The 63,161-nt window shown below is 42.2% G+C and overlaps 1 protein-coding gene across 1 annotated transcript; it reads right to left on the reverse strand.

Moving 5' to 3' along the window:
- Positions 1 to 10,231: 10,231 nt before the first annotated feature.
- RMDN1 (regulator of microtubule dynamics 1) lies at positions 10,232 to 60,628 on the reverse strand. Its single transcript, XM_073631912.1, has 10 exons — positions 60,377 to 60,628; positions 50,448 to 50,565; positions 48,912 to 48,999; positions 38,315 to 38,474; positions 26,685 to 26,774; positions 21,560 to 21,615; positions 19,779 to 19,866; positions 19,285 to 19,315; positions 16,378 to 16,511; positions 10,232 to 12,170 (listed from the first exon to the last, which is right to left on the reverse strand). The coding sequence occupies exons 1-10, from the start codon at positions 60,479 to 60,481 to the stop codon at positions 12,120 to 12,122; spliced, it is 921 nt and encodes a 306-aa protein (XP_073488013.1). The 5' UTR covers positions 60,482 to 60,628; the 3' UTR covers positions 10,232 to 12,119.
- Positions 60,629 to 63,161: the final 2,533 nt, after the last annotated feature.

Below are 63,161 nucleotides of genomic sequence, written 5' to 3' on the forward strand. Positions count from 1 at the left end.
ATACTTCCATAGGCTGTTGCTGTTGCTTGCAGATGGAACTTAGATCAGTTTCTGCTGCCCACCTACAGTGCTGTTGGTCACCTCCAGCCATCTGATCTTCAGTTGCTACCAGCTGTCCTGGTTTTGTGAGCACCTAAGGCCTCTTTACCCTGGATCTTTACATTGCCTTACCACCACGTGGGTGCAACATGTCTGATTCTAGATACAGGGAGGACAGTCCTGCTGTACTTGGTGCCCCAGTTTACATTCTACTAATGGTGCTGGGGGCTGCTTGTAGTGTTCCTTCTGATGGTGTCAACATGATTTACTTGGATTGCTGCAGCCACAAGCATTCTCCTGCAGGTTAAGCCCTCAGATACACTGTAGGGTTGATTTACTTGGGCTCATCTCAACACCATGGATCTTCCGGAAGGATATGTAAGAATGCCTAATTTCTGTTCACACATAAGTGGTTTCAGGATGAGGTTTGTCAATAAAGTGGACACCTTTAAGCTATTGGAAATCTGTGGCCCCCCTTTGTTGGTGCACACTTGTGGAAGCACGATTGTTGTGTGCACCATGGACTGTGTACATTCAGAAGTGTTCACTGGTTACATCAGCCGATGCTATTCAAGACCTTGTCACTGCTTATATCACATTTGTGTGCAAGAACCCCTTTGGAGTATTACCTACATCCTAGGGCTCTGTGCGCTGTTACTCTGCTTGTCACTTAGAGGATGCACCTGTCTTTTTTTTTTTTTTTTTTGGGACCCAACCTATAGGCAGTGAGAAGTCCCTTTTAGAGCTTTATTCTTGCCGGTGAGAAAGCCCAGCCCTTTATCTGATTCTAGCTGTGACTGACTTTGTCAAACCATGTCTGACTGGTCAAATTCCCTTAAACAAGATGTAACTGCTGCTGAGGTTGATAACTGTTAACCCCCTACACTACTTTATCATATTTGGCTGGCTTAATGTAGTATAAAGGCTGGTTGACATGCTTTCAGATTCATATATTGTGCCAGTACTGCCACTTCAGCTTACATATCTGCTGTCACGGCTTATTGACCTTATCAGATCCTATTAAGACTCGTTCCTGAGGATGTGGAAGAGTGATAATCTAGATGTTCTGGGGCGAGAGCCATAATCTAATATATCTACATGTTTTACGCTAAGCTCCAGCCTACTCAAAAGAAAACATAATTTAATACAATTATATCACCAGAAAAAGAAAAGTCAATTTTAAAAAGCTGTATAAAAAAAAAAAAAAAAAAAAGTACAATATCTGTTGCCGACAGCGTTTTGTAATTCACTTGCCATAGAGAGTGGGCAACTAAAGGTCTCTTTTTTTTTTTTTTGTTTTCTTCCCCCCACAATGCTGCAGTCATCACTTCAAGACCAGGACTTTTTGTTTACACGTAAAAAATAAAATCTATTTTTCTCACCTCATCTTCCAGGACAGCAACACATGAGAGATGATAGGCTCCTCCCTACAGGAAACACAATCAGTTCACAGATGTTAAAAGGCCTCACCTTCCCCCTTGTTCCTCAGTTGTTGTAAAGTAATTCTCTCTTGTAAAGTAGTTGTAAAGTATTTTTCTCTGACCCAGTGGCATTGCTTTGGGGGTGCGGCCTGCACCGGGGCCACCACTAAGCACTATACTTTATTGCTTGTAGTGGAGCGGTGCGAGCACGGCCCTCAGCCGTGCAGGGGAGGCTGCCTGTAACACTCCCCAGTCAGGCAAATATCCCTGAGTGAGCCAGAGTTGGTGGGCAGAGCTGGGGGTGTGGCTGCCTCCACTCCTCCCACAGAGTCCTTCACTATTGCTGATCCCGCAGCTGAAGGAGATGAGAGGCGAGGACACAGCAGCCCCACCCATCTGCAGGCATGAAGCATGCTGTAAGTAAATGCAGTGCAGTGTCACAACATAGAGTCCTAACTTGCCCTATACCACCCCATACTATCATTTACAGGGGCCGGTTTGGGGTGTGCCCCGTGACCATGTGCTGCCTGCAGGGTGCTGGGCAGCCTAGACAGGAGTGGGGGGGGTGACACCAACCCTAGGGATGCCACTGCTCTGACCAGAAGACTAAGAAAGAGAGTTGGATTGTATCGCTGTGAGCAAGGTTCAAGAATGCCGGTAAGGGCTGCACTAACCTGCCGCTTCAAGCTTCCCACGGGTTGCCCTAGGGCAGTAATGGCAAACCTTGGCACCCCAGATGTTTTGGAACTACATTTCCCATGATTCTCATTGCACTATGCAGTGTAGTGGAGCATCATGGGAAATGTAGTTCCAAAACATCTGGGGTGCCAAGGTTTGCCATCACTGCCCTAGGGTGTGGTGCAGGCGGTCTGGGTGTTTCTAAGGTTCCCCTGCCATTGCACGCCGCCCAGCAGCTTGGGTCTCACACAGATTTTCATCAGGGAATGGTGTGATGACAGACTGGTTGCCCAAAATCCGACCATTAGTACACTTCATCAGACAATTGTCCAACTTTCCACCAACAAATGTTGGATGGCAGGCTAGTAAATTTTCGGCAGACAACGGTCTGTTGTCAGATTTTCCTATTGTGTGTACACAAGTCTGTCACACAAAAGTATTTGAGCTGAGCTGAGCACAGGGTACTCTCGCTGTCAGCAGTCTACATAAAGGGGGCGGACAATCAGGAAGCAGACTTCCTCAGTCGCCAACCTGTCAGACGGAGATTGGGGACCCCAAGGTATTCCAGGCATTGGTCAAAAAATGTGGCTGCCTAGATATAGACCTCTTTGCCAGTTTCAAGAACAGGAAGGTTAAGAAGTTCTCCCTCTATCAGGAAAGAGAGCCAGAGGGCCTGGATGCCCTAGCCCAGGAATGGAAGTTCCAACTGGATTACGCCTCTCCCTCCTTATTATTCAAAAACACAACCGATCCTCGAGACGCTTCATACTGGTTGTTCCGTGGTGGCCAAGGAGGGCGTGGTTTGTAACCTTGAAAGCGCAGTCAGTAGTACCTCCCTGGAGGCTGGAAGCTTCCCGGACTTACACTCTCAGGGTCCAGTGTTGCACCCCAGACTGACAGCCTGGTTAGTAAGCACCAGATCCACAGAGGTAAAGGCTGCTCAGACAGAGTGATAGACAACTCTCCTCTTGAGCAGGAAACCAGTAACCAGAAAGATATACTTTGAAGTATGGAAAACCTTTTGTACCTGGTGTAAACAAAAACAGGTTCTTTCCACCTCAATCCCCATAATCCTAGAATTTCTTATGGATGGGGTAGAGAAGGGTGTGGCAGCAAACAAGTGGCCACGCTTTCTGTTTTCCTTGATGCTAGGTTAGCAAAAGGAACCCTTAGTTAAAAGGTTTTTGGTGGCTAGGGCTACCCCAGTCACGAAAGATAGGTTCCCACCTTGGGACCTAACCTGGGTTGTAGAGGCATTATCTAGACACACATTTGAACCCATAGAAGAGGTTCCTGTTAAGTTTTAAATTAGCCTTCCTGCTGGCAATTACCACAGCTAGAAGGGTAGGAGACCTACAGGGTCTCTCCATTAAAGAACCTTTTTTGTTGATCCTACCAGACAGGATCACCCTCAGACCAGATCCTTTATATCTGCCCAAGGTTTCATCAGCCTTCTATAGGACACAGGTAATAAACCTGGTAAATCATCCTTTTGTGACAACCCTAAAAATGAGGGGGGAAGAGATTCCAGTGCCTAGACGCAAGGAGGTGCCTCCTCTCTTATCTAGAAAGGGTTAGGAAATCCAATCACCTCCTAATCCTTTTTTCTGGACCAAGGAAGGGACTTCAGGCCTCAAAATCCCCAGTCTCTAGGTGGATAAAGCAAGCCATTTCTGTAGCATACGAAAGCTCAGGTATCCCTGCACCAGCAAAGTTAAAAGCACAGAGAGCTCTGGCAACCTCCTGGACCAAAAAAGCAGGAGCCTCCTGGGAGCAAATTCGTAACGCAGCCACCTGGTTCAGCCAAGACAGTTCCTGAAGCACTACAGAGTGGAGGTCCTATCGCAGCAAGACCTAGACTTCGGACGAAAGGTGCTACAGGCAGTGGTCCCTCCCTAGTAGGCCTGCAGATTACTTGATTATGCTTTCATGTGTTGCCATCCTGGAAGGTGAGGTTAGAAAACCGATGGTTACTTACCAATAACGGTATTTCTACAAACCTTCCAGGATGGCAGGCCTACTTTCCGCCCTGTTATGGGTGGAGGAAAAAGTGTATACAATAGGTGGTAAGTGCCTAAAGACCCCTTGTAAATCGGTTGGAGAATTACTTTACAACAACTGAGGAACAAGGGGGAAGGTGAGGCCTTTTAACAGCTGTGAACTGATTGTGTTTCTTGTAGGGCGGTGCCTATCATCTCTCATGTGTTGCCATCCTGGAAGGTTTGTAGAAATTCCGTTATCGGTAAGTAACCAAAGTGGGGTTTTTTTTTTTTTTGCTAGAAAATTACTTAGAATCCCCAAGTTTATACATTTTTAGCAGAGGCTCTAGAGAATAAAATGGTGGGTTTTGCAAATTTTTTTTTTATGGCACACGGTATTTGCGCAGCAGTTCTTTTGAATGCTAATTGTTTGGAAAAAAATACACTTTAATCACTTCCCGATTGGTGCACGCCGATGTACGTTGGCAGAATGGCACAGCTGGGCAAATGGACTTACAGGTACGTCCATTTGAATTCCCGGCCGTGCCATTGCGTGCGCCGGCCGGGAGCTCCGTGAGTCGGGTCGCGGGGACACCCGCGATCACCTCATGGAGTGGATGAACGGGGAGATGCTGATGTAAACAGCATCTCCCCGTTCTGCCTAGTGACAAGTGTCACTGATCACAGCTCCCTGTCATTGGGAGCAGTGATCAGTATAGTCACACACACACACCCCCCATCCCCCCCCCACAGTTAGAATCACTCCCCTAGGACACACTTAACCCCTCCCCGCCCCCTAGTGGTTAACCCCTTCACTGCCAGTGTCATTTACACAGTAATCAGTGCATTTTTAATCGCACTGATCGCTGTATAAATGACAATTGTGTCAAAAATGTCCGCCATAACGTCGCAGTCACAATAAAAAAAAAAAAAAAAAAAAAAAAAAAAAAAAAAAATCGCTGATCGCTGCCATTACTAGTAAAAATAAATAAAATAAAAGTATCCCCTCTTTTGTAGACGTTATAACTTTTGCGTAAACCAAACACTTATTGCGATTTTTTTTTTTACCAAAAATATGTAGAAGAATACGATCGGCCTAAACTGAGGAAAAAAAATGTTTTTTTTATATATTTTTTGATTATACTTATAGCAAAATGTAAAAAATAGTGAGTTTTTTCAAAATTGTCGCTCTTATTTTGTTTATAGTGCAAAAAATTAAAAAAAAAAAAAAATCATCGCAGAGGTGATCAAATACCACCAAAAGAAAGCTCTATTTGTGGGGAAAAAAAAAAAAGGACATCAATTTTGTTTGAGAGCCACGTTGTACGACCGCGCAATTGTCAGTTAAAGCGACACAGTGCCAAATCGCAAAAAGTGCTCTGGTCAGGAAGGGGGTAAAATCTTCAGGAGCTGAAGCGGTTAATGAATTTTAAAGCACAAAATAATGTACAATTTTTGGTAAAGTATAAAAGATGATGTTACTCCAAGTAAATAGATACCAAACATGCAACACATTAAAATTGTGTGCGCTTGTGGAATCACGCCAAACATCGGTATTTGAAAATCTCCATAGGCAACACTTTAAAAGCCTTTAGGCCTGGTTCACGCCTATGCATTTAGTGCAGTTTGTTTTGCAGAAAACATTACAGTCCATTCAACATGGTTCCCTATGGGTCACATTCACATCTGCATTTTATGGAAAGGGCCAGGAATTTTTTTTTTTTTCTGGTTCCATAGATTTCAATGGATCAAAAACATGTATTGAAAAATGCAAAATGCACCTGGAACATATGCAAACTACAACCTGCATAGATGTGAACCAGGCCTTACAGGTTACCAATTTAGAGTTACAAAGGAGGTCTGGTACTAGAATTGACATTCACAGCAATACCTCACATGTGGTGCAGTCACCATTTCCGTATGCATGCAGGACCAACCTGCCTTTGTGCTCGACGATGAGGGAACGCTTTAAAAATGTTTATTTTTACACAATTTCTTACATTCTTATATTGCTGTCACAAGAAATGTAAAAACATTCCTAACGACGGGTACACTTTATGGAGAGATTTGGGGTCCATTAGACCCCCAGATGTCTCCTCTGCCCTTAAAAGTGTTTGATCACACCAAGTTAGATATGATCAGATGCTTTCACAATTTAAAAATGGCGCTCTTTACCTTCAGGAAAACCGGAAGTGACCAAATACTTCCAGGTTCCTGTACTATAGAGCTGCTCAGTGACCTTCCCGTCCTCGATCAGCTCGCTGGCTTCATTTCAGGCTCACTGGTGGGAAGGTAGAGTCTGGAGATGCAGCAGCAGGGGGGGAGCGACCCCTCCTGTCACCTGCAAAAGCAATCTAAAAAAAAAAAAAAAAAAAACTAATCACTAGGATGGCTGTTACATGAAAGCTGATCGCCTCCTGAATAAAAACAATACTGGGATGCTGCCCATAGCTGCAGGCATCATCCCAGTATACCACTTGAAAGCCGCAATGTATATGTACGTTGGGCGGTCTTCAAGTAATTAAAACCTAAACAGAAGGAAGGAAAAAAAAAATCCTTTTTGCGAGTTCCTCTAAAATTTAATGTACGGTTTCGAAAATTCTCTGTCTCTGTAGTGTCTCTGGGAGGCACTACCCTGCAGTAAGGTAACAAGCCTAGGAAAACATTAGCTAGTACAATGAGCAAATAATAAACAAAAACAAAAAAAAAACTCAAAATGATGTATGTAATCACTGCCAACATAATAGTTAATTTATAAAATACCAAAATAATTTTCAAATAGCATTTGAATAAATACCAACTTTGGGAAATTGAAACCGCAAGGCTCATAAGCAACAGCCTTGATTATAAATAGCATTGAGCAATTATTTATATTACGGAGATATTCTGGGCCTCTCATAGCTGAAGGGTCCCATAAGGTTTACAGTGAAGAAAATTATTTGATTCCCTGCAGATTTTGTAAGCTTGCCCACTTACAAAGAAATGAAGGGTCTATAATTTTTATCATAGTTGTATTTTAAATGAGAGAGACAGAATATAAACCAAAAATCCAGAAAATATTTGATCCCCAAGCAAAACATGACTTTGTGCTTGCCAACAAGGGTTTCTCCACCAAGTACTGAGGTAAGATGTTTCTTGTAGTTGGTTAGCAGGTTTGCACACATCTAAGGAGGGATTTTGGTACACTTTTCTTTACAGATCTTCTCTAAATCCTTAAGGTTTCTTGGCTGTCGCTTGGCAAATCAAAGTTTCATCTCCCTCCATGACCTTAATGTGCTTCTTCTTGAGCCACTCCTTTGTTGCCTTGGTGGTATGTTTTGGGTTATTGTCATGTTGGAAGACCCATCTTCAGTGTTCTGGCTGAGGAAAGAAGGTTTTCATCCAAGATTTTACAATACTTGGCCCCTCAATGTGGCAAAGTCAGCCTGTACCTTTAGCAGAGAAACCTCCCCAAAGCATGCTTCCATCTCTGTGCTTGACTGCAGGGATGGTGTTCTGAAGGTCATAGTCAGCATTTTTGTTCTGCCAGTCGAGTTAATGCCAGAGAGCTAAATTTTAGTCTCATCTGACCACAGCACTTTCTTCCAATTCTTCTCCGAATCATTTAGCTGTTCATTGGCAAACTTCAGATCGGCCTGTACAAGTGCCTTCTTGAGGAGGGGGACCATGCAGGCACTGCAGGATTTCAATCCATGGTGGCGAATTGTGTTACCAATGGTTTATTTGGTGGCTGTGGTCCCAACTGCCTTGATATTAGAGGTCGACCGATATGGGTTTTTCTCTGGCCGATGCCGATATTTACAAATCGCGGTGGCCGATTGCCGATATGTGATGCCGATTTTTTTGGGCCGATATATTAGGCCGATTTTTTTTTTTTTTTCACCTTCATCTCATAAAATCTAACAGTTAGACCTCTTTCACAATGGGGCATTTTTCAGGCGCTTTTGGGATAAAAATAGCACCTGTAAAGTGCCTGTCAAACGGCTCCCCTGCAGTCTCAGTGTGATATCCCAAGTGCTTTCACACTGAGGCAATGTGCTGGCAGGATGTTAAAAAAAAAGTCCTGCAAGCAGCATCTTTGGAGCAGTGTATACCGCTCCTCCACCACTCCTGCCCATTGAAATTAATGCGCACCGCTGCCGAAGCGCCTGCAAAGCGTTTCGGCAGCGGCGCTTCGGGGGCGCATTTAACTCCTTCCTCGGCCGCTAGCTGGGTTATAAGCGCCCTGCTAGCAGCCGAATAGCGCCGCTAAAATGATGGTAAAGAGCCGCTAAAACTAGCAGCGTTTTACCGTCAACGCATGCCCGCTCCAGTGTGAAAGCAACCTTCAGTGATACGGAAAATTTTTTACATTTAAACATTTATTAAACAAAACAAACCTCCAATCAGTTCACTTGTATGTAGAATTTAGATTAAAAAAATATAAAAAACACCTCTCTTAAATATTAAATACACAAAAACAGGTAATCAAAACTTCTGGATGAAAAAAAATGGGCTAACTTTACTGCTTAGTTTTTTTTTTAATTTATTAGTGTATTTTTCTTTTAAAAATTGCATTTGAAAGACCGCTGCGCAAATACCGTGTGACATAAAATATTGCAACAACTGCTATTCTATTCCCTAGGGTCTCTGCTAAAAAAAATATATATATATATAATGTTTGGGGGTTCTAAGTGATTTTCTAGCAGAAAATACAGGATTTTTACTTGTAAGCAACAAATGTCAGAAAAGATTTAGTCTTTAAATGGTTAAACTGAGAGCTTCTACACAAGGAGCTCAGTTCATTCATAATTGTAAACATTGTATCCTTCAGGTTCTTTTTATCAGATTTGGCAGGCTGCCCAGAGAGGGGGAGAAGTCGCTTCACACAGGCAACTTGCACTGACTTCTATTACAGAAGTCTTTTGCAAGTCGCGCTGAAGCTATATCGGCTTTTTTTATCAGCACAATCGGCCGATGCCGATTAAGTAAAAAACACCAAATATCGGCCGACCTCTACTTGATATCATTCACAATCTCCTCCCATGTAGTTCTGGGCTGGTCCCTCATGATGATACCTACACCGCGAGGTAAAATCTTGCATGGAGCTCCAGACCAAGGGCGATTGATAGTTATTTTGCATTTCCTACAATTGCAAATAATCGCTCCAATAGATGTCTCCATCTCACCAAGCTTCTTGCTGATGGTCTTGTAGCCCATTCCAGTCTTGTGCAGGTCTACAATCTTGTCCCTGACATCCTTTGATAGCTCTTTGGTCTGGCCCATGAGGGTGAGTTTGAGTGGAAGAGATTCTGTGGACAGATGTCTTTTATACACATAATGAGTTGTTGTTAGGAGCACCTTCCTAAATTGACAGGACTAATCTGTGTACCACATACTGTAGCTAGTCTGTGGGAGCCAGAATTATTGTTGGTAGGGGATCAAGTACTTATTTTAGTCACTGAACTGCAACTCCCATTTATATTATATTTTTCTGGATGTTTGGTTGATATTCTGTCTCCATAATATTTTCTCATAGGTGTATATTAAATGATAGACCCACTTTTCATTTCTTTGTAAGGGTTGTCCAATAAGTTATAGGGGCACACTGGAGAGGGAGCTGTTGGTGAGTGGAACCACAATGTACAGGCATCCAACACACCCACCAGAGGCAGATGTTCAAGGTTATATACAGTAACTTTGCAGGTAAGAAGACTGGAGTGACAGTAACTTTTTTTTTTTCCATTTTTGCAGCAGGTTAGATTTAAGACCCCCCAAACATGGTAGGCAATTCATCTGCCCCTAAAGAATACATTTTTGAGTTTCTTGTCCCATCATCCTATTTTGCAGAGAATGTTACCAACCACGTACATGGCACACTATTAGGGTGGCTTGCTAAGCAGTCAAAGTATTCTGGCCAGAGATTCCTGAACACTCAGGAAGAAACGTGATTTTATCAAAACTGAAGCAACTTTGCATGGCAGCCCATCAACTTCTATCTTTCATTTCCAAAGCCAAGCTAAAAGATATAACCTATTTGGTTGCCACGCATAGCTGCTCCAGTTTTGTTAAATGTCCGCAGTATCTCTTCCTGCAGCCATAATCTACTTGTGATTTCTCAAGGCAGGAGGACAGTTCAGTATTGCAAATACAATTTTAATTGCTGGCTATACAATTAAAAAAAACAAAAAGGTTAAGGCAAAGAGAACCATGTATTGCTACATAGTGAAACACTGATAGCTTATCCATCAATGATAACTATCAAGTGAAAGTTTAGCAAGTCATATTAGGAGTTATGCAGGTTTCAAAAGAAGTGCTGGCCTCTGAAAAGGTCTCTACGACCTCAAAAAAAAAAAAAAAAAGTTGGGATGCTGTGCAAAATCTACATAAAAACCAAATACAATGACTTGCAGATCTCATAAACCCATATTTTATTCACAATAGAAAACATCAAATGCTAACTAATTAGGTGCACTGTCAACAGGTCAGTAAAACAATTGTGTATAAAAAAGGAGGGTCTCAGGAGTAAAGCTAGGCATAAGTTTACCAATATAAAGCTGTATCAAAAAAAAAAAAAAAAGACAGGACAAATGTTCCTCAATGTAAAATTACAAATACACCTTTAAATATCATAATGTACAGTAGTATATGATATCAACATTTTCAGAGAACCTGGAGAAATCTGTGGACAAGGCAGAAATGCAATATTGGATACTTCCAAAAAATAAAATCCCTGTCTGTGAACACAGTTCACTGTGCCATCCAAAAATACAAGTTCAAGCTCTATCATGCAAAGAAGATGCCATATCTGAAAATGATCCAGAAATGTTGGTCTTCTCTGGGCAAAAGCTCATTCAAAATGGTCTGTGGTCAGGCGAATCAAAATGTAACAATCTTTCTGGCAACCATAGGCACCACATCCTCCGGATTAAAGAGAAGAGGGACTTTTGGCTTGCTATAGTTCAAAAGCCTGCATCTCTAAAGATGTGGGGTGTATGGAATGTGGAGATTGCACATCTGGAAAGGCACCATCAATGCTGAAAGATATATCCAGGTTTTAGAGTGGCATATGCTCTACCTGACACTTTTTTTTTCCCAGAGAAGGCTTTGCATATTTTTAGCAGGACAATGCTAAACCTCATCTATGACAAGAGCATGGCTTCATAGTAGAAGAATTGAGGACCTAACTGGCCTGCCTGCAGTCCAGACCTTTCATCAACAGAAAATTTTTGATACATCTTGTAAAGAAAAATACAACAAAGAAGACTGAGAACTGTTGAGCAGTTAGAATCCTTTATCATGCAAGTATGGGCCAACATTTTCTCTCCCCCCCTCCAAAAAAAAAACTCCAGCAACTGGTCTCCTTAGTTCCCAGATGTGCACAGAAGTGTTGTTAAAGGAGGGGATGCTGCATCGTGATAAACATGGCCCTGTCCCAGCGTTTTTTGGGATGTGTTGCAGTCATCAATTTCAACATTATCTTTCCCTCTCCTCCCCCCTCCCCTTAAAATGGTATGTTTGTTTTCTATTGTGATTAAAATCTGGGTTTTTGAGATTTGCAACTCATTTTCTTTGGAATTAGGGTTGTACTTGGGTAGTTTATTGCAACATTTGCCATATACTCCAACTCTATTGGCTGGTGTGATTTAGGTTTGTAAATGTAGACCTTCCTGGATTTGTTTGACAATCAAAACAGGCAGTCCTAATTGAATACCCTGAAAGCATTCTATAGTTATAATGTACGTCACCCTGGCTGACCAAAGCCTGAATGGATCTAATGTGGAACTAGATCCTAATGCTATTATTGGCCACTTCCCCTTAAAAAAAAAAATACAATTAAAAAAACTGCTTATAGGCAGGGTCTCTCTAGCTTACTCCTGCCTGTCAACAGTAATGTACACAGAACAGAGCATACTCTGCTCAAAGTACATTACAGCACCCATTTTGTGCCATAGCAATGCGACTCCTATAAGTTCATTCCATTCATAAAGTGGGATTTTCCTATTTAGTAGTATATCTGGTATCAGACTTTTTCTCCCAACGTCTTCAGAAGATCAGTGGCATCTCTGTGGACCTGTAATAAAATGCATACATTACAGTAAACATAAAATTTTGATAGAAATATATATATATATATACACATATATACATACACACACATATATACATATATATACACACACACACTATATTGTCAAAAGTATTGTGACACCTGCCTTTACATGCACATGAATTTTAATGACATCCCTAGAAGCTTTGGGATGAATTAGAGCGGAAACTGCAAGCCAGCCTTCCTCATCCAACATCAGTGCCTGACCTCACAAATGCGCTTCTGGAAGAATGGTCAAACATTCCCATTGACACACTCCTAAACCTTGTGGACAGTCTTCCCAGAAGAGTTGAAGCGGTTATAGCTGCAAAGGGTGGGCCAACTTAATATTGAATCCTATCGACTGGGATGCCATTAAAGTTCTTGTGCGTGTAAAGGCAGGCGTCCCAATACTTTTGACAATATAGTGTATGTAATGGATCAATGTGAAAAATCTTATATTTATTACAGGTACTTATATAGCGCTGTCAATTTACATACATATTGTACATTTATATCAGTCCCCACCCTCAAAGCACTTACAATGATGTAATTATACTTCGCCTATGATTGTACATGACTGTTACTACTTCTTAAGCCTCATGCACACAGGATGTTTTGCAAGCTCTCCTAGAAGTGTTTCCTCCTGGCAGCAGCGTTTTCGCATAAAAACCACTCAATACTTGTAACAGTGTTCCAAGCATTTAGGCGCACTGACAGGCGTCAAGCGCTTGGGATCGGATTTATTTCAGTGGCCAGAATAATACATTTATTCTGGCCATTGAAATTAATTAATGCTCAAGCGCTAAACATGTGTTTACAAGTGTTTTTTGTTTTTTTTTTCTGCCAAAACTCTGCTGCTTCTGGATGCACTGGGTTTTTTTTCCCGCCTCTAAAAGCCCCTGCTAAAAGGTTATGGGTGCATAGACACATAAGCTAACATACAGGGGAGTTTAGAGGCAAGAAAAAACAAAAACAAAAAAACACCTGACTTCCCTAGATGCAGCTGCAAAAAAAGTCTAGTATGCATGAGGCCTTAATGAGTATTTTCCTAATGCACTCATTTTCACGTTGCCAAAGTGCAACTATAAGGGCTCTTTCACATATAATGTCCATTTGCTCAGCAGGGATCGCTTCGTTGATCCCCCGTTGAGCCGGTGGATGACAGGTCAGTCTCATCTCACTGTGCAGAGACGGACCTGTCAGATCTCCGCTCTCCTCTATGGGGGATCGGATGAAAACAGATCCGCCTGTCAGTTTTCATCCGATCCGCCAGGCGGATGGAAAATAGGGTTTCCACCCGTCTGAATTTAGCGGATCGGATGTCAGTAGCACATGTCACCGCTAACATCCGTCGCACCATAGACCTGCATGGGGGATCCGTTCAGGTCCACCTTAAAAACTGACAGGCGGACCTTAACGATCCACATGTGAAAGGGGCCCAAGACTTTTTTTAAGAGGATGATCATTTGATTGCAATGTAAAATGCTCTCGAAAAAAAAAATCAATCTAAGAATGTACACTACTATGGGCTATAGTAGAAAACCAGATTTGAGCCCATGCGGAAATCTTATTTTTATTTATTTCAGGTACTTATATAGCGCCGTCAATTTACATATACATTGTACATTCACATCAGTCCCTACCCTCAAGGAGCTTACAATCTAAGGTCCCTAACTCACATTCATACATACTAGGGACAATTTAGACAGGATCCAATTAACCTACCAGCATGTCTTTGGAGTGTGGGACGAAGCCGGAGTACCCGGAGGAAACCCACGCAGGCACAGGGAGAACATGCAAACTCCAAGCAGGTAGTGTCGTGGTTGGGATTTGAACCAGCGACCCTTCTTACTGCTAGGCGAAAGTGCTACCCACTACACCACTGTGCCGCCTATCTTCATTACACATGTACAATAAAATTTGAAATGAATCATAGAAGTTAAAGCTGAATTAAACCTTCAGTTTAATCAGATAAATACATTCCAGATACATCAAAACAAAAAACATATGCAAAGTCACAATTTGTTTTCTTTATAAAGCAGCCGCAGCCTGAGCGGAAAAGCCTGTACCCTGCCAGCAGCTGCAACTTAAGACCCTTGCTCGCTGTGGGAAAGTAGCGCAGAGGTCAGACACGCCATACCAACAGAGTCAGACTTCTAGCTCTGCAATCAGCAAAGCTCTAGCTTTGAATAGGCAGGAATCACATCAGATATTTGAAAAGAAATAATTTCTTCTCCATAGAGAGCAGGGGTCCCACTCCGCAGCATGCTGGCTACTGCTTTTTCCAATTACATGGTGGCTGCTTTTTAACCACTTTAAGACCAGGCTTTTTCTGGCACTTTTTGTTTACAAGTTTAAATCAAGTATTTTTTACTAGAAAATTACTTTTAACTCCCAAACATTATACATTTTTTTTTAAATTTATTTTCTAGCAGAGACCCTAGGGAATCGGGGAAAAAAAAAAAAAAAAAAAAAAAGCAACACACGGCATATACCTCAATTTTTTGTAAAATGTGAAAGATGATGTTACGCTGAGTAAATAGAAACCTAACATGTGATGCTTTTAAACTGCACAAGCGCCTGGAATGGCAAACTATGGTGCTTAAAAATCTCCTTTACGGGTTACCTGTTTAGAGTTACAGAGATGGTCTAGTGGTAGAATTATTGTTCTTACTCTAATGTTCACAGCAATACCTCACATGTGTGGTGCAAAGACCGCTTACATATGTGTGCGTGACTTTTGTATGCGTTCGCTTCTGCGTTGCAAGCATGGAGGGATGAGGGCGCTTTTACATTTTTTTTTTTCCTTATTTTACGTTTTATTTTTACACTGTCCATTTAAATATTAATTTTTTATTGACTTATTCCTATTACAAGGAATGTAAAACATGCTGCATTTTTCCTGCACTGGAAGGCTGTAAAATGCACCAGAATTCACCGAAACGCACTGGAACACACTTGTCCTTATGTAAGGTTAACAAAAAAGAGGGAAAAAAAATGCACTGGACTGTGTCAAAAACGCACTGGAATGCATCAAAGCGCATGCAGAAAAGCATCTGGAGCGTATCCAGACTGCGTTTCTATGGTGTGAACTGGCCCTGAGAGTGCATTTGTGGCCTCTGATCAGAGCCGGCAAATAATTGGGTAATGTGGATAGTAAAATCTTGCATAACTGTAGTCGAAGAGGAGAGGGCCCAGCCAAAGCTGATGCAGCTGAGGAGAACCCAGAGGCTGGAACAGACTCTGAGAACATCATAATTCCAGGCACTGTCAGAAGGTACACTGCAAGGTGGCGCACAATTTTTAGCAGAATGTGAACTAGGACAGCGAGAAGGAGTGGCAGTATTCTCCCCGCCCCGAATATCTAGAACCAGACATGTTGCAACTGCATGGTGGTAAAGCAAGGAATAGGCTCATGGTAAGAGGCAAGGCCACAAATACTCAAATGCAGAGCTGCAAGTAGCAGTGAGGGTCAAAAATTGATCAAAGAGCAAATTTCAACATCACTCTTTACAAGCAGGAGCAGCAAAGAGATGCTTCTTCAAACTGCATGGCAGGAAAGCAAGCACAGAGCACACAATACTCCACCCAGCAGATGACAGCGCTCAGTACCACACAGGTAGCTAAAGGTGCTCGACCTGACTGGCCTACTCACTAAGTGAGTTTTCAGAGAGAGGGAAAGTTCTAGGACAATGCAAACAACTCTGGATCTGAAAAGTGATCCACAGTTTTATCAGAAGGGAGTTTGGAAAAGCACCCAAAGCAGAGCCCAGTGCCCAACGGTCACTTCCAGGTATTCAGCACCAGTCCAGTGGCTTCCAGATGAGGTGCTCCAAAAGCCAAGCTGAGAATGACCATGCTGAAAAGCTGCAGAGAGAAGAAATTCCAGCAGAGATATAGAAAAGTCTTGATGCAGGAAAAATAAAAATCTAAGAAAAAAAAAAAGTACTGGAAAAGAAATGTTAGTATTAACACATCAGAGCTGTAGAAAAGATGTCCATCCTCTTAAGACACTAGCAAAAACACTGAGGCATGCTGGTTTTGCCAGTGCTCCACACAGGCCATAATGTGACCAGCGGTGTACAAATAATGCCCCTAAACTGAGATGGCATATATAACCGCAATCATTTTTGTATCTGTGTGCACTATTGCTATTACAAGCTGTATTTTGGTGTCAAACACTTTATACCTCTTTGTCTTCTTCTGTTCTTACAAGATAATCTCTAGCTTTACGCAGCCAATGTAAAGCAAGTTCCTTATTCTTCAGCTGTAAGAAAGTCTTGCCCAGGTACAGAAGGTTCTTGCTGTAGAAGTTTGGATCAACTGTAATAAAATTAAGACAATAATATGAAACAAATACCTGGATGTATTTTGTATAGTAATGCATTCAAAGAATCATTTTATTTATTAAAGGATGGGAGTAAATGTAAAACAGTGCAAGGTCTTAAGAAATTATCTGTTAACTTCCTCTACGGCAGTGGTTCTCAACCTGGGGGTCGGGACCCCCTGGGGGGTTGAATGACGATTTGCCAGGGGTCACCAAATCCTGGGCTCTTCCTGAAGCCCGCACCGATCTCCCAGCCTTTTCGCGGCTGCCCAGCTGGGCTGTTCCTGGAGCCCGCAGCTGCCCATTCAAATCACAGCATGGCTGGGGGGCAGAGACTAGAGGTCAGCTGACTGGTGAGGAATGTGAAGTGGGAGGAGCCCCTATCTCCTGATTTCGGCATAGGTGTCACTGCTGTGAGACACCACAGAGCTGGAGTCACAGTGAAGCTGGAAACACAGTGAGTAACACTACCTGTTATTAGAGTTGCCATTAAAAGTCCCCACTACAGTTCTCAGATCAGCAGGTGACCTTGATCAAGATCACCAAAGTTGGCTGATCAGAACTCCCCCCCAGCACTGCCACTTATGCCAACTACCCACCAACACTGCCACTCATCCCACCCCAAAAAATAGAGAATACATGGAAAGGAAAGCAAAACAGGGGGAAGTACAAAGAAAAAGGGAGAGAAAGAATAAGATAAAGAACAAGAACGATGGCTAAAGAGAGGGATTGGGAAAAAAAAAAAACAAAACAAGAAATTAGGATAGAGAGAGATAAAAGGGAAAGAAAGGAGAACAAAGAGAGGGGTACATCCTAAAATACCATAAGGGGTTTTAACACTGTATGAGTGGAAGGGACTCGGGGAACTCTAAATGTCCATGAGTTAGGGGCGCAAATTACGTGACTTTCCTTGGGTGCTGACAACCTACACTATGAAAATTTTACTGTTTGGGGTCCCCACAACTTGGGAAATTTTATCAAGGGGTCGCAGCACTAGAAAGGTCGAGAACCACTGCTCTACAGGAAAATAATAATATTGTGTGCTATACAAATACACCTTACTTTACATACTGTCAATTCATATCACTCCAACACAATGGCCAGTTTAGACAGATGCCAAATAACCTACCAATGTGTCTTTTGAGTGTGAGAGGAAGGCCATACAAGCAAATGAAGGACATGCAGATAGACTACCAACTGGGATTCAAACCAAGGACCCAGTGCTGCAAGGCAGATGTGCTATCCAGTAATCCACTGTGGTGCCCATTACTTCTTTTTTTTTTGTATTTCTACATAAAGGAAGTTGATGTCTAGGTATGACATTTTTCCAGCTCAGTGCAAACCAGTGAATTGGGTGTATAAAAGCTGTAAGGCCAGCACATGGTTTAACAAGTGATATTGCAAATGGAAATTTTGCTCTATTTTCAGCAAATTTCAGTGTGCTTGAATCGAGAATGGTTTAATCTTTGGTTTTTACTGCAGTGTTCCTTACTGGAAAGATTTTACTTACGTCCTGTCACAGATGTCATGGGAACAGGACGTACGATTAAAGCTCCTTAGTGAAGATACAGCCAGCATTAAAAATCTGTAAATTTCTCCTTTGCTAGCATTAAACACATCAGAGGTTTCAACCCTTCCTAACTCCAAAACTAAGGTTTTCATAGACTTCTCCTTTAACAGTTACTATTAATTTATACACATAATTACATAGCTCTCATTTTAAAATGGTGCTACATTTCCTCTCCCAGTGCCATTTTTAAACTGAGCCTGGTGTAAACAACTGTGGGTTTTTCCCTGCAGGAGCTTGTGCTGGAACAGCTGGGTGTCAAGGCACATTTCACAGGGGTGGAAAAAACACCAAGCACCTACCTACAAAATAAGGTGGCTGCTCGTCCCTACACATTGCCATGGCTGCGATGCTTCACACGTCACCTTTGACAGGCAATGCTTCTTGCCAAACATACCCACTGAAGTCATAGGATCACACTATGACATGTCAATCAATGCATTGCAAAACCCCCCTTGGGATTGGAAAAAAAAAAAAAAAAAAAAAAAGGAAGGACAGGCATTCAGGTGGTGGTGGATCCCTTTTCAAAGAGTCAGCAAACGCCTTCGCCAGTCTGAATCGGGCTCAAAATTGTGGTCCAGCTGAATTCAGAAGCTAAAAAACAGTCAGCTCCTGGATTTCTGATCCTACTGCAGACAGCTCTATAGAATGCATTGTAGCACAGTGTAAACACAATGCTTCCATACAGAGGTGCGTAATCAGGTCCCAGTGAAAATAAAAAAATAAATTAAAAATAATTTTTCCCAAACAATTAACCTACCACCCAAAGTCCTAATAAATACAATGTGCACAGTTTCCTTTAGAACTTCTGCTATTGCAAATGTGTTAAAAAAGTTATACGACTTCCTTACTGTCGAATCCCAATTTTATCTTGTTAAAAAAGGTACAGTATGTATACGCTACATCTATTTTTTCCATCGGTCTGGCTTCATGTCTCATTGTATTGAGCCAATCATTTTTTGCAAATCTGTCACAGAGTTTGTTACCTAGAGATCCCACACTTCCTGTTGCAGGCGGGCAATACTAAGCCACTACCTCAAGTTAGCTGTGCTCATTCCTTCATCTGGCCATCAGCCTATCAGGTGTGAAAACCTTAAGGGCAGCCCAAATTAATGCTAAAACATCAGCACTATTGTATAAAAAAAATAAAGAAAGAATAGACTTTTTTTTTTTTTTTGTTTGTTTTTTTAAGTATAGTTTACCTTCTTCAGCCTTTTCAAAGTATACCAAGGCCTGAAAGAAAAGAAGAAACGCGTTAACCTCAAAAGATGTTATTCCTTAAGAACGTGCCAATAGCATTTTAAACTGATTATAGAAGACTTCTGATTAGTTTGAGTTGGGGAGGGCCATCTTATTCCTGTTGTGGAGACATCTCCTTACTTCTTGTCTAAATGACAACACAGGAAGTAAGAAAATCTTCCCAAACATGGACAGAGATAGCAAAATAAGGTACTCTACTATCTACTATAACAAACGTTTTATTTCTGCCAGATTTGTCCCTCACTTTCAGTCCCAGTGGTAATGGTCACTGAGATATAGATATAGATATAGAGAGAGAATCTCCCTAATGGTGACACAAACAGCAATAACTTAACAACTTCATCACTCCGTACAAAAAGAAATAAAAACAAAAAAATTAGCTTTAGATATACATTAAGCAGTGTCACAGCCTTGCTAATGTTCTAAGCAATGTTACCTCTTCAAATGTTGAAGATGGTGGAGATGCAAACAGTGCTGCAGCAATTTTAGTTTGATACCAGGGCAATTCAGCAAAACCGTAACACCTATAAAAAAGGTACAAAGTCATTCATATTACACATTTACAAGCACTAAGCAAGGAATTCAGTAATACATTTATCATTGGTCCAGTAAAACCTAAAGACTAAATCAGTGAAAGAAAAAAAAAAAAAAAAAAAAGAAAAAAAAAACCACACACATGCACACCAAACCTGGGGGGGGGGGGGGGGGGGGGGATTGTGGCCAGGAATAGACAGTTTACCCCTCTACGGCTTAACGTTAGGTTTCACACTAGTGCAGTACAATTTTGATCTGATTTTCAATTTGACTTTATTGCAGCTGCAATGCAACATGGTGCATTTTGATAAGTTTTTAATGCATGTTTTACTACTGCCACTCATCCCTGCTGTCAGCCAGCAGGGATGGGTCATTGGTTAAGGAGCTGGCACCCACCCATGTCCTAACAGTGAATCATCCCTGATGTCAGTGGGAGATTTCCCGCTGACAGCAAAATGTAAAATACATTCGACATCTAGAGAAAAAAAAAAAAGGATTTTAACCCCCTTGCGCCGGCTGCCACAGGCCCTTTAAGGGGTCTGCTATGTCGAAAGGCGGGGCTTATGGCCATGTGACCCCCGTGATTAGCTGTTACGGTGGTCACATGATTGGAAAAAGTAAAGTCCTGATCACAAACGGTGCGCTCTCGGAACAGCACTGTCAGTGATAATGCACACAAATATGGGGCTGCTCAGCGCCAAGGCACGGCTGCATATTTGCGAGCGCTCGGCGCCAAGAGGTTACAAGTACCTGAAATAAATAAAGTGGTTATAAAGGCAGAAGGTTTTTTATCTTAATGTAATTATGCATTAAGATAAAAATCCTTCTGTGTGCAGCAGCCCCCCTAATAGTTACCTGAGGTTCATCTAGATCCAGCGATGTTGCAGGAGTGTCTCGGCTGCCCGTTACTCCCCTCCTAATTGGGTGATAAAGCAGCGCGGCGCCATTGGCTCCTGCTGCTGTCAAAGTCAGCCAATGAGGAGAGAAACTTAGTGAGGCCGGGCTGCGGCTCCATGTCTGAATGGACACAGGGAGCTGTGGCTCAGCTTGGGTACCTCCATAGCAAGATGCTTGCTGTGGGGGCACTCAATTGGAGGGAGGGGCCAGGAGCACCAAAGAGGGACCAGAGAAGAGGAGGGTCTGGGCTGCTCTGTGCAAAACCACTACACAGAGCAGGTAGGTATAACATGTTTTTTTTTTCGTTAAAAATAAAGGCATGGGGTTTCCCTCAAAATAAAGCCCAGACCCCTATCTGTGCATGCAGCCTGTATGGCGGGAGGAGCAAGCAGCTATATTATATATATATATATATATATATATATATATATATATATATATATATATATATATATATATATATATATATATATATATATATATATATATATAAAATATGCCTGCTCTCCGCCTTTGAGAATAATACAATCTGCTGCTTCTATTCGATAGCCTGGGAGGTGGGACAGAGGGTGGAGCAAGTTCTTACTCCCGGAGTTTTTGTAAAATATGGAATGTTAGAATATAAACCTAAAGCATCTAAAAACAACCATTAGTCAGATTGTAATCATTCCTATATTAATGTAAATTGCAGGTTTAAATCCATTCCTATGCTGTTCCACACAAAGGCCTGCTGAATGGCACCATGTAAAATTACTCAATTGAGAATGTTAACAGAAAATCACATACCAAAGTCCCATAAGATGAATTGTTGTGGCATCTTTTGGGTTAAGCTCAATGGCCCTCTGCAAAGAACATTAAAATATTCAAGATCCAATTCACCAACCTGAATTCACACTTTTAAAAGAGCTAAACAAAAATGGTGTGCAAAAAAAACAGTGCACTATATAATAAGTTAAAACCTGACGTCAGATATTTTATTTTTTACAAAGTAATGACCAGATGATGTAATGATTTAATCCAATAAAAAACAAAAAAAAACAAAAACAAAAAAACAAGAGGTTATCATTTGAAGTCCAATACTAATTAATGTGGATGTGCCTGCAGACAGTTATTTAAAATGTATGAAATATGCATTTTATATACATTTCTGGGGCACATAGTAAGCGTTTTCTACAGCAAAAACAAAGGAAAATACTGTTGCAGACACAAGTCATATGCACTAGAAGCATTTAGAATGCAGTTGTAGCACTTTATTCATTGACTCAAATTGGAGCTTTGAAGCCTTTGCTAAATGTTACAGGCAGCCTCAAAATTAACCTGGAGCAATGCAAATGTGCTGTGAATTTTTAAAGTGTAATAGACAGTTAAATATTGATGTAAAGAACGGGCATTGATTTTGAAAAGCTTTATTAAAATGAAGAAAACAACTGTTCTTTACACTCACTTTATGAATCCAACTGCCTTCATCAGCTTCATGCTGTGATAAGTTTATAATAAAAAAAAAAACAAAAAAAACAAAAAAAAAAAAAAAAAACACACTTATAATGTTCTTGTGTAATCATGTAGAATGAATAAAAATATAACTTTCAATTTTGCCAAACCTTAATAAATGTAAACAATTAAAGAAAAATATATTTGCTTAATTTAATATATCTTTTCTTTGATCTAGAGGTGTCTGATAGCAGAGGTTCTCAAAATTCTTTGAGGGGAAAAAAAAAAAAAAAAAAAAAAAAAAAAAAGGATTCCACTCACGCTTTCTTACAATTGATAGTTTAAACCATCTTTTTTTTTAACCAGGTGGCCGACTTTTTTTTTTTGTATGTAGAAAGGTTCTTTTAACCACTTCCAGTCCAAGGATGTCATATGGCATCCTGGACTTTGAGTGGGGATATCTGAATGGATGCCAGCAGGCATCATTCAGATATCATCTTTTTTTGGTCAGCGATTCCCTGCACCTTAAGAACAATCATAGCAGCGGTTCAGCCGTTTGATCGTTCTTACAGGTAGCGGGAGGGGACACCCCCCCTTCCTGTTGCCCCCCGATGCTTCTCCAGGCTCGCCCATGCAATTGGCGAGACAGAGAATAAAAATTGGTCGCTGCCGGAAGTTTACCATAGAGATTTCTGGTGACCAGATGGTCCCCAGTCATCTCTATGACCCTCGGGGGCGTGGGCGCAACGTTATGATGTTACGTCCGGGCCGGCGGAAGTAAACAATGCTGGGGACGCAGCTGGAAAGGCCGAGACCATTTTTTTTTTTGTTTTTTTTTAGTTTTTCCAAACTGAAGGAGAGATGTGGGGTCTTATAGACCCCACATGTCTCTATAAAGAGGACCTGTCGTGCACTATTCCTATTACAAGGGATGTTTACATTACTTGCAATAGGAATGAAAGTGATCAAATAACCCCTTCCCGCCGACCATACGCAGATATGCGTACTCGGCTTTCCGGGGTTATACCGGAATGATGCCCGCAGCTGCAGGCATCATCCCAGTACCGTTGTTCACAGCGGGCGATCGGCTACCCGAGTATAACAACCGATGCGGCTAAAAGCCGCTCGGCTGTTATGCCGGAGGAGCAGGAGGGGACATCCCCCCCTCCCACCGCTCTTACCGGGCCTCCCGTGCGATCGGGAGGCCCGGTGTCCAATCGTCTGCCTTCGGCGGCTGGGGGCGGGCTGGAACGAAGCTGTGGGCGGCTTCCTTCCAGCCTTCTCGTTGTAAACGCGGAAGCGACGTCATGACGTCACTTCCCGTTTACTCGGCTGCCAATGGCGCCGGTTTAAAAAAAATATACAGTATTCAGACTCGCCGTTTTCAGCGTTCTGAATACTTTGAAGTGCAAAGGAGGGATCGGGGGTCTAGACCCCCGATCCCTCCATAAAGAGTACCTGTCACCACCTATTACTGTCACAAGGGATGTTTACATTCCTTGTGACAGCAATAAAAGTAAAAAAAAAAAAAAAAAAAAAAATTTTTAAACACAATTTATAAAGTAATAAATAAAAAAAAAAAATTTTTAAAGCGTCCCCGTCCCCGCGAGCTCGCGCAGCGAAGAAAACGCATACGGAAGTCGCGCCCGCATATATAAACGGTGTTCAAATCACACATGTGAGGTATCACCGCGATCGTCAGAGCGAGAGCAATAATTCTAGCACTAGACCTCCTCTGTAACTCTAACCTGGTAACCGTAAAAAAAAAAAATTTAAAGCGTCGCCTATGGAAATTCATAGGTACCGTAGTTTGTCGCCATTCCACGAGTGCGTGCAATTATAAAGGGTGACATGTTTGGTATCTATTTACTCGGCGTAACATCATCTTTCACATTATACAAAACAATTGGGGTAACTTTACTGTTTGGATTTTTTAAAATTCATGAAAGTGTCCCTTTTCCAAAAATTTGCGTTTAAAACACAGCTGCACAAATACCGTGTGATATAAACTATTGCAACAATCTCCATTTTATTCTCTGCTAAATATATATATATATATATATATATATATATATATATATATATATATATATATATATATATATATATATATATATATATATATATATATATATATATATATATATGTTTGGGAACTCTAAGTAATTTTCTAGCAAAAAATACGGATTTTAACTTGTAAACACCAAATTTCAAAAATAGGCTTAGTCATGAAAGGGATAAACATTTAGCCCGGGTTCACACTATACCAGGCTGCGGATCGCACAGGAGCGCTGTGCGTCCCTGTTCCGCGTTCCAGGGAAAAATCAGGGCCGATTCTATGCCTGAATTCGGCCCTGAAACAGAGCCAAAGACGCACAGCGTTTTTGTGCAGTGCGCTCCGCAGCCGCCCCGGAGATATGTGAACCGGCTCCATAGGGAGCCAGTCACATTCTCCTGCTATGCGAATTAGATGTGGGGAAACGCACATCTAATTCGCATAGGTGTGAACCCGGGCTAAAAGAGAAAATGTAAAAATAAAAAGTAAAAAAGTAAAACGAAAAAAAAAAAAAAAAAATTTAAAACTAACTGCTTGCCGACCAGGCCCCGCAGTTTTACTGCGGCAGAATAGCACGGCTGGGCGAAACAACATTACCTTACATCGCTTCGCCTTTTGGCCACTAGTGGCACACGCGAGCCTGCAGCGTGTGCCCGCAGCCGATGCGAGTGCCCGGTGGGCGTAATGACCACCGGGCACCCGCGACCGCTCGTGACAGAGGGAGAACCGGGATCTGTGTGTGTAAACACACAAATCCAGTTCTTTCAGGAGAGAGGAGACAGATTGTGCGTTCATATCAAGTCAATCTCTCTCTTCCTCTAGTCAGTCCCATCGCCCCCCCTACAGTTAGAACACACCTAGGGAACACAGTTAACCCCTTGATCGACCCCTAGTGTTAACCCGTTCCCTGCCAGTGACATTTATACAGTAATAAGTGCATTTTTATAGCACTGATTGCTGTAAAATTGTCACTGGTCCCAAAAATGTGTCAAAAGTGTCCAGTTTGTCCGCCGCAATAGCAAAAAAAAAAATTGCAGATCGGTGCCATTACTAATAAAAAAAAAAATAAAATGAAAATGCCATAAATCTATCCCCTATTTTGCAGACGCTATAACTTTTGTGCAAAGCAATCAATATACGCCTATTGCGATTTTTTTTACCAAAAATATGTAGAAGAATACATATCGGCCTAAACTGAGGAAAAAAATTTGTTTTTTTTTTTACTTTTTGCTATAATAAATATGTGGGATATTTATTATAGCAAAAAGTAAAAGATATTGTTTTTTTCTATATTGTCGCTCTTCTTTTGTTCATAGCACAAAAAATAAAAAAAACTGAGAGGTGATCAAATATCACCAAAAGAAAGCTTTATTTGTGGGGAAAAAAAAAAAAGACGTCAATTTTGTTTGGGTACAGTGTTGCACAACTGCACAATTGTAAGTTAAAGCAACGCAGTGCCGAATCGCAAAAAATGGTCTGGTCATTGAGCAGCCAAATCTTCCAGGGCTGAAGTGGTTAAAGCACCCCCATCCCCGCGTGCTCACGCACAGAGGGAACGCATACGCAAGTCGTGCACACATATGTAAACAGCGTTCAAATCACATATGTGAGGTATCGCCATGTGCATTAAAGCGAGAGCAACAATTCTAGCCCAGACCTCCTCTAACTCTAAACTGGTAACCAGTAAAAAAAAAAAAAAAAAAAAAAAAAAAAAAAAAAAAAATGTAAAGCGTTGGATATGGAGATTGGCGCCATTCCACAAGTGTGCGCAATTTTAAAGTGTGACATGTTTGGTATCTATGTACTCGGCGTAACATCATCTGACATTATACAAAAAAAAATTAGGCAAACTTTACAGGTTTTTTTTTTTTTTTTTAATTCATGAAAAGTTTTTCTTTAAAAAAAAAAAAAAAAGCTTTTGAAAAATTGCTGCGCAAATGTTGCGATTAACGTAAAAAGTTGCAAGGACCGCCATTTTATTCCCTAGAGTCTCTGCTAAAAAAAAAAAAAATATATATGTTTGGTGGCTCTGCGTAATTTGCTAGCAAAAAAAAAATTATGATTTTTACATGTAGGAGAGGAGTTCCAGAATAGGCCCTGTATGAAAGTGGTTAAAGAACCACCTTCATAGTAGACATGCCATGCTCTTACTCCCTTCACTTCTTTATATATCACGTTGGAATTTGAAGATGATACTTCAATGTAGGAAGAAGTGCCTGACCTAGAAATATTCTGTGCCAGTGGTCCTGGCCAAATCGGCTGTCTAGAACTTCATTGATAGCAACCTGGGTGGGTACATCTCCTCGAGGGAGGATTCCTAAAACCTCCAAGCTGTTCATTTACTATAATTCAATTAAGCAGTACAGAGTTGACCAATCACTGCAGTGCCTTTATATGTCTCTATTGGCCATAGGTTTACTGTACCTGAAAGTGGTCCCTTATAATGTATGAATTTCCAATTTTCACTTTTATGCCTTCATAATCCCCCACATCACTGAGGCATATGCCATACCACTGCAACAGAAACAGATAAATATATTAAACCAAAGGAATAGTTAGGAAAGAGGTGGGGGAGACTGTAATAAAGCTGCCATCACATCATTTCTAAACACCCTCAGCTGACTAGCTTTATTGCACAGAAATACAATATGTTAGTACAGACATTCTGCCATAAATAAGAGTAAAGCTGGCTGACAGCCAGGGTGCAACTAAGGGAGTCACAATTGCGACCTGGCTCCATGCTTCAGGGGGCCTGTGTGGCTACCCTGTACACCTGAATGTCTGCTTCTACTCCTCTCCCTCAGGCATTCAGCAGCTGCAGAATGAAAATGGGGGTATTTGGTACCTCTATATGCCACCCCTCCTATCCAGCTTCCTCTTCCTTCTGCTGCCCCCAGGCCCCTGTGCTCCCCTGGCCCCCCTCATCACCCCACAGCTCTGCCTGCTTGCCCCCTCCCCTCTCTCATTGATTGCTGTGGGGAATGCGTCTGGATGGAGAGCAGGGAAGGGGCCGGTAAACGTCATTTAGCGGCTCCTTCCTTTTCTGAATGGACAGTCAGTGATCGGTACCGATCACTGTCTGTGTGCATAACTGAAGCATGTGTGAATGAACAGGAAGCTCTGTACAGAGCTATTCCTGTTCATTCAAGCTATGTAGCTGAGGCTGCAGAGATGATCTTGTTAAACTCCTTTCCGCTGCAGAGATGATCTTGTTAAACTCCTTTTCACGAAAAAGTTTTATCCCTATTGTACGGTATTTGTAAATAGAAATCATATTCCCTCTCAAGCGTCTCTTCTCCAGAGAATAAGTTCAGTGCTCCAAACCTTTCCTCATAACTAATATCCTCCAGACCCCTTATTAGTGGGAATGCTTCAGCAGTCCCACTATTGTTATTCATTTTTCATTTTATTATTATTCCGTACTTTTTTGGCTCTGCGTAACTTTCTGCATACTTTCAGCTATTAAAACCATTCAAACTTTTAAAATGTTCAGCTCTTTCAGCTAATGATGGGACAACTTCAACTTTTTTTCTACTATTTATACTTTTTAAAATATTAAGCTTTTTAACACTTTTTTTAACATTGAAGTGAATGAGAGCATGCTTCAAATCCTTAAAATCTTCTTCCGCTCCCAAAAGTGTCAGCTCCTTCATACTTTCACCTACAGACGCCAAACAAACTTTAAAATGTTCACAAAATATTCAGCTTATCTGGCTATATCTTTTCAGTTTGATATCTTTTACAGTTTTTGTGAAAAAGCAGTTTAAGTTTAGTGATAATTTCAGGAAATTTTAATTGATTAAACAGAGTGTCTATTGGGCTGCTTAGAGTGGATGATGTCATAGCTAGAGCACAGAGCCTTAAAAAAAATATCTTAGTTCCTTCTCTATAAATTGCTCTCACACCCACAAGATCTACTTGTCATACACAATTTATACATCAAAACGTAGGTATTTTTGTCTAGTTTCAGGCAATGTGCTCAGTTTTGTGATTTGCCTTTTACTTTTGGCTGGTTGAGCTTCCAAATGACAAGAGTTCTACACTTTCTTCCATTGACTGTCCTGTATAAAATTCTTCACATTTCCCAGCGAAATGCACAGCCAACTTCTTTTTTAAATCACTGACATGCCCACATTTTTAAGTTTATCAACATAAATTTTATACCAATACGTTCACAAAGGTCATGTGTCCCTAATGGTGAAGTCGCTGTTTCGATAGCATGTACTGTTGTGGATTTATTAAGGCTTGTTTGAAGGGTTCTCTCACACTGTCTCTCACTCATAAGGTGTGGGGATTAATGATTAAAAAAGCTTTTCATAAAACCTTTAAATATTCCACATCTTTCATACATTAGTGGTGGTGGTAAACTTGTTTAATGAAATTCATGTTTATTTTAAAACCATTCCTACTTTTCCAACTATTCTCATGGATTTTAAGCTATTCATCCAGTTAGCTTTAGCAATTCAGCTATTCAGCAGTCCCACACATTTTCTCCAGGAAATGAATTTTCTAGTTAGCTTTGATGCTCTTCTTTGTACTCGCTCCATTTCCAGTACATCCTTCCTGAGGACTGGTGCCCAGAGCTGGACAGCATACTCTAGGTGCAGCCGGACCAGAGTCTTGTAGAGCAGGAGAATTATAGTTTTATCGCTGAAGTTAATCCCTTTTTAATGCATGCCAATATTCTGTTTGCTTTGTTAGGCGCAGCTTGGCATTGCATGCCATTGCTGAGCCTATCATCTACTAGGACCCCCAGGTCCTTTTCCATCCTAGATTCCCCCAGAGGTTCTCCCCCCAGTGTATAGATTGATTGCATTCATTTTTTTGCCACCCAAATGCGTGATTTTACATTTAACCTCATTTGCCATGTAGTTGTCCACCATATTAATGTGTTCAAATCTTCTTGCAAGGTTTCCACATCCTGCGGAGAAGTTATTGCCCTGCTTAGCTTAGTATCCTCTTCAAATACAGAGATTGAACTGTTTAAACCATCTTCCAGGTCATTTATGAATAAATTAAATAGATTTGGTCCCAGCACAGGACCCTGGGGGACCCCACTACTCACCCCTGACCATTCTGAGTACTCCCCATTTATCACCACCCACTGAACTCGTAGCCAGTTTTCAATCCATGCACTCACCCTATGGTCCATGCCAACAGATCTTATTTTGTACAGTGAAATATTAGTTTAGGCTACCTGTAAGTTTAAAAAACAAAGATCTATACACACCCTAAAGAGTAAACTACAATGTAATTTATTGCTTAAAAAAAAGGAGCAAAAATACAAGAAATTCCAGCAAACAAATACTACCCGCTTATTCTCTATATATAGGACACAGAGAAGACTTCCCAAATGTTCTATATTGCCCTACATATATAGAAACAGACACCCCATTGCAAAACAATCCCCCAGATGAGGGGAAAAAATAGGGTAAACAGCGATCCACAGACCCCTCCCTCCCCCAAATGAGACCACCCCCTATAACACCTATACCGGGCATATACAAAAGCATATCGATGTGGATGCACTATAAAACCCAGCGCATACAGTCCGAGGATTCCAGTGGAGACAGAGTTACTTTCAATACAATCCCATCGAGTTCACTTATCGTGTTATTTTACTATCATCATACGAACTCATTTAGAACATCTCAGTACACTCATGTCTATCTACAGACACTCATCATCCATTTATTGATATTCATCATTAGGGATGGGCCGAACGGACCCCTGTTCGGTTCGGACCAGAACGTCTGAACACTGCAAACGGACCCCAATAACAAACCCCATTAAAGTCAATGGGACCCGAACGTCAAATATCAAAAGTACCCATTTTGAAGGCTTAAATGCAAGTAATTAGGCATACAATGGTTATAGGGGTCCGGGTTCTGCCCTGGGGTATATGGATCAAAAAAAAAAAAAAAGTTTGTGAAAAACGTCATTTTTAAATGAGCAGTGATTTTTTGATTTTTAAAGTCAAAGCCTAAAAATGAAAAAATCCTTCCAATATAGTGCCGGGGGGTCTCCTTAGTCTACCTGTAAAGTGGCAGATCTGTACCATGTCTAGAATCGGCTGCAGCAATAATTTAATTTATAAAGCCAAAAAAAAAAAAATTTTCCTGCAAGCTGCCTTTATTTTACTCAGCAACAGCTGGGGAGCCAGTGTGAATGATGAGGCCACAATGTAGTGCACTGGGAACAAGATTAGAGATTTTTTTGATAAATTCTGGTGTCACTTTGACTTTGGATAGAAGTAACGGGTGCGTTAAAATTGGTCTTTGGGTGTTGGTGGTGCCTTCCCACTGCAACCCTATAGAGGTAAAAGCAAGATGAAAGCAAGAATTTGCAATGATATGCACCTGTCAGACAGGTGCAGAAAAATTGGTCTTTGGGTGTTAATTGTGCCCATGAAACCTATACCAAAAAAATTCTTCCAGATGAAATGATTGAACACCCTCAAAGCTAGGCAGCCTAAAAGTCCTGCAGAGATTCCACATCCCAAAAAGACTTAAATCAGTGACATCGGCATCAGGGGCTTCATAGCTGGTAATCCAGGACCGATTCATTTTTATAAAAGTCAAACGGTCCACAGAGTCTGTGGACAGACGTGTTCCATGATCAGTAACGAAACCTCCTGCAGCACTGAATGCCCGTTCTGAAAGCACACTGGGCAGCCCAACAACTCAATAGCATGCTGGGAAAGTTCTGGCCAGTGGTCTATTCTCATGACCCAGTAAGCCAGTGGATCATCAGCTGGAAAGCTCTCCGTCTGTTTTGGCCCAGAGGTAATCATCCACCATGTGATGCAGACACTACCGATGGGATGTGGAAGCTGACAGCCTGGGGCGGCGAGGACCAAAAAAATTCCGAAATGCCTCACTTAGGCTCCTTTCTTGACCAACGGAAGACTCAAAACTATGTTTTCCACTGTAACCTACTAGAGTCAGAAAAAACGTTCAATAAAACCCTCTTTAATGTGTCCTCAGGAGTTTTTATCCTCTGCACTCTGTGGGGACAGGATGAGTTCAGAGACTTTCCCCATATAATGGTGGTCAAGGAGGGTTTCCAACCAGTAATCATCCTTCTCCTTTATGCCACTAATTCTTGGGTCCTTTCACAGGCTTTGAAGCATGAGGTTGCCCATGCGCCTCAAATGTGCAGAGGCTTGAGAAGCAGACTCCTCGGGGTCACTCAGGATGACAGCATCTTGAACTTCCTCCTCCCAGCCACGTACTACTCCCAAGGGTCCTGGGGTTGGAAAGCCATCGCTTACAGATTGACAAAGGTCTTCCTCTTCTTCAAAGCCTATGAAAGTGCCAGAATCCTCCTCATCTGCCTCCCCTCTCTCCTCCTGTGTGTTCCGTGACATAGGAATGATGGTGTCTGCATAAAATGGGCCTTGAGAGGAAAGGAAGTCCTCCTCTTCCTCCTGCTGCTCTGCCTCCAGTGCCCCGTCCATAAAGCCACGCAGAGTCTGCTCCAGCAGGAACACAGCAGGGATTGTGTCACTGATGCATGCACTGTCACTGCTCACCATCCTTGTGGCCTCCTCAAAATGGTGACAATACAGTGCATGCATCCCTAATGATCAGCCATTGGCGTGGGGGAAAAAAGCAGAGATGGCCTGAGCCTGTCACCGTGCCGTACTGACACAAGTACTCGTTGACGGCCCTCTGCTGCATGTATAGCCGCTGCAGCATTCCCAAATTGAGTTCCACCTGGTGGGCATGTCACAAATCAGGCGGTTTACGGGCAGGTGGAATTCCCGCTGAATTTCAGCCAACCGAGCACTGGCTGTGTATGACCGCCTGAAATGGCTACAGACTCTTCTGCCCTGCTTTAGTACATCTTGCAACCCTGGGTACGTACTTAGGAAACACTGCACCACCAAACTGAGGACATGTGCCAGGCATGGCACGTGTTAACTTTCCCTATCTAAGGGCGGACAGGAGGTTTGAGCCATTATCGGACACCACCATTCCTGGCTCCAGCTGGCGTGGTGTGAACCACCTCTGGGCCTGTCCTTGCAGAGCTGCAAGAATCTCTGCTCCGGTGTGGTTCCTGTCCCCTAAACACACCAGCTGAAGCACTGCATGGCACCTTTTAGTCTGACTCTGGGAAAAGCCCTTTGAATGCTTAGGGGGTACCTGATGTTCATAGGACAATTCTGCAGAGGAGGACATGGAGGTGGCAGAGGAGGAGGGGGTAGAGCTCACAGGTCTGGCATCATTACCTCCAGCTGTATGGAGACGTGGGGGCACAACAAGCTGCAGCACTGAGCCCTGTCCTGCATCCTTTTGAGTTGCAAGCAGCATTACCCAGTGTGCTGTGAATTAAATATATCATCCCTGCCCATGCTTGCTGGACCACGTGTCAGCAGTAAGGTGGATTTTACGGCTGACTGCCTTGCCCAACGATGCCAGAACATTCCCTTCCACGTGATGGTAGAGAGATGGAACTGCCTTACGTGAAAAGTAGTATAGACTGGGAACCTGCCATTGTGGTACAGCACATTGTGCGAATTCATGGAAGAGGGCAGAATCCACCAGGCTGAAAGGCAGAAGTTGGAGAGCCAATAGCTTAGACAAGCTTGCATTCAGGCGCTGGGCATGTGGGTGGCAGGGACTGTATTTTTTTTTCTGCTGCAGAAGATGGGGCAGAGAAATTTGCCGGCTACAGTCTACAGCTGGTGGTGTGCTGCTGGTAGATGAGCTGCTAGGACCTTGGACACCCTGTGCTATACCATCATCCCTGTCAGTAGAGGCTGCTGAAAGGTAATGACTCGGTATCGCAGGAGCAGACTGAAGTGGTTAAGGAGGAGGAGGGACAGATTTGTGCCCCTTTTGTGTGGCTTTTAAGTGCTCTTGCCAACGGGCTGAGTGGTTGGACGTTAAATGCCTTGTTAGGCATGTGGTACCCAAATGGTTGGTGTTTTTGCCACGTTTGATGTCAGATAGCAACAGTGTGATCTGCTGCAGATGTGCTGAAAAAGCCCCAGACAGCTGAGCTGTGGGGAGTGGGCCGGGAGATAGCAGCTGCAGAATGTGATGGAATAGGGTGGCTGCTCTCTACTCTCTTGATGCCAACCTCCTTGGGGTTGTGCCGCCTCACCTTCAGTTTCCTCCTCTGCTCTATCTGGCACCCAAGTCGCATCAGTGACCTCATCATAATCATCATCTCCTCCATCTTAATCATTACCACTGGAGATAACTTGGCAATATGCTGCGGCTTGGGGAATATGAATGCCAATTTGTCTACCAGTGTTCCTCCCTCTCTCTAGGCTCATGTTCCTGTCATCCTCAACCTCAGAACCAGCATCTGAATCCAGTAATGGCTGGGCATCATCAAGGACCAAGTGGCTGGCCCTGTGGTCAAATAACTCACCTGAATTCTCAATGGCTGATGTTAAGGCTGTGGCAGGAATAGATGTGGACAAGGAGGCAGGTTTATCCACTCTGGCAACTGCAGGGGACTGCACACTTGTCTCTGCTTGTGTGACAGAGGATGAGGAGGAGGAGGAGGAAGGTTTAGAAGCCAGTCCACCTCCTCTGCATGCTGTGGCTGGATAGCACAGGCAAACTCACTAAAACAGAGGAAATGATGCCCTGAGGACTGACCACCACGTCCACCTTTGCCTGTGGAAACATTTGATGCTGGCCCCCTTACAGTGCAAAGGGAACGTCTGCCTCTCCTTGTTGTTCTCCCAGACATTATTGGGAAGGAGGGGGCGGTGCTTATAAGCAAATGTAAAGGTGGAGTTGAAATCTGTACGTAGATGCACTTTAATCAATGTAAAGAGCGGCACAGTGGTGTAGTGGGTAGCACTCTCGCCTAGCAGTAAGAAGGGTCGCTGGTTCAAATCCCAACCACGACACTACCTGCCTGGAGTTTGCATGTTCTCCCTGTGCCTGCGTGGGTTTCCTCCGGGTACTCCGGTTTCCTCCCACACTCCAAAGACATGCTGGTAGGTTAATTGGATCCTGTCTAAAATTGGCCCTAGTATGTATAAATGTGAGTTAGGGACCTTAGATTGTAAGCTCCTTGAGGGTATAGGGACTGATGTGAATGTATAATATATATATGTAAAGCGCTGCGTAAATTGACGGCGCTATATAAGTACCTGAAATAAATAATAAATAAAGAGGTGTTTGGTGCCCCTTAATTTGAGTACTCACACTACAGACACACTACTCCACGGATACAATATAATATACTGCAATATAATGCGCCAAACGTACAGTGACGCACAGAACTATATGGCGTTAAACTTGTAGTTAAGCACACAGAACTATATGGCATTAAACTGGCAGTAATGCACGCAAAATAATATGGACGTAGGAATAGCCTGTTTTTAATGTGCTCATTGTGGTAGAGAAAATATTGCAGTAAGTAGTGATAACTGTGATACAATGAGTATTGCTACAAACAATGTATTAATATGAGCACAGGCGAAACAATGTTTCTATTAGTATAATGGGGCGGAGAATTAGGTAGCCCAAAACAATCGACCAATGTATTTGCCTGAGGTGAATATCACCTTGGAAGAATTTATTATTACTGCTTTTTTCTGTATATGGGAATCAATGTATGAAAAGATTAATGTAGACGTGTGGGGCAACACATCACACACACACACACACTTTTTAAACTTTTAGCACTTGCGGATTTACCGTAATATTTTAACTATTAGAAATGATGGGTGGATAGCACCTGTTTTTGACTGTTATTTAAAGGTGGAGCAAAACCCTAGATTTAAACAAGTGACAGCTGACCATCCCTAAGTTCTGACGAAGTTCCGGTATCAGAGGAACAAAACATGTCAACTCCTACGCTGGGATAGCACCCCTGTTTTATACCAACCCACGCCTACACCCTTGTTTATGCAAAAGCTGTCTTTTAAAAGCAAATGATGCACTGTCTGAAGCAACTATTTTGAATAACTTGCTGGAGATGTATCCTATATACCAGAATCCTGGACTCTGATCACTTTATCCATTTGGGCTGTTATCAACCTGTCCTTGATGGTATTAAAATACTGCACAACTTGAAGATCCACAGAAAATCAGAGATGAGATATTTCCTGCTGAGGAATTGTATGCATTGGACATACGCTGCCAGATCGATCTCCACATAGGACTAGTGGAGAACTCTGGGCCACCAACTGGATCCACGAGTAACCATCACTGAATAATCACATCGTTATATCAACTGCCTATGGGAGTTTTTACCTGCACGCTGCGGGAAACATAGTATGTGATCATTTTGAACTCGCCTATAAATATATCTGTGGCTTTGGATAGAATATTGGTTGTAATTGCAGTGTCTATGGACTCATACCATCTCCCCAGTACGTGGATACATACCTCTGTGTTTATCATTGCACTTATACATCAGGATGAGAACTATGGGGTCCTATTGCCATTTGGAGGATTAATACATCTATTCGTGATAAAGTTTTTTTACCATATATGTTTTTTGGACTTATTTTTCTCCTTCAAAGCAACTATACAATTCATGTTTGTTGACGTAGCCCCATATGGACTGACTAACTATACATATGAAATATATGGGTATATCTGAATAGTGTTTACAGTGCATCATTCCATTGTGGAACAGTGTGTTTTATACCTGTATTCTTGGAGACACACTACACCCTTTAGGAATTTTTCATTTGTTTACAGGTGGCTTGGGGGATTTTATAGGTGTTATAGGGGGTGCTCTCATTTGGGGGAGGGAGGGGTCTGTGGATCGCTGTTTTTACCCTATTTTTCCCCTCATGTTTTGCAATGGGGTGTCTGTTCCTATATATGTTGGGCAATATAGAACATTTGGGAAGTCTTTGTAACTTCTCTGTGTCCTATATATAGGAAATAAGCGGGTAGTATTTGTTTGCTGTAATTTCTTGTATTTTGCTCTTTTTTAAGCAATAAATTATATTGTAGTTTACGCTTCAGGGTGTGTATAGATTAATTGGTGAGTACTACTATTTAAATAATCTAGGTGGAAATCCCATATTCTTCTATTTTTGCATACCTGTAAGTTTAGAACTGGAACCCAAGCCACATCCCAAATACAGGAAAAGAACAAAAAGGAAGTACCCCAGGGATTTTATGGGCAAGGGATAGACCACGTCATATCTGGTTCTAACCCTTGCCCATAAAATCCCTGGGGCACTTTGTTCCCATTTTGTAGGATCCACGTCTTCTGTACTCGCAAAATAACAGTCTGCCTTGTTTACATAGGCTATCATTCAGTCAGAGTACCGAATGATCGACAAGTCTGCCCAACCATCTCCCACTGTGTAAAATAACAGTGGGAGTGAGCTGCTGGTGGCTCACGCACGGAAATGCAAAATTATATATGTCATTCTGCGCAGAGCAGCTGACCTGTAGCAGTAAATTTGCTATTGGGCGGTCGGGAACCGGATAAAGAACTTTAAAAGTGATAAAGTCTTTTTTTTTTTTTTTTTTTTAAATAAAAATGTTATACTTACCTGCTCTGTGCAGTGGTTTTGCACAGAGCAGCCCAGATCTTTACAAGTCCCTTGCTCCTGGCCCCTCCCTTCTTCCGAGTGCCCCCACAGAGCAAGCAGCTTGCTATGGTGGCACCCATGCCAAGCCGCTGCTCTGTGTGTTCATTCATACACTCAGCCACCTCTCCCCCTCATTGGCTCACAGACTTTGACACTAGTGGGAGCCAATGGCACCCTCCTGCTGTCTCAGCCAATGAGGAGGGAGAGAGTCTCTTGTCAGACGAGGCTCTCGTGCAACATAGCTGGATGGAAGTATGGGGAGGCTGCTGCACACAGAAGGTTTATCTTAATGCATGAAGATAACCACTTGCCGACCGCCCCATAGCACATTTACTGCTACAGGGCAGCCTCGCTGCGCAGTATCCATGCATATATGTGATCCTGCCCTTCCGGGTATTGGGCGCGTGTCGGCGGCTCACTACCACTGTGATTTTACACAGTAGGCCCTGTGGACCCGATGTCCGCTAGCACCACTGACAGAACAAAAAAAAAAAAAAAACCCCTTCTGTCTTTAGAACCACTTTAAAATCAATAATATATACAGTAGCTAGAAACAACATTAACATCTATGTTCCTAGTGTCACTTCCATGAGCAATGGATAGGACATGCCCATGTGAGATAGGATTGGATTGGAGATAGGATTGAGCTTTTCTTGGTTTAGGCCTATGCCGCGTACACCCGACCAGTTTCACCGTCGGAATGAACTCTGATGGTTTTTTCGACAGAGTTCCACTGAAACGGACTTGCCTACACATGATCACACCAAAGTCCGATCATTTAGAATGCGATGACGTACGACGGGACTAGAAAAAGAAGTTCAATAGCCAGTAGCCAATAGCTGCCCTTGCGTCGTTTTTGGTCTGTCGAAATAGCATATAGAAGAACGGTTTTCCAGATAGAACATGTTTCAAATCTTTCCGACTGAATCAATTCCTATTTGTAGGTCTGTCAGAATTTTCGAAAGAAAAAGTCTGATGAAGCCCACACACGAATGCAATGTCCAATGAAATGATTCCGTCTGACTTTTTCTGCTGGAAAGTCCGGTCGTGTGTACGCAGCATTAGTGAAATGGTAAGGGGGTTGCAGTGCAGAAACATCTCTGATTAGAACCAAAAGGTACCACATGTAATGCTTTGAGTTTCTTTTACTGATTCTGTATGAAACTCTACTGGGAATGGTGTCAGGTATGTCCAACTGGGAGCAGATCCATATCACGCTGGCTTGGTTATATTTCCCAGCTGTTTTATGAAAACCTTGCAGTCTGTAATGGAGCAAAAGGTAACTAAAGACCTGCTCAGCCTGTTTTTTCCCAATAATTCTTACAGCATTAATCTGATGATGATCTAATAATGATGAATGGGGCAACTTAGCAGATATGTTTGGCAGGCTTGCCAGCAAAAGTGAACCATTGTTTACAGTATTATAATTCAAGTTTAAAATGTAACTTGACAGCTTGCATTTAACAAAGGAAATTGATAACAGAATTCCTTATAAATCAGACATTATATAGTTTAGACCAACTTTGTGAGCTGGGGAGCAGGACTCGTTCAGTTCCAATGCTTTCTTAGCCAAGTCTCGGGATTCATACACCAGACGTTTTTTTACATCAGGGGCAGTCTTGCTGAGATGAGCTAGATCTCGAGAGGCCCGGGCAAATCTCCATAGAAGTTCAGGATCTTCACTGAAAAAACAGGCGAGTTCATAATGAATATCACAATATTTGAATTAAAATTCAATAATAAAGTGAGCGCTCAGTGTAACAATAAAGGAGCTGCTAGCACACAAAAAGGCAAATATACAATCCTCAAACAATATAAAAGGCAAACAAGTGCAGCGCTAGAAATGAATACAGTGAATGATTGTCCAGAGTGAAAAGCAAATTAAAAAAAAAAAAAAAAAAAAAAAAAACACACCACACACAACTCTCTGAGTTCATGGTTAGACAAAGTGCAAAAGGTGCTTAAAACAACAAACTGAGTCTTAGAACATCTCGTTTCAAGGAGACTGAGGGGTGTCAGACATAAGCTGGAAGCTAGCATCTCATGTAGAGAATATTCCACCCAAAGTGTAGTCTGTAGAATCGCCATGCTGATATCCCACCACCAGTATATAATGCATTCACCAGAAGTTGAATAAAGACAAGCCTTGTTTTATAAAACACGTAAACAGATGATGTCAGCCGAGTCCTGCGCCAATGATCGGCATCCAGGTGCGAGTGGTCCTATACACTGATATCCCAAGGGAAGGGTCCTATACACTGATGTTATTGCCGCCGTGACCTTGTGGCAGGAGCCTTGTGCTTTTCTTGTATTGTATACCATTTTTATGGCCTTTTTTGTACATGTACTCCCAATTTATCGAATAAACACTACACCATATTAGCTACATTCTTGGCTTCTGGTGAGATATTTTTTACACGGTATAACCTCATTGAAGTGGTACGTGGATTCATTGCTATTTACTATACTCCCACCTGGATGCTGATTATTAGAGCAGGACCTGGCTGACATTGTCATCTGTTTACATATTTTACAACACAAGGCTCATCTTTATTCAACTTCTGGTGAGTGCATTACATACTGGTGGTGGGATATTACCGTTAAGATTCTACAGACTACACTTTGGGTGGAATATTCTCTACATGAGACGCTAACTTCCAGCTGATGTCTGACATGTTCTGAAACCCTTGAAATGAGATATTCTAAGACTCAATTTGTTTTTTTATGCACCTTTGCACTTTATGTCTAACCATGAACTGAGAGTTTTTTTTTTTAATGTTATTTTTCACTCAGGACAATCATTCACTGTATTCATTTCTAGCGCTGCACTTGTTTGTTTGAGTTTACAATATTTGAATTGCATGCCTCAGTTGAAAAAAAAAAAAAATAGGATTTTGATAACAGCTTACCTGTAAAATCCTTTTCTTGAAGTACACCATGGGACACAGAGCCATAGTAATAACTATATGGGTATATAGCCACCTTTAGGTGATAGACACTGGCATGCCCAAGACAGGAAGTTGCCTACCTATATAACCCCTCCCACACTGGGAGCGCCGCAGTTTTGTAGCCAAGCAATATACGTATATCCCAAAGAGGGGAGGGATCTCTGTGTCCTGTGATGCATTACAAGAAAATGATTTTACAGGTAAGCCGTTATAAAAATCCTATTTTCTTTAACGTACATCACAGGACACAGATCCATAGTAATAACTATATGGGATGTCCCAAAGCAATGCCATCTGAGGGGAGGGAGACACATATAAGCAGGACGCCATCACACTTGAATACCTATACTGCAGCCTGCAGCACACTGTGCCCAAAGGCGGTATCCTCATGTCTTTTCACATCCACCTGATAGAATCTAGTGAACGAATGGACTGAAGACCAGGTTGCGGCCTTGCAGATATGTTTACACCAGGAAACATATGCTCTCCAGACTCTATAATATATCACTCTGGAAGCTGGTTTCCTAGCATTAATTAGGGTAGACAGCACTGACCCTGAAAGGCCCCCATTCTTCAAAATATGGGTTTCAATAGCCAAACTGTTAAATTTAGCGTTTGTAAGGTAGGGTGGAATACTGGTCCCTGGGCCATGCCGGGGCTACAAGAATCACCGGCTTCTCTTCTTGCCTGATTCTGCGAAGAAGATGAGGTAGCAGCTGAACAGGAGGGAATGCATAAATCAGTGAAAACAGATCCCATGGGGTCACCAACGCATCTGACCCGCAAGCGAGTGGATCTCTTGACCTTGACACAAAGTTATCCAGCTTCTTGTTTAACCTGGACGCCAATAGATCTACATCTGGGGTCCCCCCCATCTTTGGCATATAGCCCGGAAGATGTTGGGGTGAAGAGACCATTCCCCCAGCAACAACTGCTGGCGACTTAAGAATTCCGCCTGCCAATTCTCTATTCCTGGAATGAAGATTGCTGATAGGCAAGGTACATGCTTCTCTGCCCAGGCTAGGATGCGATTTACCTCCCTCTGGGCTGCATGACTCCTGGTGCCCCCCTGGTGATTGATATAAGCCACTGCTGTGGCATTGTCAGATTGTATCCTAACAGGACAATTCCGCAACCTGATAGTCCAGGCCTCCAGAGCCAAGCGTGCCGCCGAAGCTCTAGAATGTTGATGGGGAAGGTTTTCTCGTTCGTGGACCATCTTCCTTGGACAGACACTTCTTCCAGGACTGCTCCCCAACCCGAAAGGCTGGCATTTGTTGTTACCACCTTCCAGGTAACTGGTATGAAGGATTTCCCCTTCTGCAGATTCTTGGTCATGCACCACCAACTGAGGTTCTGACATACCTTTGGAGTCAGATGCATTGGGAAATCTAGAGCTTGGACCTTTATGTTCCAAGCAGTTAGTATACTGTTTTGCAACAGTCTCAAATGAACCTGGGCAGAGATTCCAATGAGGCCACCATTTTCCCAAACAACCTCATGCAAAGGCGAACGGAGGGATTTTTCTATGTCCTGACCACCTGAACCAAATCCCTTATAACGTTGATTTTTGCCTGGGGCAAAAACACCTTTCTCTGGGCTATGTCTATGATCAGAGCTAAGTACTCCAGCCTTCCTAGTGGCTTTAAGGATGATTTTTCTAGGTTGAGAATCCAACCTAGGTATTCCAGGTAGTTGACTGTGCTGACCACACTTTGGTCCAAGCAGGCTACCGACCGGTCTACAAGTAACAAGTCATCTAGGTATGCTATAACCGTTATGCTCCGAGTTCTGAGTCTGGCCAGAACCTTTGTAAAAACCCGGAGCGCAGTAGCTAGGCCGAAGGGCCCTTCTACCTCGAACCAAAGAAATTTCTGGTGAGCAGGAAAAATAGGCACATGAAGATATGCGCCCTTGATGTCGATTGACGGCAGAAGTTCCCCTCCTTGTAGGATGGAAGCTACTGACCGGATCGACTCCATGCGAAATGAGCGGATATTCAGGAACTGATTTAGACCTTTGAGGTCTAAAATGGGCCTGACATCTCCATTTGGTTTTGGCACCGTGAAGAGGTTTGAATAAAACCCCAAACCCTGCTCTTCCACAAGGATCTCCATGATCACCCCTTGAGATAACAGTTGGTCTAATGCCAGGAACAGGGATAGCCTTTTCCCTTGTATTTTGGGAATGTTTGACCTCAGAAAACAAGGCGATGGAAACTCTTGCTTGTAACCCAGAGCTATTGTGGAGATGACCCAGCTGTCCTGTAACTCTTCCTGCCACACCTTTGCGAACTGCAAAAGTCTCCCTCCCCACCCGAGCGAGCGGGGGTGCCCCTTCATAAGGAGGCTTTAGCATTCTGCTTTGTAGGTTTCCTCCCCCAGAACTTTTTGTCCCTGGGCATGACTTTGAGCTATACTTCTTGGACCTGATGGAGGAGGCCGTCGCAACTGCCTGGAGGCAGATGCTTCTGGCCCTGGAGAGGAAGCTTGCTTAAATGAGGGACGCTTATTCTTTAGTTTAAACTGGTAACGAGGTAGTTTTGCCACTTGAAATCTTTTGTATGTATGTATTTATCCAAGTCCTCCCCAAACAGCCGTTCACCGTGAAACGAAAACCCAGCCAAAAGTTTTTTGCATGGTGCCTCGGCTGACCAGTTTTTCAGCCACAAGTTCCTACGCATATGCACCAATAGGAGCGTAAGGCGAGAAGCCTGATAAACATAAACTTTAATAGCGTCAATTACAAAACACAACGCCCTAGGCAGTTCGGCTAAGTGTCGGGCCTGCTGAACTGGAATATCTTTAAGAACCTGTTTCAGCTGGTCTTTTAGGGATCGACAGATGCCTATTACCACCACAGCAGGTTGAGTTACCGCACCTGCCGTAGAAAAAGAAGTCTTCAGTAAAGACTAGCCTTTTAGCTGCAGGATCCCTGAACATCTAAACATTGTCTACAGGACAAGTCAGGTTTTTATTCACAGAGGAATTAGCAGCATCCACCACTGGAATACTCCATTTCCTGGTGAATTTCTCTTCTATAGGATAGAGAGTTGAAAACTTTTTAGGAGGGAGAAAATGCTTATCCGGGTGAACCTAATCAGCATATATAAGTTGTTCCAGCAAAGGATGAACAGGAAAGGCGTAAAGAGCTTGCGGGGGCTTTAACGAACTTAGTGAAGAGACCGCTTTTGGGTGACTTTGTCAAGGGCAACTTGAATGCAGAGCGGACCATTTCAGTAAGGGATTGCACTAGCAATTTCTCAGATTGCGAGGCTGAAAAAGGTTCTTCTACAGTCGATTCTTCAGAAGAGGAATCATTAGATTGCCCCTCTTCCCGGTCCCCTGAGGGTTATTCCTCTTCCTCCGGCCATTGCTGCTCTTTTGACAGGGGGTTTGGAGTGGAGAGGGGGGGGGATCTATCGCGTTTCCTCCAACTCTGGGAAGAGGATGCGATTAAAGCTGCTAACCTCTGTTCTAACCCAACCAGAGCTGAAGATAAGGTGTCCTCAGTAACAAACAGGAGCTGGAGGATTGGAAACAGCTGCTGCACCAGAGAAAACCAACGGCTCATCCTGGCCAGCCACCTCTGGTCTGTCTGGAGAGGAAGGTACTATGGAGGCATGACCAGGGTCCTCAGAGCCGCCCCCCCCTCCAGGCAGTCAAAAACAAACAAAAAAAAAAAAAAAATTTAAAACTGGCCCTTTAAAAAAAAAAAAAAAAAAAAAAAAAAAACACAAAAAAACCAATATACAAAAAAGTTCCCTAAGTGCACTGTGTTCGGACGCCTGACAAAGTGCACTATGGGAAGCGCCACATCTATGCAATCACATGATTGCAGACGCGGCACTTCATTTGCAGGCTTTTTTTCCTTCCTTGCGGCGCTTTCAGTGGCGCCGAGTAGCTTCCGCCCGGTGCTCGTAGTATCTATTACTACGGCCGGGCGGTTTGATTGACATCTGAGTTTGATGTCACTTCCTGTTTTCTCTCTGCCATTGCACCCAAGAGAGAGAAAACCGAAAGTATGAGGAGCGGACTCCTCCATCGCCGCTGCTGTGCCAGTGGAAGGAGACACCAACACAGCAAGGCAAGTACCACCAGGGCCGCTGATAGGGCAGTACGAACCGACCCTGTTGTACCGGGCCTGGCTCCACAAGGGGGGCCAGCAGCATTACAGTTCATTTCTGCATGTTAAAGAAAATAGGAGTTTCGAAAATGTTCCCTTACTTTTACTTGCTTGGGGGTGTAATTACTTTTTCCTGGGCCCCATTAGGTCATGGGCCCAGGAGGTGCGTGCAATGGAGGGACTTTTTCTTCATTTTCGGCGGTGCATGTGTACACTGTAGTCCTGCACTGATCTGCTGCTGCTGCCCTCTGCCTTGCCTGGTGGAGGGATACAATAATGCTCCGCTCAGCTCCCTCCTCCCGTCCTGAGGTGCCGAGACTTGTGTGAGGTGGCAAGCAGCTCAGCAGCTGACAGGGAGCAGCAAGAGGACAGCGTGGCTGCACTGGACACAGTGAGTGAAGAATAGATAGAATCCTCAGCATGAAAATCACACAGGCAGCAGGTGCTGTGTCACAGTGTTACATGGCTGCTGGGGGTGCTGACTTTGCTAAGCTATGGCTGTACTGAGTGTTACAGAATGTAACACAGTACAGCCATAACAAAGTCAGCACCCCCAGGAGCCATGCAACACTGTGACAGAGCACCTGCTGGACTGTGCTGCCTTTGTGATTTTCATGCTGATGATCAGAATACACAATGAGGCACTACTTTAAACTTGCATTTTGGGGGGGCGGGGGGGTTAGTAAACATGTGCAGCTGAACTGTGACCCCCCCCACACCCACACACACACCCTTTAACCTCTTTCCCACCCAGTGATGTACTGATATGTCGCTAGACTGGAAGGGTAATATCTAGGTCATCACTGCAGCAATGATCATTATATTTTTTAGCCCCAGTGATTTTGCACAAAGTATAAGTAATCCTAGTGGCAGGATAACTGGAAGAAGTCACTGGATTACTTTTATAGGTGGCAGAAGGGAGTCCCTCCCCCCTCCCGCTACCACCTTTACCAAGCTCTCCCAGTCCCAAACGATCGGGGAGCCCAGTAAGGGTGCGACCAGCAGCATTCAGTTCCTGGGACACAGTGAGAGGAACCGATGATGTTCCCCCCACTGTGTAATGTCAGAAACCAGAAGCGGTGAGGATTTTATCATTTCTGGTTTCTGTCTTGTGTGACCAAGCCATTACCGGTTTGAACAAGCATCTGATCAAACCGACTTTGGTTTGTTCAGATGCTTTGGAGGCCAGAGGAGAGACATAGGGTGTAAGAGACCCCAGACTTCTCCATAAAGAGGACCTGTCATGGCCCATGCTATCAGAAGGGATGTTGTTCAATAAGAGCTGGTTCACACTGGGACGACTTGTCAGGTGACTTAGCCGCCTGACAAGTCGCGTCCCGTTCTGTACAATGGAACCATTCTAATAGGAGTGACGCAAGTCGCTCCAACTTAGAAAAAGGTTCCTGTACAGCTTTGGGGGCGACTTGCATTGACTTCTATATAGAAGTCGTTTTGCAAGTTGCCGCTGCTGTCGTGTGCAGGTCGCCTGAGGCAGTCTAAAAGAGTTTTAAAATAATGTAAAGATACAGTGCAAAAACAAAGTAATAAAATAAATAATAAAATTAAAAACATTTTTAAAGCTCCCGTTCCCTTTATGCTCTTGCTCAGTTGTGAAAGTTCATGTTGATCCCACATGCATATGAAAACGGTGACAAACCTGCACTTTGTTTTAAAGCAGGGCCCGGAGTGGGGTCTAGAGTGGGGTTGAAGGGGGCCCCATCGGGTACGCTGTACGGGACCCCATCATTTTTAACAGCAGCCCTGAGTACCGCTCTGCTCCCCCGTAGAAGGGGGAGAGGGGGAGTTTGATGGGACACAGGCTGCATTTAATGGGACACAGGCTGCATGTAAGGAGGGACTCCGCTGGGGGCACCTGTTGAAAGGACAGACTCCGCTGGGGACACCTGATGGCATCTGGTGGCAGGCCACGTGGCTAGTGACACGTTCAGGGCTCCCACTGATTCTGCATTTTGGTGAGTTGAATGATTTAATTTTATATTACAATGTAATAATAGAAAAATGTGCGCTTCAATCATCCTGACACCATAACAACCATGGTTCCAGGATGATTAAAGTGCTAACACCAGGTCTTTGGAGTATCTTTATCTGCTGATTGCTAAACTTTCTAGAATACACGTATTTCTATTGTTGTGTAGGATCTGGGCCTGCTGTCCCTCCATCCCTCGTTCATCTCAGATGCTAACCACACCACCTTAGAGCCATGCCCACTTTCACCAAGTGGGAGGGGTCAAAAAGGAAGGGCAGGGTCTGGTGCCCCCCCCCCCCATCCTAAAACTTCACCAGCCACCACTGCATTGGACCAATGTAACTATGTATAACTCACCGATGCCAGGAATTGTTCTTTAAAAGTGAACCTGAACTCAGAAAGTGAATATTTGCTTTCTTATAGGGAATATATACAATTGCTAATTGTGCTTAAGCCATAGCCTGATAAAGAAAAATAAATAAATATGATACCTTTCATCTTGAATTACTCATAATAACAGTTCACTTCCTGGTATGTGAGGGGGCCTAGGCAAAACTGTGCCTAAAGCTTCATTAATGTATATCTGAAGTTTTAGATACAAGGCACTGCTGCCTCAGATCCCAAAAATCAAAAAAATAGGGCTTAAATTGGGGTTCAAGCAACATGGTTTAGATTTTTCACACACATTTCAGCAAACACACCAATATTTGCAACAGGAAAATTGGTTGCATCAATATAGCACTGTAGGGGTGATCATGTGAATGATATATAAATGAATGGTATGGGTGAGTAAGGGTCCTTTCACACGGACGATCCTCCCGATGGATTGAGCAGGCGGATGACAGATCTGTCTCCGCTCACTGTGCTGAGATGGACCTGTCAGAGCCCCGCTCTCCTCTATGGGGAGATCGGATGAAAACGGTCCGCCTGTCTGTTTTCATCCGATCCACCAGACGGATGGAAAATAGAGTCTCCATTCGTCTGGATTACACGGACAAGATTGGATAGCAGCAGGTGTCAGCGGACATGTCACCGCTGACATCCGCCGCTCCATAGGAGTGAATGGAGCATCCGATCAGGTCCGCCTGAAAAACTGACAGGCGGACCTGATCAAAATATCTGTGTGAAAGGGGCCTAACAGAATTGTGTCATTCACAAAGACTTTCCTGCATGCTAGAAAATCTCAACAATTGCTGGAGGAAAGAATAGCAGCCCTGGTACCCTTCCTTTTAAAGCATAACACTTTTCACATTTGCAAACATTTAAGAAATTACTTGTACCAAATATGGAGATGTTCATTCTGAGCTCAAGAAATGCCTGGCATTTGCCTTGCAATCCCAAAAACAATGATAATGATAATGACAAAGACAATGACAAAGCAAGCTTGAGAATTGGGAAAGTCAAGTCAGAGTGTAGCTAGTGCCATATTCTGCACACAGTTTAGTGGTCAGTTAATCAAAAAGTACTGACACCATTGGACCAGCAGGAAAATCAACAAACCTATATTTTCAGAAGTGGAGGTCAGCAATGGAATATTTTATACTTCAACACAAGTTTAAAGAGTAATTCCACTTTTGTTGAGAAGAAAAATTCCCCTCTCAGTGAGCTATGTACATTGCAAAGATCTTAAAGTGTTACTAAACCCACAACAATAAAAATCAATCTGTATATGCAGTAAAGCATGCTCGTTATACTCACTGTGGAAATTAAGGGTTTAATCCCCTGAAACGAGTAAAAAAGCTGTTTGTCGTTTCTTCTCTCATAGTCCCCAATTCATTTCCTGATAGAACAGAGCATTGGTAACAAGCTACACATGCTGTTTGGTGTATATTACTAGAGAATTTTTTCTTGGGAGAGTGCACATGATCAGCACAGGGTCCATCAGCACTGTCCGGACAGATGGTCAGGGGTTCTGCAGCCTCATAGGATAATCAGGGGAAAATGAAAACTCCTCCTACAAGCTTTAACCAGACACTGATCGAAGTCACAAGACTGCTATATACTGCTAATGAGAAAAGGTATTTAGCAGTTTATATTAACTAAAGTAATTACATTTCCATGTACTGTGGGAGACCAAATGTAGTGAATGCAGGCTCCTTGGTTTAGTAACACTTTAAGCAGATTCCCACCTTTTGTTACTCTGAAGAAACAGCTGTTTGTCTATGTCCATGTGCAAAGTGATTGTGTATGAGAGTGACTTTATAATTATCAATCAGCTGCTGCACTTGCAGGGTTCTAATGAGGAAAGAGGCAGGGGCTGCATCCCTTTAGACATGATTTCCATTCAGGAGCATCTCACCAAAATTGAAATTTTTGTTACAGAGGATGCCCAAAATCTGATCTGTATTTTAGTGCAGGTTTCTGTGAAAATCCCTGCATTAAGGTAAAAACCCTCTGATGGATAGGAGCCCCCCCCCCAAATACTTACCTGAGCCTGACCTCAACCCAGTACTGTACCCAAGAGAAAATCAACTGCACTCCACTATCCATGCCATGCTATAAATCATAGATGAAGAACTCTCCACTGCCAGCTATTGCTTTTAGCAGCACTAGCCTACAGTGTAGCTGCTAAACAGTAGCTGTATTTGAGAGGATGCGGTCACTTTTTGGCTGAGTCAATTTTTAAAGTGGTTGTAAATGCTCAAGGATTTTTACCTTCATTCAAAAATAAATAAAAACCACCATTATTATCACTTTAAAATCAACTTCTGCCAGGTGGTGTTTTCAGGACTCCCAATGTTTGAATTTTGGCCAAATCAGCAGAATTGCCCAATACTTAGCCTGTCTATAGCCGGTCTTACAAAAGGACAACAAAGATAATTCTGAAAGATTGAGGTGATCAACTCTGTTATTACAAGAACAGCTTAGGTTATCCAATATGGCATCTTAAATTTGATCGGTTACCATGAGCAACACCTCCTCTTCCCTTTCATACAAATTTTAGAAACCCGTTCTGGAATTTACTATTCAACCCCAATATTACATTTAACTTCTTTATAACACCATGGCATGCTGTAATGTTCACCATTTGAAAAGCACCAGGTATAAATAATTTTTACCTATTTTTGAACTGGCTCAGAAGTTCATGAAGCTTCTCAGTTTCTCCACAGTTATATAGATAATCCGCTTGCTCCTTTATGTCTTCAACTTAAAAATAAAAAAATTAAATATAAAAAGCAAACGATTAAGCCAGTGCAATCTAAAAAAAAAAAAAAAAAAAAATATTTTACTTTGTAAGCCAAGAAGATAAGCATATATTTATTATTATTATTCCCCAGCCAATATGACAGGCCATAGCTAAGACACTAAGGCATGTTGCAGAGTACACAGCTCTACTGTTTAATAGGTGCCTGAATACTGGAGAATACATGGTGCCAGCTTTCTGTAATACAGACCATCTCACTGGCTGTTTGGTTAGTTGGTTGTCAGGGATCATGGCCAATGACTCTAGTTTACATTTACCTGCACTCTAGATAATCACCTCCCCTTTACCTAAGCAGCTGGAAAAATATGTTTTATCCCTCTGGATAATACAAAAGTTCTTCTAAATATCCCAGTGCTATCCCTAGTGAGAATACCAAAAAGGAATAAAAACGCCATGCTCAAACCAGACCAAAAATAAATAAATTACATTTGCACAGTGACTGATGGACTGTTTATTTTAATTGTTATGAGGAATATACATATTGTTTAGGGTGGAGCTTTTTGCATTCGTCTCATCTATAATTTATTTGTGATTATAACTTCATTGTATTCATTTCTATGAGGGATAGCGGAAGGATATTTGAGAGAACATGGTCAATGACCATGAAAGGTAATTATTGCCATTAGCAGGTGAACTATATTTGTTTTAGGGATGGGGAAGAGGACTCCACTTATAGCCAAGCTCTCTTTGCCTGACCATAGTTATATAAAAATCGATTTCCTAGGAACAATCTACAATGTGCAGTAACTTACAGCATTAAGTCCAGATTCACCTCTCACAGATCGGACTACAATTAAAATCCAAATGGTTGGCACGAATCACTGCACTTCATACATAAACACTGTATGTCACTATGTGCTAGTTTTGACACTAGCCCTTATCTACTTGGACTGTTTTGAGTGTTGTGTCACTATCATCTACACGCATTATGTTCTCTTTTTAGTTATTTAACCCATGTCAGTATCTTTGCTATTTCATGGTATGTTTGTTTAGTGCATCTGTGGCCGCATACACTTCGGCCGTTTTCACCTCTCTATTTAGCCCCTTCCACCCCCCCTTGTCCCTTTGTCACAGCGCAATTACCACTTCCTTTTACTCATACATAAACACTGCTCTCTGCGCTGCCCTGTCTAAGTCTATTCGTTTCCATTAGAAAAAAATTTGAAGGTTTTAAAAAAGTTAACCGAGAAGAGAAATGATACATTGTTGCCTGCGTCATTGGCTGCTATGTTCTGCTTGGCCAGTGGCTCTAAAGACCAAATTATTTCAAGTATGGGCAAACACTAGTGTTTCCAGTTTTTTTTAGTCTCTTCAGAAAACAAATGCCATATTTGTGTATGTAAACCTGAAAACACGACTTCAGCTCATTGTTCAAATCCCCACAAAACACCTTTAATGCTGGCATGTACAACGGCATGCTTGTACTTCCATCGGTATGATTCAATGGCCAGGAACGAGAGAGATGACACGACAAGACCTTTCCCCAACATGGTCATCTTCACCGGGATCTGTTGTGGTGGACAAAATGAATCAACAATAACTTATTCCAATTTCCCATAACTCTAAAGAGAGCAGTCACTAATGCATAATTGTAATAATCTGAATCTATATTCCCGGGTGGTTATTTTATTACACAGCCTTCACTTTCAGGGACTACCTGATTTTTTAATTCTATTTGTATTGTAAAGGGCCATACACTGCTGACATTTTGTCCATTTCCTGCTGGCTTGGACAAAATGTGATCCGTGTACCACCCTGCTGGCACCATTCAGTTCAACAAAAGCTCAATCAACTTTGGTTAAAGGAGTCGGTAAAAAACCTGTGAGCCGAACAGTGCCTGCATCCAATCAGAAGCAGGCACTATACAGGTATTCTGACATCCGGCACCGCCTGTAGCCTGGCAGGTGGGTCCGTCTAGTCACAAGGTTTGCGTGAATGGTGGATCAGTTAGATTTCAGCTGAAAAAAAAATAAAATATATGTCCAGTTTAACAGTAACCTTTCTGCTGTGAAAAGGAGATAAGTAAATAAAAGTGCGGCTTTGTTTATCAGGTTTGGGGGTGTAAGCTACAGTATTATAAGATCCTAACAGCCGAGATTCAGACTCTTACAAATGCCGGTTCCTGACTGCTTCTCTTTAAAGAACCTTAACATGAAAAGAAATCACCAGTAAACTTACATAATATGACGTGCACATGGTATTTCTTTCATTGATTGTGAGTAAAATATACAATGTATGCAAATGCAACACTACATGTGTATTTTCCAATGTTTTAGCCCTTTATTAAAGCCAGACTCCATGTTTCCTGTCACGTTAACCACCTCAGTACCTCATATGGGTACAGTGTGGCATGACCGCACAATTGTCATTCACAGTGCGGAAAGCTGAAAATTGGCCTGGGCAGAAAGGGGGTGAATGTGCCCAGTAATGAAGTGGTTAAACAGTTCATCTGGACCAAGCTATTCCAAACAAACTTTCTTCTTCACTAAGGGCCCTTTCACACTGGGGTGGGCGGCGGCAAAGCGCCGCTATTGTAAGCGGCGCCTTACCGTCGGTATGCGGCCACTAGCGGGGCGGTTTTACCCCCCGCTAGCGGCCGAGAAATGGTTAAAAACCACAGCAAAGCGCCTCTACAGAGGCGCTTTGCCGGCGGTATAGCCGCGCCGTCCCATTTATTTCAATAGGCAGGAGCGGTACAGTCCTGCTAGCAGAAGATGCTGCTAGCAGGACTTTTTTTACCGTCCTGCCAGCGCATCGGTCCAGTGTGAAAGCCCTCGGGGCTTTCACACTGGAATGAAAGCAGCGGCACTTTCGGGTCGGTTCACAGGCGCTATTATTAGCGCAATAGCGCCTGCAAACAGCCCCAGTGTGAAAGGACCCTAAGTGCTGCACTGGCTCCAAGCGCTGTATGAACTGTAAGCAACCTCCGCTACATACAGTACACAGAGCTGGGTCCCAGCTGTGGGACAGAGCCTTCTGACACCCCAAACAAAATAGAGTTTGTATTCTGTGAATGAATATAAATCTTCCTCTGATTGGTTGAGGCGGACAGATGTCATGCTCTCTCTGGCCAATCAGGGGAAGCTTTGGATTCATTCACATAGAGGCTCAGCCTCTCAATGTGCCGCTGACAGCCAGAGCCAGCTGCTCCCGCCCCACCCAGTCTGGCGTTTTAGGGAGCACTGGAGGGGCAGAGAGCCAGTGACTGACAGTCACCGCTCTATGCCCAGTAAAGACTGAAATTGGAGCGATAAGCAGTCATGTAATCACTCAGTTTTCTGCAGCGGGGGACAGATGCAGCATCCACCTAGGAGAGTATGAAGGTTTGTTTTTGTTTTTTTCAAAACCCATTCTCCTTTAAATTTTTGCATGGTCTTGCACTTTAGGATCCTGAAATGTAACAAATGCTTTTATTTCTACAGGATTCTGTGTTTTGGCTGGAGCTCTACTTTAATCACTTGCCTACTGGGTCCCTTCCTGCCCAGGCCAATTTTCAGCTTTCAGTGCTATTGCACTTTGAATGACAAATTGTGCAGTCATGCAACGCTGTACCCAAACAAAGTTTTTATCTTTTTTTTTTTTTTTTTTTTTTTTTTTAGACAAGAGCGCTTTATTTTGGTGGTATTTAATCACTACTGGGCATATCATTCTTTGCTAAACAAAAAAGACCGACAAAAAAAAAAAAAAAAAAATTATTTATTTTCTGTTATAAAATTTTGTAAATAAGTAATTTTTTCTCCTTCACTGATGAGGCTGCACTGATGATCAGTGCCCTGAATATCAGTGTAGATTTGATGGTTATCTAGTTATGTGTCGAGAGGAATGCCGATAACCGACAAATCCTGTTTACACTGATCAGCTGTGATTGGCTCTTTATCACGATTTGTGATCAGCTGTCTCTCAAGGACACAGTGATCACAGATGCCTGCGGATACACACTGCAGGGGGCAGACGAGAAGCGCAATCATGGGATGTGCGATCACGCTGTAGCACGGTTGTGAAGAGGTTACGTAATTCTATACCATTACTGTTTTCTTAACACTAAGATCTAAGTTCCACACATACCAGACATGCAGCATGGAAGACTGAAAGAAATATTTGTTACACAAATCAGAAAGCCTGTACAAGATAAAAATACATAAAGAAAAGTATCCCATTTTATACAGGTTACTCTTATTTATAGTGTACCATTAACATTTGGTTCCCCTAAATTAAAGCGGACATCCTCACCAAATGATAAAAGCTCCAATTCCAGACTGTATAACCACCACGGCTGCCTTTAATGGAGAAATGAGTGTAGCCAAAGTGACAGGAAGATGTTATTGGCAGAATCAGCAAGAAAACATAACGGGTAAAGAAGCTTGAAAAAAAAAAAAAAACCCTCCACATCTAGGAACTGGAAAGCTGCAATAGAATACATTTTTTGTTTTGTGTTTAGATAAACTTTAAGCATAGTTGTATATATGAAGGACAGCGCTCGCAAAAATATTATTATTTTTTTTAAATCAATAAATACACCATAAATTGCGTTGCAGCTGCTGGATACAAGTACTGTGACTTTTAATAAACAAACAAAACCTGCGCTGGCAACTTATACAGCAAAGAAAGTAAAAATATATATATGTATAATTAATAGTAAAGTCGCTAGTAAAATGCAACTATAAATAAAATAAATCGTGATGTCCCTAGTAAGATGTGACTATACAAATAATATTCAATGAAAATCGTGATAAATTATTTGGCATTTGCTATTTACGACCATTATTTAGTGTTGCTACCTATAAACATAAATCCTCTAAAGATATATATGATATATGTAGCCGTAGACTAACCAAGAAAGTGTTAGTGATGTTGACCTTAATAAATAAACAAGAAAGTTCAAAGATGGATACAAATATTCCTTCAACAAAAACAGCAGACTTCCATCTTCTAATCCAGAGGATATAGTGAGATGAAATAAGGCTTAAACTGCTGACACTATAATAAGACCTTGGGAGCCGCGGACCTCATGTTCCACCCAAAAAATAAAAAGAAATATATATAGTGTAATCCTGTGAGATACGAGATCAATTGCGCATAATAGCGCTACTCACGGAGCGGACATGCAGAGCAGGCATTCAGAATTCGTCAGTGATCACCGCTGAACAGCGTGCGCTCCACTGACTACAGGAAATGGTGTCACTGGTTTTCAGACGTAATCCGGATGTTGCGTCGACGCGTTTCGCCCCTCCTCCAGGGCGTCAGACATTTTGATGACGCCCTGGATGAGGGGCGAAACGCGCATTTCCTGTAGTCCTGTAGTCAGTGGAGCACACGCCGTTCAGCGGTGATCACTAACGAATTCTGAATGCCTGCTCTGCATGTCCGCTCCGTGAGTAGCGCTATTATGCGCAATTGATCTCGTATCTCACAGGATTACACTATATATATTTCTTTTTATTTTTTGGGTGGAACGTGAGCTCCCCGGCTCCCAAGGTCTTATTATAGTGTCAGCAGTTTAAGCCTTATTTCATCTCACTATATCCAACACAGCATTCTGGGTGACTGTCATTTACCTTCTGGATTAGAAGATGGAAGTCTGCTGTTTTTGTTGTTTTTGTTGAAGGAATATTTGTATCCATCTTTGAACTTTATTTATTTATTAAGGTCAACATCACTAACACTTTCTTGGTTAGTCTACGGCTACATATATCATATATATCTTTAGAGGATTTATGTTTATAGGTAGCAACACTAAATAATGGTCGTAAATAGCAAACACCAAATAATTTATCACGATTTTCATTGAATATTATTTGTATAGTCGCATCTTACTAGCGACATCACGATTTGTTTTATTTATAGTCGCATTTCACTAGCGACTTTACAATTATACATATATATATATATTTTTACTTTCTTTGCTGTATAAGTTGCCAGCGCAGGTTTTGTTTGTTTATTTAAGCATAGTTAGCCAATCAGGGACTCAGCAAATATGTGAGTTATGCCTGGACAGTGACACATGATCTGATTGGTTACTATGTGATAATGCTGGGGAATCCATCTCTCTGTCATCACTACTGATATATCACTGACAAATAATTTGTATAAAACCTATTATGTCAGTAAATAATTATGCTTGAAGATGTCAGATCATCCATTATAAAAAGGCACAGCACAGAGATGCCCCTCAACTATGCAAAATAAATCACCAAAACTAAAGCCGGGTACACACAGGCTGAATGTCAGGAGACATTTTCCGGCAATCGGCCGTGTGTGTTTCAGTCTGTCCGACAGAAGCTGGCCGTTTGGTCGGCTTGTCAGACGAGCATGCTGGAAAACCAGCATCCAAGCGACTACTGATCCCTCTCAGCCAATGGTGGAGATCGCTGATCAGAGTGTAGAGGCCGGACGATATTTGGCGTTTTTTATTTAAACGGCATCGGCTGATTGTGCTGATAAAAAAGGCTGATTATAACTTCAGCGCCATGTGCAAATGACTTCTATAACAGAAGTCAATGCAAGTTGCCTGAAGTCTTCTGTGAAGTGACTTCTCTCCTCTCTGGGCAGCCTGCCAAATCTGGTAAAAGAACCTGAAGAGATACAATGTTTCTACTTATCAATGAGCTGTGTGTAGAAGCTCTCAGTTTAACCAGTTAAAGACTAAATCTTTTCTGACACTTGTTGCTTACAAGTAAAAATCCTGTATTTTCTGCGAGAAAACCACTTAGAACCCCAAAACATTATAAATATATATATATATATATTTTTAGCAGAGACCCTAGGGAATAAAATAGCGGTTGTTGCAATTTTTTGTCACACGGTATTTGCGCAGCGGTCTTTCAAACACAATTTAAAAAAAAAAAAAAAAAATACACTAATGAATAAAAAAATAAATAAATAAATAAACTAAGTAGTAAAGTTAGCCCATTTTTTTTCGTCCAAAAGTTTTGATTACCTGTTTTTGTGTATTTAATATTTAAGATATATTTTTTTTGTTTTTATCTAAATTATACATACAAGTGTACTGATTGGAGGTTTGTTTTGTTTAATGAATGTTTAAATGTAAAAAAATTTCTGTATCACTTAAAGTTGCTTTCACACTGGAGCGGGCATGCGTTGTCGGTAAAACACTGCTAGTTTTAGCTGCGCTTTATCGTCATTCGGCTGCTAGCGAGGCGCTTATAACCCAGCTAGCGTCCGAGGAAGGGGTTAAATGCGCCGCTGCCGAAACGCTTTTCAGGCGCTTCGGCAGCGGTGCACATTCATTTCAATGGGCAGGAGTGGTGGAGGAGCGGTATGCACCGCTCCAAAGATGCTGCTTGCAGGACTTTTTTTTTTAAACATCCTGCCAGCGCATCGCCTCAATGTGAAAGCACTTGGGGCTTTCACACGGAGACTGTAGGGGAGCCATTTTGCAGGCACTTTACAGGCGCTATTTTTAGCCCAAAAGCACCCGAAAAACGCCCCAGTGTGAAAGGGGTCTGTTAGATTTTATCAAATGAAGGGAAAAAATAAATAAATAAATAAAAAAAAAAATCGGCCTAATATATCGGCCCAAAAAAAAAAAAACCACACGGCATCATATATCGGCCACTACGATTTCTAAATATCGGCATCAGCATCGGCCAGAGAAAAACCCATATCGGTCAACCTCTATTGGAGTGTTCTGGTGGGGGGCCCATCTCCCTGTCAGAACACAACAGCTCAGCGGGGGAAGATTGCGTAACTAACCTCACATGGTTAGTACATCAGCGCCGACCAGAGCTGACACTCTGAATGAAAAAACACTAATAGTATGTACCAGGCTTTAGACTGTTTGCACAAGTTCAGAGAGAAGTTTAAAAGCAGAGGGTCATGTTAAAGGGTCCACATGTTCTGTGTCATACATTAGTAGACTGCTCTTCTATGCTTATCTTTTGTTATCAGTGGAACCTTTAAAACTTCAAAGATAACAGAGGTTACAGCATGCAACCTCTGACACAATACTGACTTTTTAAGCATTTAAAGACATATCCACACTCCAAAACAATATTGTACCATATTGCAGCTTACCAGTCCCTAATGGCCCGTACACACGATCCGAATATCGTATGAAAACGGTCGTCCGAGGAAGGATCGTGCGATTTTCGGATCGTGGGTACACTAGTTTCGACAGCCGATCAGGACCGTTCATCCAATCTTATTTCATCGGGCATGCACGAAAATTTTCCTCATACGATTCCAGATTTTCGGTTAGTCAGTATAGTTGTCGTCCAAAAATTCAGTACAAATACCACACATGACATCACTTCCGATTTTATTTTCTGTCGTACGAGAATTTGTGACTTTATTTAGCTATTCAATTTCTACTTGCGACTATTAAGCAAAACGGTCGTACGATCACTCGTACGATATTCGGAGCGTGTGTACGGGCCATAAGGCTACTTTCACAATGGGGCGGTGAGAGCGAGGCTTTACTGTCATTTTAGCGGCGCTTTTCAGCCACTAGCAGGGTGCTTTTAACCCCCGCCAGCAGCCGAAGGGGTTAATACCATCCATGTATCGCCGCTGCCGAAGTGTTTTGGTAGCGCTGCACATTCATTGCAATGGGCAGGGTGGTTTAGGAACGATGTATACACCACCGCTCCTCCACCGCCCCAAAGATGCCGCTTGCAGGACTTTTTCTAGCATCCTGCAAGTGCACCGCTCCAGTGTGAAAACCCTCGGGCTCTCACACTGGAGAGATAGGAGAGGCGCTTTATAGGCGCTATTTTTAGTGCTAAAACGCCTCAGTGTGAAAGTGGTCTTAATGTAGTGGCTGTATTAGTTTTCTTTTTTCAGGCTTTTCTCTTTATTTTCACCTGGCACTCCTGTGAATAACGCACTTCCTGTCCCTGGGTGGCTACATTAAAGTGGTTGTAAACCCTGCTACACCACTTTTACCTACAGATAAGCCTATAATAAGGCTATGTAATATGGATGTAACATGTTCCTGAAGGTAAACTGAACCATTAAAGCTGAACTCTAGTTATGATTCCTATTGGATAGTTACATTGTTCCAGCTTGGACCAATGTAGGCGTGTAAAGCTCATACCTGAATGAAAGCTGTGAAAGCAGCAAATCACTACCGGGCACTACTACAGCAATAGCAGTGATCTTCCGAGTCCTGTGCTGAAAAAAAGTGACCACAAGGGGTTACTCGCTCACCACTGCTGCCATTCACAGAACACTTTGTATTTTCTCAAATGAATACAAGTCGTTCTTTGATTGGAGGAGGTGGAGATCATGACATCACCAGCTACTATGCACTGGGGCAGCCGTTTGGCACACAAAATCACTGCTAGAACTGTAGTAGAGCCAGCTACTACAGTGATTTGCAGCTTACACGGCGATCGCTCAGGTATGAGAGCTACATACTGTACTTACATTGGTCTAGGCTGGAACAATGGAACTTTGCAATAAGAATCATACCTAGAGTAAGCAGAAGTGATTTGAGTGGCTGAACAGCGGGCACTGGAACAGGGTGCCTCCCCCCCCCCCCCCCCGACTCATCGCCGCCTTTCCCAACCTCTCCTTTCCAATCGCGGAACCCCTCTGCGGCTGGTGGCGAGGGCGGCACTGGTGTTCCTCCCTCTCTGCAACTCCAGAAGCGATGAGGATTTAATCACTTCCAGTTTCAGCTCTTTGTTTACCTGGCCGTTTGCGGCCATCTGTGTCTCAATGGCCGCATTGGAGAACAGGAGGAGAGAAAACAAAAAAAAAAAAAAAAAAAAAAGTGAAAAAACACACATTCCCCCCCCCCCCCCTACCCAATTTCTTTATTTTCCAAAAAATTGTGACAAAAAAATTACAACTTCAAAACACTCACCATTCCTCTTACTAAATACCCTGGACTGTCTACTTTCCAAAAAGGGGTCCATTTGGGGGCTATTTCTACTGTCCTGACATTTTCTGGCCTCAAGAAGTAAGATAGGCCGTCAGTACATCAGGATTAATCATTTTTTCACCTACATCCCATAGTTTGTTGGCTCTATAACTTTCCTACAGACTAAATAATATACACTGATTTGGATTATTTTCAAAATGTAGCAGCATATTATGGAAGCAAAATTTTTAAAAAAGTGTCCGGAAACTCCAACATTTGTATAAACGGATTTATTTCTTGCACAGGAGTAGATAAAAAGCTATCATGTTTCAGCAAGTAGACTTGTTCACAAAATACACACTGAAAACAGAGACCATATATACTACAAAACGTCACTCTAATGTAGCAGTATACTTTAGCCTAAATTTAAAGAACTTTTTTTTTTTTTTTTTTTTTTTTGCAAGATTTTATAACAGAAACAAAGAAAAACTTTTTTTGGTCTTTTTTTTCCCCCAATATTTTTGGTCTTTTTTTCATTTATTTAGCAAAAAAAAAAAAAAAAAAAAACCCAGTGGTGATCAAATACCGCCAAAACAAAACTTGGTGTAAAAATGTATTTAAATTTTGTTTGAGTACAGTGTTGCAGGAGCACGCAATTGTCATTCAAAATGTGACAGCGCTGGAATTTGACCTGGGCAGGAAGGGGGTAAAAGTGCCCGGTATTAAAGTGGTTAAACCTGTACCTACCCCCATTATAAACCCTATACTACGTTTTTTGACTGGAGTTCTACTTTAATGATTCCAGTATATATATATATATATATATATATATATATATACATACATATATATATACATACACACACACACACACACACACGTGTGTGCTATTCATTTCACACAAACCAATATACACTTATTGGGGTTTTCTTTTTTTTTTTTTTTCAACCAAAGACATGTAACAGGATATATTTCGGCCCAAATTTATTACAAGATGTTTTTTTTCCCTTTTAATGGATATGTTTTATAGTAGAAATAATATATATTTAATCGCCTCTGCATTTTTTTTTTCTTTGCAAAAAAAAAAAAAATTATATTTATTTATATATATATATATATATATATATATATATATATATATATATATATATAATTTTTTTAGGGGGTTTTTGTTTATATTGCAAAGAAATAAGAACGCAGAGGCGATTAAATACCACCAAAAGAAAGCTCTATTTGTGAAAAAAATACAAATGTAATTTGTGCAGTGTAGCATGACCGCGCAATTGTCAGATAAAGTAGCGCAGTGCTGAATATCAATAAAGACCATGAAGGGGGTAAACCTTCCGGAGGTGAAGGGGTTAATCCCTATACATATCAGGCAGTCCTCCCAGTACTATAATGATGATAAGATGTAGTGTTAGGAGCTCCCTCACACCTGCTGTACACTCTCTACAACCCATGACAATGTCATTAGGAATAAAGGACACCCTCACCTCGCCCTGTGCAGCCCTGGAGTAGCTCCTGTTGGTGGACCGGGTGAGCGGGGTGTGAAGGCGCTGTGCCCAGCTCCGCACAAAGCTCCGAGCCCCGGCTGCCATCGTCCTGTCACTCCGCTACCTCCGCACTATACTCATTCAAATATTTCCTTCATTCCCTACACTGCAACTCATATCCCCGCCCTCCTCCGCAACTCATTCCCCACTTCCGTTCAGGCTGCGAGCCGTGTCTGTCTTCATTTCCGCCACACACGTCCCCACTTCCGCCAATGTTTCATCAGATTAGGCGACCCGTCAAGCTGTGTAACGGAAGTGACGTTTTTGTCGCCGCCATCTTGCTACACCCCGCACTCTTCTACAGCAAGCATACACTGAGAAGGGGGAAAGCGGACATCTTGTTACACCCACCGGAGTTTTGCATTTCACACTTATTTTTACCAGTAAAGTGAGTTTATATAGTGAAATACAGTGCTTAGAACTCCGTCTCAATGTTTAGATGTTTAATTTTAAAAGCAGCGATCCTCTGTCAGATTAGCAAACCTGTGAGATGAGCAGGCTTGCCGCTGCTTTTAAAATCCAACATCTAACCAGTCAGAGGGAGTTCTAAGTACTGGATTTCACTATATAAACTCAATGTACTGTTAAAAATAAGTGTAAAATGCAAAACTCCGGTGGGTGTAGCAAAAACACTGGTGTTCCGTCAGATTAGGCGACCCGTCAGAATTGGTAACAGAAGTGACGTTTCGTCGCCGCCATCTTGCTACACCCCGCACTTCTCCACAGTAACGATACACAGAGAAGGGGGAACGCGGACATTTTGTTACACCCACTGGAGTTTTGCATTTCACAGTTATTTGTAACAGGAAACGCAGCTTATAAGGTGAGATACAGTATATAGAAATCCGACGGACTGTTTAGATGTTGATCTTTAAAAGCAGCGGCAAACCTGCTGATCTCACAGGTTTGCTAATCTGACAGAACACCACTGCTTTCATAATTCAACATGTAAACAGTCCGAAGGATTTTGAACTACTGTATTTCACCATATAAGCTCCTTTCCTGTTAAAAATAAGTGTGAAATGCAAAACTCTGGTGGGTGTAACAGGATGTCTGCTTGCTCCCTTCTCGGTGTATCGTTACTGTGGAGGAGTGCGGGGAGTAGCAAGATGGCGTTACCAATTACTGACGGGTTGCCTAATCTGACGGAACACTGGAAGTGACGTTTCATCGCCGCCATTTTGCTACACCCTGCACTCTTCCACAATAAGGATACAGTGAGAAGGCGGCAAGCGGACATCTTCTTACACCCACCGGAGTCATGCATTTCACACTTATTTTGAACAATAAAAGGAGCTTATATGGTGAATCACAGTATTTAGAAATCCGACAGACTGTTTAGATTGAATTTTACAAGTAGCGGCAAGCCTGCTGATCTCACAGGTTTGCTAATCTGGCAGAACACCGCTGATTTTACAATTCAACATGTAAACAGTCAGACAGATTTCTAAATACAGTATTTCACTATATAAGGTCTGTTTACTGTTAAAAATAACAGTGAAATGTATAACCAAGAAGATATCAACTTGCTGCCTTCTCACTGTATCCGTACTGTGAAGGAGTGCGGGGTGTAGCAAGATGACAGTGACGAAATGTCACTTCCGTTACAAATTCTGACTGGTCACCTAATCTGACGAAACACCCGTGTTTCATCAGATTAGACGACCCGTCAGATTTTGTAACCAGTAGATTTTGTAAAAAGCTGATTTTGTATCAGTAAACTGAGCTTATATAGAGAAATACAGTCCTTAGAATTCCATCTGAATGTTTTGATAATGAATTGTAAAAGCAGCGGAAAGCCTGCTGATCTCACAGGTTTGCTAATCTGACAGAACAATTCAATATCAAAACGGATTTCTTTTTTTTTTTCACTATTTTATTTTTATAATTTTTACAAAAACATATACCAATACCACCAATCAAGAGGCATCTAAAAAACTGTATGTATATTGCTATAGCAAATTTACAATGTCATGCGTGATTTCAAACTTAAATAACCTTCAATACATTATTGTGCACTATTCATATTTGCTTCCTTTAACAGGGTAAAGAAAACACGAGAATGCTACCAGTACCTCAAATGCCCTCTGGGATTTTCAGACGGATTTCTAAATACTGTATTTCTCTATATAAGCTCAGTTTAGTGGTAAGAATAAGTGTGAAATGCAAGACTCCTGTGGGTGTACAAATATGTCAGCTTTCCGCCTTCTCACTGTATCCTTACTGTGGCCAAGTGCGGGGTGTACCAAGATGGCCGTGAAAGAACGTCACTTCCATTGGTGTTATGTCAGATTAGGCGACCTGTCAAATCTTGTAACGGAAGAGAAGTTCTGTAACGGCCATCTTGGTACACCCCGCACTCAGCCAGAGTAAGCCTACAGTCTGAAGTCGCCAAGCAGACATCTTTTTACACCCACCAAAATCTTGCATTTCACACTTATTTTTACCAGTAAACTGAGCTTATATTGTGAAATACAGTATTTAGATGTCCGTGATACTCGTTTTAAAATTGTTGAATTTTAAAAGCAGCAGCAAACCTGCTGATCTCACACGTTTGCTAATCTGACAGAATTCAGCATGAAATCGGAGTGTACCAAGATGGCCGTGACGGAAAGTCACTTCCATTACAAGATTTGACAGGTGGCCTAATCTGACGGAACACCAGTGTTCTATCAGAAAGCCGCTGTTTCGTCAGATTAGGTGACCCGTCAAATTTTGTAAGGGA

This window comes from Aquarana catesbeiana, linkage group LG05, assembly GCF_042186555.1.
Source record: "Aquarana catesbeiana isolate 2022-GZ linkage group LG05, ASM4218655v1, whole genome shotgun sequence".
NCBI classification, from domain to species: Eukaryota; Metazoa; Chordata; class Amphibia; order Anura; family Ranidae; genus Aquarana; species Aquarana catesbeiana.

What these genes read in the sequence shown, in the direction of transcription:
- RMDN1 (XM_073631912.1), bottom strand. Translation starts at nt 60,481, where the DNA reads ATGGCAGCCGGGGCTCGGAGCTTTGTGCGGAGCTGGGCACAGCGCCTT. An exon ending in CCTGCTCCCCAGCTCACAAA is followed by an intron (nt 26,775 to 38,314) that starts GTTGGTCTAAAC and finishes TTTCTGTTGCAG; the next exon opens with TGGTATGGCATATGCCTCAG. An exon ending in ATTCATCTTATGGGACTTTG is followed by an intron (nt 19,867 to 21,559) that starts GTATGTGATTTT and finishes CCTTTTTTATAG; the next exon opens with GTGTTACGGTTTTGCTGAAT.